This window comes from Arachis stenosperma, chromosome 1, assembly GCF_014773155.1.
Source record: "Arachis stenosperma cultivar V10309 chromosome 1, arast.V10309.gnm1.PFL2, whole genome shotgun sequence".
NCBI classification, from domain to species: domain Eukaryota; kingdom Viridiplantae; phylum Streptophyta; class Magnoliopsida; order Fabales; family Fabaceae; genus Arachis; species Arachis stenosperma.
The window spans coordinates 29,153,250-29,225,338 of NC_080377.1; the positions used below are offsets into that span (position 1 = coordinate 29,153,250).

Genomic DNA, 72,089 nt, shown 5'->3' on the forward strand with positions numbered 1-72,089 from the left:
TTTAGAAGCCTTGTGGGCCCAATCCAACTCATTTCTGATGCTATTTAAGCCAAGGATTGAAGGGGAATCAACATACTTTTAATCATTAGTCATAGTTTAATTTTAGAAGTAGTTTCTAGAGAGAGAAGTTCTCACTTCTCTCTAGAATTAGGATTAGGTTTAGGTTAATCTCTCCTCTTAGATCTAGGTTTAATTCATGCTTTGATTTACTTTTCCTTTATCAATTCTTACTCCTCTATCCTCCCTCTCTCTAGTTTTATACTTTAATCATTGTAATTCTTCACTTTGTTGTGGATATATTTTTGTTCTTTTATTTTCTTTTAATAATGCAATTTGAGGTAATTCATGATAATTGTGAGTTCCTTGATTGTTGTTTTGTTAATTCTTTGTAATTGTTAGTTGTTGATTCCTTTTATTCTTACAAATAAAAATGCTTTCTTTCATTACCCTCCAAGTGTTTGATGAAATGCTTGAGAGGATGTTAGAGTAGAATTCTATGTTCTTGGCTTGAGAAGGTGACTTAGGATTCCTTGAGTTACTAGTGTCCAATTGATTGATAGTTGATAGTCATTGACTCTAGCCTTCAATAATCCAATTAGTGAAAAGCTAGGACTTATGGACTTGGATTGATATAACTCACTTGACTTTCCTTTGATATTAGTTAGAGGATGACTTAGTGAGATTAATCCTTGCAACTACCATACTTGTGGCTAGTAATGATGATGAAAACCCTTGACAACCAAACCTTGCCAAGACCATTTTGTTAATAGAATTCCATTACCATTTACTATTCATTTTTCTCATTCAAAACCCCAAAATAAATAAATCCATAACCAATAACAAGAACACTACCCTACAAGTCCTTTGAGAGACGACTCGAGGTTTAAATACTTCGGTTTATAGATTTTAGGGGTTTGTACTTGTGACAAACAAAATTTTTGTATGAAAGGATTATTGTTAGTTTAGAGACTATACTTTACAACGAGATTTCATTAGTGAAATTATAAACCGTCAAAAATCTAATCATCAAAATGGCGCCGTTGCCGGGGACTTGCAATGGTGTTATGTTATTGGTTATTGTACATATGTGAATAGTGCAAATAGTTTGTCTTTTGCTTGTTTACTAGATTTTGTTAGTTTTATTTTTTTGTTTTTCCACTATGAATTCTCATTTTGGCTGAGTTTGGTCCTAATTGTGTTGTATGAAATGTACACTTTAATGATGACACTCATTATGGATGGAACCAACAAATATGGGAGGAGCCTCAAGGAATTGATCGCTCCTATTGGCAACAACCTCCGGACACTCATAGGTATAATCACCATCCTAATGCATGTCAACTCAATGGCTATGGTGACTCTTTTTGTAACAATCAACCCCCACCATATGCCTATGAATTTTATCCTCAACATGAACCTCAACCATACTCACAAGCCCTTCCATACCAAGCACCTTCCTATGATCCATATCCACCATATCACCAATCATCCATGCCATACTCTTATGACTATTATGAGCAAGAACCTTTAGAACCACCACAACCCTATCAAGATTACTCCCAAGAACCACCTCAATGCACACCATCTCCACAATTTTACCAAGAGGAACCACCTTCCTACCATGAACCCTCTCTCCAAAATAATGAACCTTCCTACCCACCCCAAGCCCCAATAGACGATTCTCTCACTTTGTTACTTCAAGGACAAGAGGCCATGAAGCGGGATACACTTAAGTTTGTGACCAACTTGACTAAGGTAGTGCACGTTTTAGCCTACCAATGTTTGAACACTCAAGGTACTTCCGTAGCCACATGCGAAAAATCTAAAGAAGAGCAAAGTATGAAGGAGAAATTGGACAATTCGGTAGAGAAGGAAGAACCAAGTTTTGTGTTGGAACAATTGGAGAAGCCTATGATCATTGAAGAAAGGGAAGAGGTGGTTGAAGATTTAGGAGATGTTGAAAGTCCATGGGAATGTAGCATCATGGAGCACTCTTCCAAGAAGCTTGAAATTGATGTTGAGGAGGGTGCGCAACCTCCAAGGCATGTCATAGTTGAAGACTTAAAGGAGGCCTATCAAGAGATGGATTCAATTATGGGTGAATTTCTATCTACAATTGAATCCTCTCCCATTGGACATAAAGTTGAAGATACAAAAGAGTGTGCACAACCTCCCATACCTTTGGTGAGCAATGAGAAAGAGAGTAAATCGAAAGAGAGCTACCAAGAGGAAAAAGTTGGCATGGTGTATATCGAAATTGAAGAATATGAAGAGGTTGATCAAGAAATGGATTCATTCATCAATGAATTCCTATCCAAAATGGAATCACCTCTCATTGGGCAAGAAATTAAAGTTCTTGAAGACAACACCAAGCCAAGTGATAAATGGGAAATGGTTGAGATTGAAGAAGCTAGCGAAGAGGTGGAGATAGTCAAGAAAGAGCACAAGGGAGTGGAACTTGCAAGATGATTGGGACCACCCCTTCCTAAGTCACCATCCAACACAACATTCAAGTGGGTAAAACTCTTATCCCTAAGCTTTACTTTCTCACTTGAAAATGATCATCAACTTAGAGCTCTTTATGGAGTTAAGAGTAGAAAAGAGTTGTGTAGTGGTTGGAAACGTCATTCTAAGCTCATGACGGTTGCAAGCTCAAAATTCAAGAGCAATGGTTGGTGTGGAACCAAATTGCATGGGTCTAGGAAGTTGTTTGGAAGCTTCTTTGAGAATTCTAAGGCCATGCCACCCAATTGGAATCATGATGATCAATTTGAAGATGGGTGCCAAAACAAAGTGTGGAATCCCGGATCGCACAAGAAAAATCAAGTTTGGGAGCCCATGGTGTGTGTAGAACTCCATCATAGCTTGGAGATATTAATTTTGAAGAATGGAGCTTATTGGAGATTCAAGCATTGGTGGATGTTCCAAGATGGTTAAAAGCACAAGCCACCTTGAGAAGAGCTCCCCATAAGTCCAACTTAAGGACTTTAACTAAAAGTGCTAGGTGGGAGACACCCCACCATGGTAAACTCTGTCCATTCTCTTTTAGTTTTGTTTAATAAGTGATTTGAGTTGCAATTGTAGGTACATTTTTCATCTCATATTGATTTGTTTGTAAAGATTGGTTGTTAGTATGTTGTATTCACTAGTAGTAGATGAATAAATCCTAAAATCAAATTGCATTTTTGTGAATTGTATGATATTTGATTGAATAAAGAAGAGTGTAGGCATTATAGGCAGCTCTTGGGCATTTTTTTTTCTGCTTAAAAAAAAGGGGGCATCGGCGCGCTAGCACGCTGTGCGCGCACGCGCAGATTGCACTTCCGCAACTTCTAGTAAAAAAACCAGAGAGTTGTGCGCGCTTTGTGCTAGCATTGTGCTGGGAGCACAATCTCATCCGCGCGTAAGCGCGCTGTGCGCGCGCGCAAGTTGTCCCTGCTGCATCCGCGCGTGAGCGCGATGTGCGCGCGCGCGCGGATTGTCCCTGCTGCATCCGCGCGTGAGCGCGCTGTGCACGCGCGCGCGGATTTGCACCCTGCTTTTCTCCTTCCTCCTTTCTCCTTCTTTCCTCTTCTCTTCTTCTTTCTTTCTAATTTTTTTTCTTCTTCCCCACTTAGAAAAATTTTTTTCTCTCTTTTAAAATAAATAAAAAATTTTTTTAATAAAAAAAATAATAATAACAATATAATAATAAATAAATAAATAAATAAAATACACAAAAAAAAACAAAAAAAAATTGTTTTCCTCCATTTTCTTTTATTGCATTTGCTTATTTTCATTAATTGCATTTTAATTTTGTTTTTTCTACTTGTTCTCATTTTATTTTCTAAGTTTTCCATTTTAATAATGGTGTTGAACTTTCCTACTCAATTGTTGAGACTTTCTTACATTATTTTGGTGCTTCTTGACTTGTTTGATATTGTTGGGTGATGAAACTTTTAAATCAATGCTTCATCTTATATGACTCTTGTGTCTTTGTGCATTGATATGACCTCATATTGTCTTTCATGACCCACTTCTTCTCATTTGAACTTGATGCTCAATACACTCTTCATGCTTTAACTTTACTCTTGCATCGAGCTTAATGATATGCCTTAGCTTACATTGTTTTCTCATTCACATGCTTAGCTAACATGTAGTAGGGAATCATACTCTTATTTGGCATTAGCCCCCGCCTATGTTCTAATTGCCTTGATATCTTTGTTATAGGTTTAATTTTCTTTCCTTTTCTTTCCTTTTAGGTTGGCCACCAGAAAGGGAAAAAGGAAAAGTTTCTAAATGGGGCAACAAACAAGTCATCCGCACAACCTTTTGAAGGAGCTCATCAATTATAGCAACCCATCCACCTTGCTCTTCTTTGCATGCACCAAGGACGGTGCAATCTTCAAGTGTGGGGAGGTCGTCCGACCGATCTCCATGGGTAACAATTTCCTTTTCAACACCAAATTTTTATTTTCTTTGTTAGAGTAGCTATTGCATTGCATGATAGGTTGCATGTTAGTTAGAATTTGTACATATTTTTACCACTTCTTTCTTATTAGGACTACTTAGTTAGGGTGATGACTTCCTTTCCAAGAAACTGTTTTAGGGCACCTACCAATTTGAAAAAGAAAATTTGTGAAACTTGCTTGAAAGAATTTATTTTGGAACATGGTTTTTGAGCTAAGAACACAAGCTTGTGAGATTTGAGCCTAATTGTGTGGTTACATCTTATAACCACTTATCTTTCCTTCTTGTGTGCATAATTCTCTTTCTATGGTTGTAATCTTTGATTTGTTTGATTCTTTATGTCCATTATTTTATGTATTCATGCATTTATATGATTGAGGCCATTGTTTCATTAGCTCACTTACCCAAATAGCCTACCTTTTATCAACCTTTATTAGCCAACTTTGAGCCTACGCTTAACCCACTTGTTCTTTAATTTAGCACATTACAAGCCTTAAAGCGAAAAACAATAATTGTCCTCTATTTGGATCATTAATTAGCTTAGGCTAGTGTGTGTGAGTATCATTCAAGTGTGGGAACCTTGGGACATTGGGGGAGTAAAAGGGTGGTTTTGTATTTTTATTGGAAATATTGGGAATCGGGTACATACTCATGTATTAATTAAAATGTATAGAACTTATGCATTGATGCTCTTGTATGTAGCTTGAAAGAAAGAAAAAAATGAGAAAAAAAATAAAAGAAAAAAAAGAAAAAAAAAGGAAAAAATGTAGATATCAAAAAGAAAAGAAGAAAGAAAATAGAAAAGAAAGAAATAAAAAGGGGACAAAATGCCCCAAAGTAAAGTCCAATAAAGATCAATGCATAAGTGTTGTGAAATGAAAAGGGATACATGAGTATGTGAAAAAGTGAGAAATGGGTAGTTAGGTTAGAACTTAATTGTATAGGACGTCATAGGTTAGGTGGAAAGTTTAAGCTTATCAAAGATTCAAATTTCAAGCTCACTTGACCAAACATGCATCCTTACCTTGACCCTAACCCCATTACAACCTAAAGAAAAGACCTCATGATACATGTATACATGCATCGAATAATTGTTGATTATTAGAGGAAAAACAAATCTTGGAAAGCATGATTAGGAGAGAATTGAGAGAATCGGCCCTACACACTTGAGCGACTAGAGTGCAAACACTTCCGGTGAGAGTTCGATGCTCAATTCCTTGATTTCCGGCTTTCATGAGCATTCTTCTCGCAAGTCTACTTGAACTTCATTTTGATATTCGAATTGGTAGGATTCATGAATCGTTATATGATCTTGGCCCTACTTGTGCATGTATGACTTGGAGGATTGATTTATTTTTAACCAAGTAGGTAAAACCATTTTGCATTTAGTTGCATCCATTTAGATAGTTGCATATAGTTTAGGTTGCATATAGTTTATTTACAGGGAATAAATGTTGATACCCTTTGTTTCTCTATTGGCTTAAGCATGAGGACATGCTTGGTTTAAGTGTGGGGAGGTTGATAAACCCCAATTATAGGGTTTATCTTGTATTGATTTTTGGGGATTTTATCACCTTTCACCCATATTTATTCAATGATATAGCATGGTTTTGTATATTCTCCTTTAATTGTGCTTAAGAGTGAAAACATGCTTTTTAGGTCTTAAAATAGCTAAATGTAATTTACCTTGATTCCATTAGATGCCTTGATATGTTTGTTAAGTGATTTCAGATTTAGGAGGCAAAGATTGGATTAAGGGAATGAAGAAAAAGCATGTAAAGTTGGAGAACTCATGAAGAAATGATGGAACTAAAAAGTTGTCAAGCCTGACCTCTTTGCACTTAATTGACCATAACTTGAGCTACAGAGGTCCAAATAATGCGGTTCTAGTTGGGTTGGAAAGCTAACATCCGGGGCTTCGAAACGATATAAAATTTGTCATAGTTGCATCGCGCATAGAGGCGCGCACGCGCACAGTATGCGAACACGCCGATGGTGGCACATGATCCACTTAATGCAACTCGTGGCCAGCGATTTTAGAAGCCTTGTGGGCCCAATCCAACTCATTTCTGATGCTATTTAAGCCAAGGATTGAAGGGGAATCAACATAATTTTAATCATTAGTCATAGTTTAGTTTTAGAAGTAGTTTCTAGAGAGAGAAGCTCTCACTTCTCTCTAGAATTAGGATTAGGTTTAGGTTAATCTCTCCTCTTAGATCTAGGTTTAATTCATGCTTTGATTTACTTTTCCTTTATCAATTCTTACTCCTCTATCCTCCCTCTCTCTAGTTTTGTACTTTAATCATTGTAATTCTTCACTTTGTTGTGGATATATTTTTATTCTTTTGTTTTCTTTTAATAATGCAATTTGAGGTAATTCATGATAATTGTGAGTTCCTTGATTGTTGTTTTATTAATTCTTTGTAATTGTTAGTTGTTGATTCCTTTTATTCTTATAAATAAAAATGCTTTCTTTCATTACCCTCCAAGTGTTTGATGAAATGCTTAAGAGGATGTTAGAGTAGAATTCTATGTTCTTGGCTTGAGAAGGTGACTTAGGATTTCTTGAGTTACTAGTGTCCAATTGATTGATAGTTGATAGCCATTGACTCTAGCCTTCAATAATCCAATTAGTGAAAAGCTAGGACTTATGGACTTGGATTGATATAACTCACTTGACTTTCCTTTGATATTAGTTAGAGGATGACTTAGTGAGATTAATCCTTGCAACTACCATACTTGTGGCTAGTAATGATGATAAAAACCTTTGACAACCAAACCTTGCCAAGACTATTTTGTTAATAGAATTCCATTACCATTTACTATTCATTTTTCTCATTCAAAACTCCAAAATAAATAAATCCATAACTAATAACAAGAACACTACCCTACAAGTCCTTTGAGAGATGACTCGAGGTTTAAATACTTCGGTTTAGAGATTTTAGGGGTTTGTACTTGTGACAAACAAAATTTTTGTATGAAAGGATTATTGTTGGTTTAGAGACTATACTTTACAACGAGATTTCATTAGTGAAATTCTAAACCGTCAAAAATCTAATCATCAGCTACTACCTAGGCGGGTGTTTAAAAGCTCAACCTGGAGCAAGTGGAATAACCACTACTGCCGCTACTACCCAGGCATCACAATATCTGATCTGGAGCAAGTGGGACGAACCACAACCCTTGCTACTGCCCAGGATCTCAAAACATACATTCATTCAGTTCATAATCAATCATCATTGTTACCAAATCTCAAACATTAACCTGGAGCAAGCGGGACGAACCACCACCTTTACTACTACCCAGGTATCACAAATACACATTTATTCATAATCACCCTTCATTAATATCAATTCTCAAACAAAGACCCGGAGCAAGCGGGACAAACCACGACCCTCGCTACTACCCAGGTATAAGAGATACATTCATTCAACACTCCATAAGTAAACTCATTTATCATAATCATCCTTTTCCGTCTCATACCCTGAGCAAGTGGACAACGCCACTGCCTACTACCCGGGGTCACACGTCACATTCAACATTTTCTATCATTATTCATTCATTAATCATATATGCATCTCCGGCATACTCTTCACATGTTCAAGCTTCCTCAATCAATCATAATCATTTAATCATTAATCATCTACATATACATACTCATCCATAATTCAATGCTCATCACAGTAATCCGGCTCATAATATACACAGCACTTGTACCATCACCCTCAATAATTCATACCATCACCATTAATCATCATCATCATTGATTCTCACTTTTCTTCATCCACAAGTTACCACATGCCCTAGCTTCTTTTCATTACTAGGCATACTTTAAGTATTGAGGACATAAAGGGTGAGATTGAAGACTTGGGAGTCTGGAATTTGGCCTTAAAAACTCAAAAATCAACTTTAGAATGAAAACAGGGTCACGCGTGCGCGTCGCCCACGCGCACGCGTTGAAGGCAGCAAGATACAGCGACGCGTACGCATCCACCACCTGCACGCGTAGATGGGAAAAATGCCAAGTGACGCTTGCGCATCAGCCTCGCGGACGCGTGGTGCGTTTTGTGCCCTAGGCACAAAGCCAGTACAACTCAAGCACAACTCTCGAGAATTTGGCTGGGCAATTGGTGCAGCGCATCGACGCGTACGCGTGGGCAATGCGCACGCGTGGATGGTACATTTTTGGAAACGACGCGTGCGCATCGGCTACGCCTACGCGTGGGTGAGCATTCTGCCAAAAATTTTACTAAGTTAAAAAGCTGCAAAATTCACTGTTTCAAACCCCAAACTTCCAACACACATAACTTCCTCTACAAAACTCCTTTTTAAACTATTTGTGAACCGTTGGAAAGATCGTTGAATAAACTTTCGTAAAAATCTATTTTTGAAGAATTCCAAACTCCGTGGACCGAGATACGGCCCACCAAAGTTGGTCAAAAATCAGTTTTTGCCCAAATATAGAAATCATGAATTTTTCCAATGTTCCCAAGCCAAATTCATTTCCTCTCATCCAAATAACCACAACCCAATCACATCCATATAGTTACACTCAACCAAAACCAAACTTACCTCATCTACACCATTTGACCTTAAACCATCAAATTCAACTCTTAAATTTCTCAAACCATATTATTCAATAACCAAACCAATCATTCACACGTTCAATGTCTAGAATCCATCCAATCACTCATTTCATCACACAACATACACGTCAACTTACCTTTCTTACCTCTTTCTGGCTTCCGGCCTAAAATTCACGGCCTCCGGCCCAAATTCACAATTTAAATATATATTCCACAAATCAATATTTATTATCCAGTTCATCAAATTCTCAACACACCAAACATACAAGGCTACACAATCCTTAAATCCATCATTAATTCACAATACATATCAACTATGCATGTTAGCACCAACCATTTACACAATCCAAACTTAATCCTAAGGGCATCTAGCCTAGGAATTCTCATCACACCACACAGTACTTAAATGAAACTTAAACCGTACCTCTTGTAGCCAAACCAATTGAGCCTCTTCTATGGAAGTCTCCACCAATCTTAGCTCCAAGATTCACCAAAGCTCCTTAAGCAACACCAATCTCCTAATTGTGCACCAAAATCACCAAATACACTAACATAACCAATTTCACATATATACATTAACCTAGGGCTCATGAAAATTATAAATCACAAGCGTTAAAGGGTTTCTTACCTTAACCCAGTGAAGTTTGTGCTAAATATCACCAATGGCTCATACTAGAGCACTCCTAAACAACCAAAATCACAAGGTTTCCTCAAAACCCAAACTAAATTCAAATTTAAAGAGGAAAACGAAAATTGGGCAGAAGACAATGGATTACTCACCACAAAACTTAGAATTATAGAGGATGAGAAGAGCAATTCATGGCCGTAAACAGCTCGTCAATCGGAGTTCCGTAGCTCAAGTTATGGTGATTGGAAGATCAAAGGGAGTTAGGGTTTCTATCTTCTCTTCTCTCTTCTCAATTCAGCGTGGAACACAATAATGGGGGGAGGAATGCTGCTGAAATGGCTTAATCAAGCTATATATATGTTGGTTCTTGGGCCCACTTAGGTCCGATTCACTTATTTTGTCCGTTGGCCCAATTTTGGGCCAAAACCCTTAAGATTAGCGCTCTAAATCGCACTTTAAATATTTCTACCTTTCCTAATTAAAATTCCTAATTTCTTAAACTCATTTATTCATAATCAATTTTCTCAGCTGCAGTACCAGACAGATTTTAGCCAGTACTGCCGGTCAAAATTCCACTGACTGTTCTTACGTCGAAAATTATGTTTTCCGACTCGGAAAAATTCACTGAATCCAAATATCATATTCAAATTACCAAATTTCGATTGCTAAATTTTCGAACCATATTTATTCCTATTTAATTTATTTATTAATTAATTACGGTTAGACCGGGTTTTACAAGAAGTATATTATAGCTTTGTAGTTTATTATGTTAGAAGTCTCATATTTAAGTTTTAGTAGTACATATGTCTAGTAATTGTTTTTCCCTACATGAAGTTTAATTTGCAATAATAGATAAATCTTGAATTGCTAAGCCATAAAACTCATATGAATATATAGTTGGTCTAGAAAACTTATTGAATTTTGCATTTTAACATGGAGTAATTAAGAATAGTAGGATAATATATCCTTATTGAGAATTTTTATATATATAGAGTTATGTCTTATATTGAGGAATTATGTTATAAAAGATTTAGTTTTTAAATTTTGATATTAAAAAATAAATTTCCAATTTGAGAGTATATAAATGAGATGAGATTAATGAATGATTTGAAATTAAAAATAAATAAATAATTACAGAATTTGTGAAGGTTTGTTAAATTAAAAAATCAATTTGTGGAGTTTTAAACTGCCACAAAATTGATTTAAAACCGTCACAAAAATCTAATATAAAATTCTCACTAAATGGATTGTGGAAGTTTTTAAAAACCTCCCACAAAAGACCTCGTGGCACCTCAAATTTTGAGAATTTTTGAAAACCCCACAAACTATTTGGTGGGGGTTATAAACTTCAACAAATAAGAGAAAAAACTGCTACAAATAAATAAAAACCTTGTAATGAATATTAAATAATGGGTTTATAATATTTAATCTAAAAGAATTTTAAGTTGGATTGCTTAAACTCCAAACTCAGCTTCAGCAGTTCTTTTTAATTTTTCTAAGACCAAAATGTGAGATTAGTTTCTAGAAAAATCCAAAAAATTTTATCAGGGTCAGAGGCCCAATCTAAATATGGGCATCATTCTAGACAAAGTAATTTAGTTAAAAGGTATTTAATTTAAGCATTAGATGTGAAACAATCTTGACTGTTAGGGGTCACCTATAACAAAAGAGAGTTCACAGTATCCATGTCCATGTGATTAGCTATTAAGCACATTTGAGCCTCATGATCATAATCTTCTTCATTTTCAGAATTAGTGTCATTTTCTAAGTCTTCCCATGTCGCCATCAGCATCTTCTTTTTATCTCTTTTTGATTTTTCGCCTTTCTTCAATTGAGGATAATCGTACTTGAAGTGACCCAACTCCTTGCATTGGTGACAAGTAAATTTGGATTGATCCTTCTTGAAATCTTTGGACGAAGTAGTTCCTTTGCCTTTGCTTTTGAATCTCATTAATCTTCTCATTTTTCTTGCAAAGAGCACCATCTCTTCATCTGAGATACTGCCATCAAATTTCTCTTCTTTGGCTATCATTCTTGATTTCAATGCTACACTTTTCTTTCTATCATCTCTGTTTGGAGACATGTGAGTAGTTTCATAGGCCTGTAGCTTGCCTTTTAGCTCATCATAAGTGATTTTTATCAAATTATCTCTTTTAGAGATGGATGTACTTTTCACTTCCCACTTCTTAGTAAGACTTCTCAAGATCTTCCTTACTAATGTTTCTACGGAATAGCTCTTCCCCATGTAATCCAGGTTGTTAATGATTATTGAGAACCTTTCGAATATCTATCTGATCAATGCTTTCATCCTCCTTCATGATGAGTAACTCATATTCCTTCATTAGTATGTCTATTCTTATCTCTCTTACTTGTTTGGTTCTTTCATGGGTGAGTTTGAGCTTGTCCCAGATTTTTTGGGTAGTTTTTCACCTTGAAACTTTTTTGTATTCTTTAAAACTGATAGCACATTGCATTAGCTTGATTACCTTGGTATTGAGTTCAACCTTCTTCTTTACTTCTTCCGTCCACTTATTGTCTTCCTTTGGTACCACATCTCTATCAGCATTTTTCTTTGTTGGAATGTCAGATCCATTGAGAATAATCTTCTAGATGTTGTAGTAGATTGATTGCATGAAGATTCTCATTCTCTCTTTCTAGTATGAGTAGTTGCTATTGTTGAAGCAGGAGGTCTATTATTAAAATGCCCTTTAGTGAGAGTTATGTCATGATGTTTGCACCCATGTTGTTGGCCATGAATCTTTGATCCAAGCTGTGAGACTTGACTCCTTGAGACCTTGCTCTGATACCAATTGATGGTACTTGACGAATCAGATTTCCTATCGGTAAAGAAATTCACAAATGTATCGCGTTGTAAGTATAGCTTCTAAACCAACAAAAAATCCTTTCGTACAAACGTTTAGTTGTCACAAGTAACAAACCCAATAAAATTTATAAACCGAAGTATTCAAACCTCGGGTCGTCTTCTCAAGGAATTGCAGGGAAGTATGATTTATTATTGGTTATGGAAAAAAGGTATATTTTTGAGTTTTTGAAATAAAGGAACAAGTAATTTAAATGACAAGAAAAATAAATTAATAATTAGAAAATCTCTTGGCAAGATATGAGAATTGGAAGTCCCATCCTAGTTATCCTTATCAGGTGTGATGAGTATTGTTCGTTGCTCCCACTTAGTTAATCCTTACTAAATAAAGGAAAGTCAAGTGGACCAATTAATTTGATTCCTCAAGTCCTAGTCAACTCCTAAGGAAAGACTAGCTTTAGAGGGATCCAAATCAACCAGCAAACTTCAAATATTAATCAATTGCTGAGTTTGATAACTCAAGTGTCACCAATTACTCAACCAAAGCCAAAAGGAAAAAATCCAAATTATTTATATAATAAATAGAAGAAAGCAATCATAAGTCTGAAATACCTCAAATTATATTAAATAAAGAAATCAATCTAAACATAAAGAGTTCATAAACCAAATTGAGAAAATAAATAAAAGGAACATTGAACCTGTGATTGAAGAAGATGAAATCCTAATCCTAATCCTAATCCTAAGAGAGAGGAGAGAACCTCTCTCTCTAAAGACTACATCTAATCCTAAAATTGTGTATATTATGAATGTTGTATGATGTATCCAGTGTCTCCTGATGAATGGATGGATTCCTCCATTTATAGCCTTTTAATCTGTGTTCTCTGGGCTTGGATCTGGACCAAAAATGGGTCCAGAAGTCGCTGGGGCTGACTTCTGCAAATTATGCAGATCGCGCACGTCACGCGACCGCGTCGTCCACGCGTTCGCGTCACTCAGCGTTTTTCGTGCCACGCGTGCGCGTCATCTACGCATTCACGTCATTCGTGAAGCTTCCAATCCACGCGGTCGCGTCAGGCACGCGAGCGCGTCAGTGCGATTTCCTCCATTTCACGCGGTCGCGTGAGCCATGCGCCCGCGTCACTTCTCACTGGTCATCTCCTCAATTTATTGTGTTCCTTCCATTTTTGCAAGCCTCCTCTCCATTCTTTATGCCATTCCTGCCCTATGAACCCTGAAACACTTAACACACAGATCACGGCATCAAATGGTACGAAGGAGAATAAAAATATACAATTAAAAGATCTTTAGGAAGCAAGTTTTCAATCATAGAACATTTTTAGGAAGGAATTGTAAATACATGCAAATCATATGAATAAGTGGGTGAAGACTTGATAAAACCACACAAGTAAACACAATATAAATCATAAAATAGTGGTTTATCAGTACTACTAGAACATGAGAAAGGGGGGTTTAATCAAGTTAAATTCAGAAACAAAGTTCTTTTAGCAATTTTTTACGGAAGCAGATTATGCAGGAGATTTTTTTCATTTTGTCTCTAAAACCAGAATAGAGTAGAGAAGAAAAAATAGAGAATCAGGCAAGCATGTATCCTAGTTCAGTTTTCTAGAACCATGAAATCTTCATCAAGTCTCTACCACAACCATGGTGGAATTTTCTCTATAATCAAATTGATTATATACACCAATCCCAATGAATTACAACCTAATTCATATAGTATCAACCACTAAGCTTCTATCCAAGCCTAGCCACTACCAAGTACTATCCCAACTTGGCAAAGGAGAACCCAACTGGTTCAATCAGCCACCAAGTACTATCCCAACTTGACAAGGAGAACTAATCCTAGTTCAACAAAACCAAATACACAGAAACTTCCTTTGGCTTTTTCATGTAACTCTCTTTCCTCTTCTCTCGTGGCTTTTTCATATTTTTCAACTCACCTTAATACACTTTTTTCTCAATTACAGAAAAATAACATTAGATAGCCATAACACTGAAATTTCAAATGAAGCACAAAGTTGAAGAAAAATGCTTCAACTCAAGTGTATGAGATGATGCTCAAGTGCTACTCTCTTTTCCTTGTCTTCAAATGGTGTTGTGAAGACAGCTTTCTTGGATGAAACTTGATCTTAAAATTTCATCACTGCCTCGTCAATTTTTTTTATTCTGCCTGTTGAAGCCACCTCATTTGTCATGCAATGCTTTTTCATTTTGCTCCATTAACTCTACTGTCCGAGGAGCTGTTCTACCACCTCTGATCTACTCCCTTAAATTTGCTCTACTATCTCTCTACTGTCCCTATGGTTTCTTTATTGCTTTTGCATGTTGCATTTTCTTTTCCAACCTCGATCCTCAACTTTCCTTAGTGAGGTGTTGCTGTTCTTGTGTTCTTGATAGTGTCCCAACTGTCTCTCATTTTCTATAATGATACTAAATGTCCTTGTTTTATTCTTCTTTCTTTTGGCAATTAGCAAAACCTTCTTCCTTTATGTTTTGATTCTGATTTGACTTCATGATAGGTCTGAAGAGTTGAATTTGTGTATTGGAAGTTGCTGAAGCAACATGTATTGAGCTGAGAGATGAAGTTATGGACCTACACCGTTAATACATCCATTAAACTAAGTTTGAGCTTTTAATGTAATGAATAGTTATCATCATATATACCCCAAATTTAATCTTAACTCAACATACTCAAATTCATATTGTACTTAATTTGCTTTTAATATTTAAGGATCAAGAAAATATGAAAGTAGAAAAGAAAAAAATAAAACGGCAAATCAGAATAGAAGAAAAGAAAAAGAAAAAAAGAAAAAAAAAGAAAAGGTGTACTCTAATTTTGAATAACTTGGTTTCAAAAATCACTTGGTCATAGAGTGTGCGTAGTGCCAAAAAATTTCATTATTTACTATCAAGATAAACTAATTCACTTTTTATTGATATCAAAGTTTATTATATTTCTTTGTTTCCACTACAAATTAGAAATTTAGGATTTAAATATGAGTTTTGTATGTTCATGTCCACGTTGAAGATTATGAAAAAATACAAGTTGTATGTAATTCAAATATCTAAATTATTAAAATTTACTAGCTATCCACATCCTATCGATCTTTCATTAAAAATCAAATAATTTTATGTGTTTTTTTTTTGGTTAAGTGTTATTGTACAATTATATGTATGTCCCAAAAATTCAACCAGATAAAAAAAATTATATAAACGACGATTATATTTTTAACATATGTTAGAAACATATTTTGGACTTGAATCGTTATTTTATATAGGCCTCCTTTATCTTTGTTTCTTTAGTTTTTCTTATGCTCAATCGTTTTTTGGGGCAAATTTAATTTTTTTGGTTATAAACTCTAATATTATGTCATATAATAAGTTATTCTAAATTTAAATTGATAAAAGAAAACACATAAATAATTACAATAAATTTTATGTATAATCAAACAAAATACTAAACTAAATTTTTAACCAAATTGTTATAATGTGTTTTACATGTACACGCATGGGCTTTTATCGTTATTTTTTTCTTTTTCTCTACACCACTGTTGCAAATATTTAGTTTTCTTCTCTTTTTTTTTCTCATCTATTTCTTTTGTTATTGTCATTGTCCTCACCACCATCACCACCCCCCACCCCCTAATTCTTCTTCTTCTTTTTACACCTCTATTGTTAAGGCTTATCCTTCTCCTCCTCTTTTTTTCTCATTTATCTTTTTTGTTATTATTGTCGTTGTCACCACCACCATCACCACCACCACCACCATCACCAGTAACTCCTCCTCCTTCTTTTCTCATTTGAATTTTTTCTCCTTCTCCTCCATTATCATTATCGTCGTTGTCGTCGTAGTCGTTATCGTTATCGTCGTCATCATCATCGTCATCGTTCGTCGCCATTGTCGTGTTCTTACTATACATAAATAGCATTATCCATTATCTTTTGAATCTTTGCATTTATTCTAGTTAATTTTACTGCATTATTTATAATTTTTGTAATCAAAATTTATAAACCTACAACTCAAGTCTTCATAAAATAAATTCTCAGTTCCATCACATTATTTAGTTGAATTTCGGTATTAGAATGAAGACATTTTGGTATTATTTTGTAGAATTCTATGTGTTATTTACTTGTTTTATATATTAGATATGTCATCTTCTTATATCTAAATGGCACTGTTCATTATTTTTTGAATTCTTTTACTTGTTCTGCTTAATTTTGCTGCATTATCTATAGATTTTTTCACTTATTCTCTTTTTTTTTTTAATTAAAATTTGTGAATTTATAACTCAAGTCTTCATGAAATAAGTTCTTAGTTCTATCTCATCATTTACTTAAAAATTTTGGTGTTAGAGAGAAGACATTATGATGTTATTGTTTAGATTTTTATGTGTTGTTTGATATGAGATATGTAACACCCTACCATACAGAATCTTATGCTTAAGTCATGAGACAGAGGTGGTGAGGTATTACGACCTCTAAAAGTAAAAATATATATATATACGTATAATACTTGAAAGAATATAATATACGAGGAGCCTTGAAGGATAAGTAAAACAAAATCGCAAAATTAAAAGCGCAACGCTTAAGAATAAGGATTACTTGCGTACGAAGAAAACTAAGGTTCATAACATATATATACATAAAAAACGAGAATATACGGTCAAGAGTACAAAATAACAAGCTCTTAACTCAACCTGCGAAGCTAAAGCTGGCCGGAGATTATTTACACACACACACACACACACACACACACACACACACACACACACACACACACACATATATCAAACCCAAAACCCAGAATATACATAAGACACCCTAGTTCTCCATACTCCTCTAAGAGTAACAAAATAAAACAAGTCATTAGGAGAGTACTATACATATGTTGATATATAAACAGTACACAAAATAATGTCCCAAAAGATCTACTTCGCTGCAGAAAACTCCAGACGCCTAACAAGGTGTCTCTCGACCTGGATCTGAAAAACACAAATATCCGTATGGAATGAGAATCGGGGGTTCTCAACATGGTAAAAGTGCTGCATATATAAGATATAAGGTCCTGGAAAAGTCAAAGGCAATCCTAGAACGCCGACACTCAAATTATAAATCTTAAACGACTAAAACAGAAACCATAAAATTAGGGTGGTTCTCTAAGGTTCTTAAACTTAACCAAATTCTAACTAAAACCCTCAACTATTTACCCTTCCTCTACCATCCTCCAAAACACCAGTAGATCCACACAGACAAACAAAGTAGACAAAGCAAACACAAGTAGAATACAGATACGGCAGGTAGCGAATATAGCAGGTAAGCATAATAATCACATAGGCAAGCGCAATTAATGCACAATCAAACAAAGCACACATATGCATATGATGTATGTCTATCCTACCAGCCGTGAGCTCACGTGTCGGTTACTTTGCCAGAACCCGATACACCCGGTAGCTAACCAGGATATCATCTCTCTAACATGTTTCCACACTCTTGGGATATAGTACCCGTCACACTCTCGGGATATAGTGCCCGTCGCATTTCCTGGGAAAAAGTGTTCCCACACTCTTGGGATATAGCACCTGCCATGCTCTCGGGATATAGTGTCCGTCACACTCACGAGATATAGTGTCCGACATACTTTCCAGGGTAAGGTACTCCCACACTCTAGGGATATAGCGCCCGCCACGCTCTTTGGATATAGTGCCCATTACGCTCTCGCGATATAGTTTCCGTCACACCTTACAACAGAGAGAAACATAATATACTCATCATCATCAACCATCCCAGTCAAAGTTCAGTTATCATATCCATTGATAATCATTTGCATTCATTCATTCAATATCATTATGGCAAAAAATTCATCAATTACATAATACTTTCATATTTCTCAACCATGATTCATCATATTTTCAAGTTTTCTTCTCTTCCAAGCTACCATCCCATCCTAACTTTTCCTCATCACTAAGCATACAACGAAGTTTTAGGGGCTAAAAGAGTAAAAATAGAGGTCTAGAGGTTCAAAATTACATTTTAAAACACAAAACTCACTTTGCTGATTTCAGGGTCACGCGTACGCGTGGGTGTGTTTTTCTTGCTCACGTACACATGCACCGTGTACGCGAGATGCCCAACCCGAAAGGGTTGGTCGCATCACATGTAGGTGGTCACGTATGCAAGATATGCAGAGTGGCAAAAATGCTGAATGCTGCAGAATTTCAGTTTTGCACTTTGAACATCCAACGCGCATAACTTTTTCGTTTTAAAACATTTTTCATCCGTTCTTCGAATGACATGAACTTCACGAACCCAATTTTTATATGAAATAAATTTGAAATAATTTGGGGTCCAGAAGCTGAGTTGTGGCTCGCTGAAGTTCGGCCAAAAATCATATTTTCACAAAAATACTCCAACCTCTATTTTCATTAATTCATCATTCAATACCAACTTTCTATACTCATAATCAATACTAACACATACTATAACACAGCAGCCAGCCCCACATACTACCATAAACAATCGTACCTCAATTCTAAATGATCTCATATAAGAATTTCTCAACTATCCAAACAAGTGCATCAATATACCACCTCATACATATTCATTCATTAAAATCATCATTTAGTATTCCATTCTCATCATAAACATCAAACATCACATAGTCCCACCAACTTCATCACTTGACACAATTATCATCAATTATTCACCATACAATCCAACCACTCATCTTAACAATGCTAACAACAAGTACTCATATGTTCACTAATCAAATCATCAACCGACTTCAATCCAAGCTTATCCTATGGTTATCTAGCCTAACTTTTCACAAGACATTATATATTAAATACGAGAAACCAAAACTGTACCTTGACCAATTTTCTCGTATAGCCTAAGAACAACCCACTAAGCAAGATTGCAAGCCTTCAACACCAAAATTCAGCAACCCAAGATCCAAGCCAAGCTTCCAATTTCCACAAATAAGCTCCACTTTACATATTTACACACCTAATTTGTATTACCACATATGTATACCCAAAATTTAATACCCAACACACATAATCAATGAATTAACTAGGATTCTAGGATTCTCACCTTACTCAAGAACCAATGAAGCAAGGTTAAGCATTTTTCTCAAGCTAATCGGATCCTATAACATAAAAGAATCAAAATCTCACACCCACTCTATCCAATTTTCGAAAATTTAGGGGAAAGTGAGGTTGAGAAAGAAAATGAAGGTTCCTTACCAAATTATGCACCGGACTTTGTAGAGTTTGACGACGCGGACATGTGGCCGCAAAGGGTGTGGCGATCAGAGCTCGGAGTAGCAAGATATGGTGATTTGAAGTGGAACAATGGTTTTGTTCTTCCTTCTCCCCCTTCCCTTGTGTTTTCAGCGTGTGTGTGTATGAATGGGGAAGAGGAGTGGCTGATGCTATTTCATTTAGTGGGTTGGTTTGGGTTGGGCCTTGGGCCCAATATAAGCCCAGTTTGCCCGATTTGCCTCATTTTGCGCAATCTTGGGCCAAATTCTTTAAAATTAGTGTCAAAATTCTTGGGCCAATCTTGAGAAAACCAGCACAGTTCCTCAAATGTGTTTGTATATTCAGACACTGACATTACACCCTGCTTCAGCAGCAGAAAATGAAGCTCTTTAGCATTTCTTACTGAGCTAGGAAAGTACTTCTGGTAGAACTCCGTCTGAAACACCTCCCAAGGTATCACTGCATTTTCTGGTTGTAGAATACGCCTAGTCCCCTGCCACCAGTACTGTACCTCACCCATCAGTTGATAAGCTGCAAAATCCACCCATTGCTCTTCAGGATCCTGTTGCATTTGTAAGGCTCTCTTCATTGCCTGAAATCAATTGTCGGTCTCAGTGGAGTTCGTAGCTCCTCTGAAGGTCGGAGGATGCACATTCAGGAAAGCTGACAATGTCATCAGCCCATCATCCTCATTACCGGAATTTTCATTGTTAGCTTGATTTTCTAATGCAACAACCGTGGCCTGCATAGCCGCAGCCATATTCTCCAGGGCAGCCATAAAGTTTACGGGATTGTTCAGATTCGTGTCGTGTTCCTCATTTCAATTCCTACCTTTACCTCAACCGCGTCCATGAATCACCATATGGTCCCTGTTCACACCAACAAGTGATATCAAGGTGATCACTCTCAATCTTGCAAGTCTAGTGCTTCAAAGTCTCAATGCATGCTCATGAACATTTATGCCACATATCAGTTAGATATCCTAATTTAGCATGTACAGACACCCAGAGTACATCCAGAAGCATAGCCAATCCGTCTCTCAGGTTCTACATGAATGAACTACTCTGATACCATAATGAGATCGGAGCTCAAAGTAGCAAGATATGGTGATTTAAAGTGGAACAAAGGTTTTGTTCTTCTTTCTCCCCCTTCTCTTGTGTTTTCAGCGTGCGTGTGTGTGTATGAATAGGGAAGAGAAGTGGCTGATGCCATTTCATTTAGTGGGTTGGGTTGGGCCTTGGGCCCAATATAGGTCCAATTCACCTGGTTTGGCCTGTTTGGCCTAATCTTGAGCCAAATTCTTTTAAATTAGTGTCAAAATTCTTATTTTAATTAGCTCTATCTTATTAAACTATTAAGTTTAGATTTCTAATTTTTTAAATAATAATTAATTTATGAATTAATTATCTACTTATTTTGCGAGTTTTACAAGATAAGCATTCAATTCATTGAATGTGTAATGTTTTTAAGAACATAAATATTTGGTAACAAAAAAATTAGCCCAAAACAGCCAAAACTTGCCTTATTTAGAAATTAACGAATGCTAAATAACATAAGTTTGTGCTATTTTTTCCCTTCCTAACATTATCAATAAAAGATTCAATATTTTTTGTATCAATTTAGTATTATCTTATTTTATTTTATAGAGTCAATGTGATCTATTGTATACAATTTGCTTTCTACATTCTATATTATTATATTTAAATTTTAGTCTTATTTTAATTAAATAAATTTCGGTGCTATTTTTATTTCTGGCAAGAATTCAATCCAATAAATGTGAATCTACAAGTATTCAACTAAATAAGATTGAAATACAATACAAATATATTTATTCAAGTCTAATATTAGAAATAATGTTCCTAAAAGAAGAAATAATAGTAACAGAAAAAGAAAGAAAGAAGAATAATAAGAAGCAAAAAACAATGATGTATCTTTGTGGCAAAATTTCGATATTAAAATTAAGAAATTTTGGTGTTATTATTAAGAAATTTCAATTTTATTTTTTAAATAATTTAAAACTCTCCTTCCTCTTTGTCATTGTCGTCGTCATTTTCTTTCTTATTTCACCCTGTTTGTAAAACCCAGTCAAACCGTAATTAATTAAATAAAAAATCAAATAGGAGTGAATATGGTTAGAAAATTTAGCAATCGGAATTTGATAATTTAAATATATATGATATTTGGACTCAGTAAATTTTTTTGAGTCGGAAAACATAGTTTTCTGCGTAAAAAATGCATACTGAAACTTTGACTGGCAGTACCGGCTGTGATCTGTCCAGTACTGTGGCTGAGAAAATTAATTAGAAGTGAATAATTTTAAGAAATAAGAATTTATAATTTGGGAAGATAGAAATATTTAAAATACGATTTAAAACTCTAATCTTAAAGGTTTTGGCCCAAAATTGGGCCAACGGACTAAATCAAGTGAACCAGGTCTAAGTGGGCCCAAGACCCAACATATATAAATATTAGTTATGTGCATTTCAGCTCATTAACCCTAAAGAAAGGGTGTGGGGCGCTGAAATGGAGAAGAGAGAAAATTCTAACTTCATCAAACTTTAAATCACCATAACTTTCTCTCCAGAACTCCGATTGACGAGTTGTTTATGGCCACGCATCGCTCTTCTCATCCTCTACATTTCTATCTAAGTTTTGTGGTGAGTATTCCTCTATCCTCTGCTCAATTTTCATTTTTCTCCTTAAATTTGAGTTTGTTTATGGATGTTGAGTAATTTTATAATTTTGGTTGTTTAGGAGTGCACTAGTGTGAGCCATTGGTGAGTCCCATCAACCAATTTTGTAGGTTAAGGTAAAGGACCCTCTAACCCTTGTGATTTATCAATTTCATGAATCCTAGGTTGATTATAAGTGTGAAAATTGATTATGTTAAAGTATTGGGTGATTTTGGTGCACAATTGAAAGATTGATATTGCTTGTGGCATCTCGATGAGGCTTGGAGCTAAGGGTTGGTGGAGACATCCAAGATGAAGCTCAATTATTTTGGCTACATGAGGTACAGTTTAAGTTTCATTTAAATACCGTGTGGTGTGATGAGAATTCCTAGGCTAGATGCCCCTACGATTAAGTTTGAATTGTGTAAATAGTCGGTACTAATGTGTATAGTTGATATGTAATGTAAATTACTGATTGGGTTAAGAATTGTGTTAATTTGTATGCTTGGTGTGTTGAGAATTTGGTGAATTGGATAATGAATATTGGTTTGTGGAATATGCATTTAAATTGTGAATTTGGGCCGGAGGCCGTGAATCTTGGGATGGAGGCCAGAAAGAGGTAAGAAAGGTATGCAATGTGTGTATTATGTGATGAAATATGAGATTGAATGGATATTGAATATTGAGTGTGTGAATAAATGGGAGGAATGTGGAATAATAAGAAATTAGGAATTTAGGAGTGGAAGGTGACGAAATTTAATTGAAATGTGTAGATGAGGTAGGTTTGGTTTTGGTTGAGTGTAATTATGTGAAATTGGTTGGGTTGTGGTCATTTGGATGAGTGAAAATGAATTTGGCTTGTGAACACTAGAATAATTGGTGATTTCTATTTTTGGGTAAAAACAGATTTTTGACCAACTTCAGTGGTCCGTAACTCGGCTCTCGGAGTTAGGAATTTTTCAAAACCGATTTTTTATGAAAGTTCATTCAACGATCTTTCCAACAGTTCAGAAATGGTTGAAAAAAAAATTTGTAGAAGAAGTTATGTGTGGCAAAAGTTTGAGGTTTGAAAATGAAATTCTACAGTTTTTTAAAATTAGTAAAATTTTTGGTAAAATGTACTCCGACGAGCACGCATGGCCGACGTACACGCACCACTCACGATTTTTACTCTCTCAGGCGTGTGCCTGGCCGATGCGTACGCGGCGCTGTATTGATGTAGGTGTGTGGTATAAATTCCAGAGAGTTGCGAGGAGCACAAAACGCATCCATGCGTACGGGTGACAGACGTGCACGCGTCACCCTAACTCTCAACTTTGCACATGTGCGCATGGGCAAAGCTTATGCATCACTGATGAGCGGATAATTTATACTCTTTTTGGCATTGTTTTTAGGTAGTTTTTAGTATGATCTAGTTACTTTTAGGGATGTTTTCATTAGTTTTTATGCTAAATTCACATTTCTGGACTTTACTATGAGTTTGTGTATTTTTTTGTGATTTCAGGTATTTTCTGGCTAAAATTGAGGGACTTGAGCAAAACTCTGAAAGAAGGCTAACAAAGGACTACTGATGCTGTTGGATTCTGACCTCCCAGCACTCAAAATAGATTTTCTGGATCTACAGAACTCCAAATGGCGCTCTCTCAACGGCGTTGGAAAGTAGACATCTAGAGATTTCCAGCAATATATAATAGTTCATACTTTATTCGAGATTTAACAACGTAAATTGGCGCTCAACGCCAGCTCCATGCTGCATTCTGGAGTCAAACGCCAGAAACACGTCACGAACCAAAGTTGAATGCCCAAAACACGTTACAACTTGGCGTTCAACTCCAAGAGAAGCCTCACCTCGTGGATAGATCAAGCTCAGCCCAAACATACACCAAGTGGGCCCCGGAAGTGGATTTATGCATCAATTACTTACTCTTGTAAACCCTAGTAGCTAGTCTAGTATAAATAGGACTTTTTACTATCATATTAGACATCCTGGATTGTATTTTTGATCCTGTGATCACGTTTTGGGGGCTGGCCATTCAGCCATGCCTGGACCTTCATCACTTATGTATTTTCAACGGTGGAGTTTCTACACACCATAGATTAAGGGTGTGGAGCTCTGCTGTACCTCAAGTTTCAATGCAATTACTACTATTTTCTATTCAATTCGACTTATTCTTATTCTAAGATATTCGTTGCACTTCAACTTGATGAATGTGATGATCCGTGACACTCATCATCATTCTCACCTATGAACGCGCGTGACTGACAACCACTTCCATTCTACCTTAGACCGGCGCATATCTTTTGGATTCCTTAATCAGAATCTTCGTGGTATAAGCTAGAATTGATGGCGGCATTCATGGGAATCCGGAAAGTCTAACCTTGTCTGTGGAATTCTGAGTAGGATTCTGGGATTGAATGACTGTGACAAGCTTCAAACTCGCGATTGCTGGGCGTGATGACAAACGCAAAAGAATCAAGGGATTCTATTCCAACATGATCGAGAACCGACAGATGATTAGCCGTGCTGTTACAGAGCACTTGGACCATTTTCACTGAGAGGATGGGATGTAGCCATTGACAACGGTGATGCCCTACATACAGCTTGCCATAGAAAGGAGTGACAAAGATTGGATAAAAGCAGTAGGAAAGCAGAGATTCGGAAGGAACACAGCACCTCTATACACTTATCTGAAATTTCCACCATTGAATTACATGAGTAACTCTATCTTTATTTTCTATTTAATTTATTATTATTATTCGAAAACTCCATAATCAATTATTATCCGCCTAACTGAGATTTACAAGATGACCATAGCTTGCTTCATACCAACAATCTCTGTGGGATCGACCCTTACTCACGTAAGGTATTACTTAGACAACCCAGTACACTTGCTGGTTAGTTGTGCGGAGTTGTGACAAAGTGTGATTCATGTTTAAGAGCACCAAGCCTTTGGAGCCATTGTTGATGATCACAATTTCGTCCACCAAGTTTTTGGCGCCGTTGCCGGAGATTGTTCGAGTATGGACAACTGACGGTTCATCTTGTTGCTCAGATTAGGTAATTTTCTTTTTGTTTTGTTTTCAAAAATTTTTCAAAATTTTTTTTCCTTTTTTTCGAAAATAAATAAAGAAAATACAAAAAAAATCATAAAATCATAAAAACCAAAAATATTTTGTATTTCTTGTTTGAGTCTTGAGTCAATTTTTAAGTTTGGTGTCAATTACTTATTCATATTGTTCTTGCATTTTTTCGAAAAATTCATGCATTCATGGTGTTCTTCATGATCTTCAAGTTGTTCTTGGTAAGTCTTCTTGTTTGATCTTGATGATTTCTTGTTTTGTGTCTTTTGTTGTTTTTCATGTGCATCTTTGCATTCATATTTTCTAAGCATTAAAGATTTCTAAGTTTGGTGTCTTGCATGTTTTCTTTGCATCAAAAATTTTTCAAAAATATGTTCTTGATGTTCATCATGATCTTCAAAGTGTTCTTGGTGTTCATCTTGACATTCATAGTGGTCTTGCATGCATCATGTGTTTTGATCCAAAATTTTCATGTTTTGGGTCATTTTTATGTTTTTCTCTCTCATCATTAAAAATTCAAAAAAAATCAAAAAAATATCTTTTCCTTAATTTTCTCATAATTTTCGAAAATTTGAGTTGACTTAGTTAAAAATTTTTAAAATTAGTTGTTTCTTACAAGTCAAGTCAAATTTTCAAATTTAAAAATCTTATCTTTTCAAAACCTTTTTCAAAAATCAAATCTTTTTCATTTTTCTCACTATTTTTTGAAAATTTTTTTTAAATTGAATTTTAAAATCTTTTTCTTATCTTTAATTCATGATTTTCAAAGGCTTTACTAACAATTAATGTGATTGATTCAAAAATTTGAAGCTTGTTACTTTCTTGTTAAGAAAGGTTCAATCTTTAATTTCTAGAATCATATCTTTTAGTTTCTTGTTACTCAAGTAATTAATTTTAATTTTAAAAAATCAAATCTTTTTCAACCATATCTTTTTAATCATATCTTTTTTCATATCTTTTTAAAATTATATCTTTTTAAAAAATTTGATTTTAAAATATCTCATCTAACTTCTTATCTTCTTATCTTTTCAAATTTGATTTTAATATCTTTTTTAACTAACTAATTAACTTTTTGTTTGTTTCTTATCTTTTTCAAAACCACCTAACTACTTCTCCCTCTCTAATTTTCGAAAATATCTCATCTTTTTTCAAAATTCTTTTTAAATTAACTAATTGTTTTAAATTTTAATTTCAATTATATCTTATCTTTAATTTTCGAAAATCATTAACTACTTTTTCAAAATTATTTTCGAATTCTCTCTCTCTTCTCTTCTTCTATTTATTTATTTATTCACTAACACTTCTCTTAACATCTCTTCATCTCCAATCACTGCCTCTATCCTCACCCTTGTGATTGGATTCTCCACTCTTATTCCTTTCTTCTTCTACTAATAATAAGGATCCTCTTTGTCCAGATATAGAGGATTCCTCTTCCTTTTTCTTTTTCTCTTCTATTTCATATGAGCAGGAACAAGAAAAAAGGCACTCTTGTTGAAGCTGATCCTGAACCTGAAAGGACTCTAAAGAGGAAACTAAGAGAAGCTAAATTACAACAATCCAGAGGCAACCTTTCTGGAATTTTTGAACAAGAGGAGAAGATTGCAGCCGAACCCAACAACAATAATGCAAGGAGGATGCTTGGTGATTTTACTAAACCCACATCCAAGTTTGATGGAAGAAGCATCTCAATTCCTGCCATTAGAGTAAACAATTTTGAGCTGAAACCTCAATTAGTTGCTTTAATGCAACAGAACTGCAAGTTTCATGGACTTCCATCTAAAGATCCTTATCAGTTTTTAACTGAGTTCTTGCAGATTTGTGAGACTGTTAAGACGAATGGAGTAGATCCTGAAGTCTACAGGCTCATGCTTTTCCCTTTTACTGTAAGAGACAGAGCTAGAACATGGTTGGACTCACAACCTAAAGGTAGCCTGGACTCTTGGGATAAGCTGGTCACGGCCTTCTTGGATAAATTCTTTCCTCCTCAAAAGCTGAGCAAGCTTAGAGTGGATGTTCAAACCTTCAAGCAAAAAGATGGTGAATCCCTCTATGAAGCTTGGAAAAGATACAAGCAGATGACCAAAAAGTGTCCTTCTGACATGTTTTCAGAATGGACCATATTAGATATATTCTATTATGGTCTATGATAAACCACTATTTTATGGTTTATCTTGTACTCAATTGAGTGGTTTTTATCAACTCTTTACCCACTTATTCATACTATTTGCATGGTTTTACATTTGCCTTCCTAATTATGTGCTTTGATTGAAAACATGCTTCTTTGGACTTATAATTTCTAATATTAATCCTCTCTTATCACCATTAGATGCCTTGATATGTGTGTTAAGTGATTTCAGTGATTACAGGGCAGGAATAGCTTGGAGGATGGAAAGGAAGCATGCAAAAGTGGAAGGAATACAAGAAGTTGGAAAAATTGCTAAGCTGTCCAGTCTATCTGAGTTTTCCAAGATGTCATTGGACCACTCTGCAGGTGGATCCATTCACCTAAAGAAAATGCCTGCAGAAGCTCAGGAACTTATTGACATGGTTGCAAATAACCAATTCATGTACACTTCTGAGAGGAATTCCGTGAATAATGGGATGCCTCAGAGGAAGGGAGTTCTTAAAATTGATGCTCTGAATGCCATATTGGCTCAGAACAAAGTGTTGACTCAGCAAGTCAACATAATTTCTCAAAGTCTGAATGGATGGCAAAATGCATCCAACAGTACTAAAGAGGCATCTTCTGAAGAAGAAGCTTATGATCCTGAAAACCCTGCAATGGCAGAGGTAAATTACATAGGTGAACCTTATGGAAACACCTATAATTTATTATGGAGAAATCATCTAAATTTCTCATGGAAGGATCAACAAAAGCCTCAACAAGGCTTTAATAATGGTGGAAGAAATAGGCTCAGCAATATCAAGCCTTATCCATCATCTTCTCAACAACAGACAGAGAATTATGAACAGAATACCTCTAACTTAGCAAACTTAGTCTCTGATCTGTCTAAGACCACTTTAAGTTTCATGAATGAAACAAGGTCCTCCATCAGAAATTTGGAGGCACAAGTGGGCCAGCTGAGTAAGAAAATCACTGAAACTCCTCCTAGTACTCTCCCAAGCAATACAGAAGAAAATCCAAAGAGAGAGTGCAAGGCCATTGATATAGTCAATATGGCCAAATGCAAGGAGGAAGGGGAGGACGTGAGTCCCAATGAGGAAGACCTCATGGGACGTTTCCCAACCAAGAAGGAGTTCCCTATTGAGGACCTAACGGAATCTAAGGCTCATATAGAGACCATAGAGATTCCATTAAATCTCCTTCTGCCATTCATGAGCTCTGAAGATTATTCTTCCTCTGAAGAGGATGAAGATGTAACTGGAGAAAGTTGCTCAATATCTAGGAGCCATCATGAAGCTGAATGCCAAGTTATTTGGTGATGAGACTTGGGAAGGTGAACCTCCCTTGCTCATTAGTGAACTTGATACATGGGTTCAACAAACCTTACCTCAAAAGAGTCAAGATCCTGGCAAATTTTTGATACCCTGTACCATAGGCACCATGACCTTTGAGAAAGCTCTGTGTAACCTAGGGTCAGGCATAAATCTTATGCCACTCTCTATAATGGAAAAGTTGGGGATCATTGAGGTACAGCCTGCCTTATTCTCATTACAATTGGCAGACAAGTCAGTAAGACAAGCTTATGAATTAGTAGAGGACGTGTTGGTAAAGGTTAAAGGCCTTTACATCCCTGCTGATTTCATAATCTTAGACATTAGGAAGGAGGAGGATGAATGCATCATCCTTGGAAGACCTTTTCTAGCCACAGCAGAAGCTGTGATAGATGTTAACAGAGGAGAATTAGTCCTTCAATTGAATGGGGACTACCTTGTGTTTAAGACCCAAGGGTGTTCTTCTGTAAACATGGAAAAGAGGCACAGTAAGCTTCTCTCAATATAGAGTCAAACAAAACCCCCACAATCAAACTCTAAGTTTGGTGTTGGGAGGCCACAACCAAACTCTAAATTTGGTGTTGAGAAACCCCCACATTCAAACTCTAAGTTTGGTGTTGGGAGGCCCTCATCATACTCTAAACATCTGTGAGGCTCCATGAGAGCCCACTGTCAAGCTATTGACATTAAAGAAGTACTTATTGGGAGGCAACCCAATTTTTATTTATCTAATTTTATTTTATTTTCATTGTTCTTTTATGTTTTATTAGGTTCACGATCATATGGAGTCACAAAAAAATATTAAAATTAAAAATAGAATCAAAAACAGCAGAAGAAAAATCACACACTGGAAGAAGGACCTACTGGCGTTTAAACGCCAGTAAGGAGCATCTGGCTGGCGTTCAACGCCAGAACAGAGCATGGAGCTGGCGCTGAACGCCAGAAACAAGCATGGAACTGGTGTTCAACGCCAGAAACATGCTGCAGTTGGGCGTTGAACGCCCAGAACATGCATCACCTAGGCGTTTAAATGCCAGAATTGCATGCAAAGGCATTGTACATGCCTAATTGGTGCAGGGATGTAAATCCTTGACACCACAGGATCTGTGGACCTCACAGGATCCCCACCTACCTCACCCTCTTTCTCTCCATTCACGGTCATTCCTTTTGTTTTTCACCTCTCACATCCATCCATCTCTGTCCCTCTCCTCCATATCTTCTTCTTCTTCTTCTTCTATTCTTTCTTCTTTTGCTCAAGGGCGAGCAACATTCTAAGTTTGGTGTGGTAAAAGCATATCTTTTTGATTTTTCATAACCATTGATGGCACCTAAGGCCAGAGAAACCTCAAAAAAAAAAAAAAGAAGAAGAAAAAGGAAAGACAATTGCTTCCACCTCTGAGTCATGGGAGATGGAGAGATTCATCTCAAGGGTCTATAGCTCAATGGTAGAACATTTGACTACAAATCAAGAGATCCCTGAGATACCTCAGGGGATACATTTTCCTCTACACAATTATTGGGAGCAACTAAAGGATAGGAGCACCAAAATCACTAGGGATCATGCAACAGAAGCAAGGAAGAGATATAGAGAAGCTCAAAGAGCACCATTGGTTCTTCAAGAGGAGGACGCCACCCTCACTAAGGTGGACTCATTCCTTAATATCCTTTCTCTTATTTTTCTGTTTTTTTTTATTTTTATGCTTCATGTGTGTTTATGTGTTGTGTCTCTACCTCATGATCCTTAGTATTTAGTAACTATGTCTTAAAGCTATGAATAATTCCATGAATCCTTCACCTTTCTTAAATGAAAAATGTTTCTAAATCAAAAGAACAAGAAGTACATAAGTTTCAAATTTATCCTTGAATTTGGTTTAATTATATTGATGTGGTGACAATACTTTTTGTTTTCTGAATGAATGCTTGAACAGTGCATATTTTTGATCTTGTTGTTTATGAATGTTAAAATTGTTGGCTCTTAAAAGAATGATGAACAAAGAAAAATGCTATTGATAATCTAAAAAATCATAAAATTGATTCTTGAAGCAAGAAAAAGCAGTGAATAGCAAAAGCTTGCGAAAAAAAAAAGAAAAAAAAAAGAAAAAGCAAGTAGAAAAAGCCAATAGCCCTTAAAACCAAAAGGCAAGGGTAAAAAGGATCCAAGGCTTTGAGCATCAATAGATAGGAGGGCCCAAGGAAATAAATCCAAGACTAAGCGGCTAAATCAAGCTGTCCCTAACCATGTGCTTGTGGCATGCAGGTCCAAGTGAAAAGCTTGAGACTGAGTGGTTAAAGTCGTGATCCAAAGCAAAAAGAGTGTGCTTAAGAGCTCTGGACACCTCTAACTGGGGACTCAAGCAAAGCTGAGTCACAATCTGAAAAGGTTCACCCAGTCATGTGTCTGTGGCATTTATGTATCCGGTGGTAATACTGGAAAACAAAATGCTTAGGGCCACGGCCAAGACTCATAAAAGTAGCTGTGTTCAAGAATCAACATACTTAACTAGGAGAATTAATAACACTATCCGAAATTCTAAGTTCCTAGAGAAGCCAATCATTCTAAACTTCAAAGGAAAAAGTGAGATGCCAAAACTGTTCAGAAGCAAAAAGCTACAAGTCCCGCTCATCTAATTAGAATTAATATTCATTGATATTTTGGAATTTATAGTATATTCTCTTCTTTTTATCCTATTTGATTTTCAGTTGCTTGGGGACAACCAACAATTTAAGTTTGGAGTTGTGATGAGCGGATAATTTATACTCTTTTTGGCATTGTTTTTAGGTAGTTTTTAGTATGATCAAGTTACTTTTAGGGATGTTTTCATTAGTTTTTATGCTAAATTCACATTTCTAGACTTTACTATGAGTTTGTGTGTTTTTCTGTGATTTCAGGTATTTTCTGGCTGAAATTGAGGGACCTGAGCAAAACTCTGAAAGAAGGCTGACAAAGGACTACTGATGCTGTTAGATTCTGACCTCCCTACACTCGAAATGGATTTTCTGGAGCTACAGAACTCCAAACGGCGCGCTCTCAATGGCGTTGGAAAGTATACATCCAGAGATTTCCAGCAATATATAATATTTTATACTTTATTCGATATTTGACGACGTAAACTGGCGCTCAACGCCAGCTCTATGCTGCATTCTGGAGTCAAACGCCAGAAACACGTCACGAACCAAAGTTGAACGCCCAAAACACGTTACAACTTGGCGTTCAACTCCAAGAGAAGTCTCACCTCATGGATAGATCAAGCTCAGCCCAAACATACACCAAGTGGGCCCCGGAAGTGGATTTATGCATCAATTACTTACTCTTGTAAACCCTAGTAGCTAGTCTAGTATAAATAGGACTTTTTACTATCATATTAGACATCCTGGATTGTATTTTTGATCCTGTGATCACGTTTTGGGGGCTGGCCATTCAGCCATGCCTGGACCTTCATCACTTATATATTTTCAACGGTGGAGTTTCTACACACCATAGATTAAGGGTGTGGAGCTCTGCTGTACCTCAAGTTTCAATGCAATTACTACTATTTTCTATTCAATTCGACTTATTCTTATTCTAAGATATTCGTTGCACTTCAACTTGATGAATGTGATGATCCGTGACACTCATCATCATTCTCACCTATGAACGCGCGTGACTGACAACCACTTCCATTCTACCTTAGACCGGCGCATATCTTTTGGATTCCTTAATCAAAATCTTCGTGGTATAAGCTAGAATTGATGGCGGCATTCATGGGAATCCGGAAAGTCTAACCTTGTCTGTGGTATTCCGAGTAGGATTCCGGGATTGAATGACTGTGACGAGCTTCAAACTCGCGATTGCTGGGTGTGATGACAAACGCCAAAGAATCAAGGGATTCTATTCCAACATGATCGAGAACCGACAGATGATTAGCCGTGCTGTGACAGAACACTTGGACCATTTTCACTGAGAGGATGGGATGTAGCCATTGACAACGGTAATGCCCTACATACAGCTTGCCATAGAAAGGAGTGACAAAGATTGGATAAAAGCAGTAGGAAAGCAGAGATTCGGAAGGAACACAGCACCTCCATACACTTATCTGAAATTTTTACCATTGAATTACATGAGTAACTCTATCTTTATTTTCTATTTAATTTATTATTATTATTCGAAAACTCCATAATCAATTATTATTCGCCTAACTGAGATTTACAAGATGACCATAGCTTGCTTCATACCAACAATCTCTGTGGGATCGACCCTTACTCACGTAAGGTATTACTTGGACGACCCAGTACACTTGCTGGTTAGATGTGCGGAGTTGTGACAAAGTGTGATTCATGTTTAAGAGCACCAAGTCTTTGGAGCCATTGTTGATTATCACAATTTCGTCCACCAATCACCCACTTTTCTCTGCTTCCCACGTGTGTGCGTGGACGATGCGCACGCGTGACCCCGTTTTCTGCAAAAAAAATTTGATTTTTGAATTTTTAAAGCCGAATTTTAGACTTCTAAGCCTCAATTTTCATCCTTTTAAACCCTAAATTTTTATAGTATGCCTAGTAATGAGAAGAAGCTAGGACATGTGGTAAATTGTGGATGAAGTAAAGTGAGAATAATGATGAATGATGAGTAATGATGATTTTATGAGTTGTTGAGGATGATGGTGAAGTTGCTGTGTATGTTATATGAACTGGATGGCTGTGATAAGTATTGAATTATGGCTGAATATGTATATGTATATGATTAATGATTAAATGATTATGATTGATTGAGGAAGCTTGAACATGTGGCGAGTATGCCGGAGATGCATATATGATTAATGAATGAATGTGGTAAATGAATAATGATGGAAAATGTTGAATGTGAATATGCTTGTATTTTCTCTCTGGTTGTAAGGGTGACAGGGTACCGATACCCTCTAATGGTGATAGGCCACGAATTCTCTCTAATGGTAATAAGGCGCAATAGAGAGAGAGACTGTGCCCGGGTAGTAGCAAGGGGTCATGGTTCATCCCGCTTGCTCCGAGTCATTGTCTTAGAATTGGTAATAATGAAGGGTGATTATGAATGAATGTGTTTTTTTGATACCTGGGTAGTAGCAAGGGTGGTGGTTTGTCTCGCTTGCTCCAGGTTAATGTCTGAGATTTGATAACAATGATGATTGATTTTAAACTGAATGAATGTATGTTTTGAGATCCTGGGCAGTAGCAAGGATTGTGGTTCGTCCCACTTGCTCCAGGACAGAGATTGTGATGCCTGGGTAGTAGCAGCAGTAGTGGTGATTCTTCTCGCTCCAGGTTGAGCTTTTAAACACCCGCGTGGGTAGTAGCCGCAGTAGTAGTTGTTCCACTAGCTCTAGGTTGAGCGGGTAGTAGCAAGGGGGTTGTAGCTCAAACATACTTGCTCTGCAATGGATGTTTCTGTCCAATGGTTAGCTAACAGGACATGTCGGGTTGACTTTGTAACCGACAGATGATATCATCAGCCATAGGGCAGACATACATCATTTGCATAGGTTTGAATTGTTTGGATTTGCCTATTTGTTTTGGATTGCTATATCATATATGTTATGTTACCTGATTATGTGCCACTTGTTCTACTTGTACCTTTATTGTGTATTACTTGCCTGTATTGCTTGTATTTGTACAACTGAGAGGTCCCTCACGCTGGTGCCGGTTGACACTGAGTGCTGTTCTTGATGAGATGAGTTGATGATGTGATTGAATAATGATGATGATTATTAAATGAGATAATTTGAGCTTCTTGGGTAGACGCAGTGAAGTGATTTCACTTGCTCCAGGTGAGGAAATGAAGTAATGATATGAAATTACTGAGACAGAATAACTAGGGATGGTTTCGTTTATAATTCTAATTGTGAATTGTCGAAGAGTTAGAAAGTTGGAAAGCATGAGGAACATGAATTGGATTTAGCATCCCCTTATGACAGTTGCCTATTTTTGGATTAGCGAGAACATTGGATGAATATTAGGTGAAAGGAAGTTTAGGATGCTTAGTGCATTTTTATTACAATGCATTGTATTTATCTGGCACTTTTACCTTTCTGGGAACCCATGGGTCGGGGGTTCTCATTCCGTATATATCTCTTGTTTTGCAGATGCAGGTCCAAGTGCTCAATAGTGAGCTATGATTCGTCTAAAAGACGGCGAATATCTTTATATTCTCTACTTTATATTTTGCTTAGAATCTCTCCACCTTTATTTTGAAAAGCTTATATTATGTATTGAACTCTTTTGAAAATTTGCCTATAGAGGCCCTTATGTATCATTTGGGAGAGACTAGGAGTTATTGATGTCAACTACTTGTATCCTATACCCTACCCGGCCTAAACTTCGCGGGTCGCGTCTAGTGGCTATCTACTTATGTCTACTTATGCTATATATATATATATATATATATATATATATATATATATACACCTTCTGTCATTTTCTTATTCTCCTTTATGACTTCATCCTTATAACGCTTTCGACTTCACGCTTCATCTTTTAGTTGTCGACGCGCGAGTGATACGACTTCGCAATTTTATTTTTACTCTTTTCAGTCTTCTCGTCTAATACTCCTTTCATTTTTTTTGTAATTATGTATTAAAAATTTCACTTGAGAGTCATACCACCTTATCATTGACTTATGACTCGAGCATAAGAATTTGAATATTAGGGTGTTACACTCTCAACAAGAACTTGTGTTACGGTTAAGAAATTTCTATGTCACGATTAAAAAGTTTCGGAACTATTTTTTGATAAATTATGCACTCAAAACTCCTCCTCCTCTTCATCATCATGATCATCATCATTTTCTTCTTCTTTTCTTGTTCAACTTGTCCTTCTTATTTTACTATCTTATAATCCTTCTTGTTTTATGCTCTTAACAAAAATAAAAATAAGAAAAAATCAAACAAAGAAAAAAAACAGATAATGCTGCAAAATCACCAGAAAGAGGAGGAGAAAAAGAAAAAAATACAGCACCATCAGTAACAATAAAAGAATGACGATGTGGAGAAAACACAAAAAAAAAAAAGAAGAAAGAAACGTGAAGAAGAAGAAGAAGGAGTGGGATACGAACGTTTATGTTAATGGAGAGTTAGAGTGTGTAAATACACTCTTAATCTCTTACTAATAAAATTGGTTTTTGTTGAGTTTAGACAAAATTAAATTTAGTTACCCAAAAAATTTAGATGTGTAACAATACTGAATAATTATCTCTATAATCATAATTTATTCATGTAACTACTTATAGTTACTGTTTTAACTACATTATTATCCCTTTAATAAACTTCTTACTAGTATGACCTGTATATATATCCCTTCATTGAAAAACATTGTTAGCTTCAATTAAGTCTCTCCACAAATTGTAATAATTCATATTTTCCCTTATTATTTGCAAATAGACTCACTAAGGCAAAACAAAGGAAGAACAATGTCACATAAACTCGAGCTCCATTCTTCTTCTGCTCGAATAATATACATATACAAATACATTTTTTGTAATAAGGCTCATGCAAGCCACCGATCAATAATAGATAATATATTATAGACAAAATCTCTATTTGATACAGACTTCACCTTCCTTCCATTATTAATGTGTGAAGACAACTCACAATAACTATTTGCTCATTATTGTTTATGAGTTGGGTTATGAATTATGACAAGATGAACTTCAATGTTTCCACGCGTATGCTCTTGACAAGTTCCTTAACAGTCAAATTGTACCCTTCGCCCATCTGCAAATTAAAACATATATTGTTAGTTTGTTTTTATATGTTCAAATACAACTATTATACTAATTAAAGTCATAATAAATACCATGAAATTCACAAGTTAAATAATTAATAAAAAAGTCATGATAAAAAGACAGAGAGAACGAATCAAACAGAAAAGATATGTTATTTAATTTTAACATAAAATACGCTTATCAGAAACATTAAAGTGGCAGATATATTATTTTTTTGTTTCAGAAAAAAAAATTCAATTAGACCAACTATATGTATAGAGTCATTTTATAAATTTATTTTGTCGGGTTATATCATATTTTGATAGGATACTAGCTACAGTTTCCCTTCTTTAAATTTTTATCCCATTGTTTTTTTTTCTTTTTTGAGAAATCTTAATGATGCCGTAACAGTAAATAACTAAATATAAGACTTATAATATATTTATTGATGGATAATATTTTTTTTATTTTATTTTAGAGTAACTAATACCTCTAATCAATCTTTTTTTTAAATCAGATATTTTCTTTTCAACAAATTTTAATTAATATCAAATTAATTTTTAAATTAATGAAATGTAGTGGATGAAACACTGGGAGTACAAAGCAAATAGAGAGAAAACTGGGAGAAGAAATAGGATTAATTAATACTCAATTAAAGTGAAAGACCTTAAACTATACTAATAAGGACAGAGCCATTTTATACTAGTGAGGAGTATCTAAACTATTCTAATTAACTAATCTTACGTGGCTTCCTACTAATAACAATTGATAACTAACCTAGTAACCATCAGGTACATAATTTAGTCACATTAATTGTGAGAGGTATGAGAACTATACTTAGCTACACGAGCTCCATAGTAAGTTAAGGTGAGTAGGGGTTTCCTTTAAATAACACTCTTTCTTAAGTTGGGAAGATGTTCAACAGTCCCAACTTGCGATGAAGGGGGGAGAAGGTCGCTAGAAGCAGAGTCTTGATGAGGAGGTTACAATTTGATCAGCGGTAAAAATCAGCAGCAAATGGATGTATCTTTCTATAAACTTGACTCTAACCACATGGCAATCAACTTCAATATGCTTAGTCCTTTAATGGAACACAAAATTTGAAGCAATAAGAAATTATTACAGAAAATGCTAATTGATTTTGTCAGTGACATCCCCAAATCCTTCATAATATATCCCAACCAAATAGCTTCCTTAGTTGCTGTAGTTAAGGCACGATACTCGGCTTCAGATAAACTATACGAAATAATACTTTGCTTATTTTTACACTTTCAATAAATCAAAGATGAGACAAGATAAAAATAGTAAGCTAAAGTGGAGTGCCTGGTATCCAGACATGCAACCTAGTCCAAATCGAAAAAACCAATGATGCACAGATCAAAGGAGGTAGGGAAGAAAAGGCCCTATGCTGGAGCAGACTTTAGGTACAGTAGAATCCTATGAGCTTCATGGAAATGAACGTCTCTAGGACTGTCCAAAAACTCACAAAGTCTACTTATTGCATAACTAATGTCTGGACGAAGATTTGTCAAGTATATATAGCAGCTTCCCAACCAATTTGCAATAGCCTGTAGCATTCGGGAGTAATGTGCCACTATCTTGGCCCAATTTTTCAATATAATCCATGTAAGTAGAGATTGGCTTACAATCAACAAAGCCAAAATCGGAGAGCATGTCAATTACATATTTCCTTTGATATAGTGCAATTTTCTTATCTGATTCGGTCACCTCGAGTCCAAGAAAAAACTTTAGATCCCCAATATTCGGTAAAATATTCGGTCACAGTGATATCTCTTTATTTAAGAGCATATAGCTTTTCTTGTAATCCAGCTACTCGAAATTTATCTCCCTGGTAGTTCTTATACCTTAACTCTTCCCAAAGATCTGATGTTTCATTGTTCCAACTTACACTTTGAATAATATCAGAATTCAGACTAAGGTTTATTCATGCAATTACGTAAGTATTGCAACATTCATCCTAGGATTCATAGGAGGGATCGTGTATCTCAAGTCTAGGAAAAATACCATCAATGAATTTTATTTTATTGTTAGATCTCAGAGCTCTAATCATAGATCTACTCCAATCTCCATAATTCTTTCCATTGAAAATAACATTTGTAATTTCAATACCTAGATTTCAGATGAATGCAAGAAAACGTGACTTTAAGGATCTTGATTGAATCCTCCACTACTCTAACGGTGTGAGCATGAATGGCAAAAAATTGACTAAAAGATGCAGAAATTCCATGCAAATCAAGGTTCTCTAATGGAGATCGCATTTGTGGATTCGCTCTCATAGTGTCACGAACTAGATCCATTCACTGTATGCTTTGCATTTTCAGAACTTGTGTTTGTGATGTTCACGTCTGAAATATTGAACTCCTTCTTCGACCCCAATCTTAAGTGCACTCAGCGAACTCCATGCTCATTGTACCATGATAAAATGTGGTGGATGAAGCATCGAGAGCACAAACCAAACAGAGAGAGAATTGGGAGAAAGAATGAAATTGATTAATACTCAATTGCAGTGAAAAACCTCAAACCATACCAATGAGGGCAGAGTCCTTTTATACTAGTGAGGAGTAGCTAAACTATTCTAACTAACTAATCCTACGTGGCTTTCTACTAACAACAATTGATAACTAACTTAGTAACCACTGTACTATTTATATAATTTAGTCATACCAATTGTGTAAGTATGAGAGCAGCTATACTTAGCTACATGAGCTGCATAGTAAGTTAAGGTGAGTAGGAGCTTTCCTATCAAGTAACATCAATTTTATTATATAGACAAATCATTTCATATATCAGATTGTTTATTATTTATCTAGAGAAATTGACTCAATAATTTTAAAATTATGAAAAAAAACTTTTATATTTGTATTAAATAATGTAAAAATTAATTTGCCTAAATTTTTTATTAAAATCTAAAACCAATTTATCTAATAAAATAAAAAATAAAAACTTATTTAGTATAAAAAGTTTTTAAAAATTAAAGTGTGAGATTGAAAATTATTTGAACTTTAAAGTGAGATATTACTCTTTAGAGTTTATCTATGTGTGTATTTGAATTAAGTTTAAGCCATTTTGACAAAGAAAAAAATATAAAAATCAACCTTTAATTTTACTTAGTTAATATTAGTTAAACCTTTTAATTTTAAAAACTTTTATTATTTAAAAATTTATAATGTATAATTTATAATTTAAAATTAATTATATTAACTAAAAAAATTATTAACTAAAAAAATTAGTATTGTTTGATATATATGCAAAAAGAATAAAAGAAAGCATTGTGTAGGGCAGTAGGATAAAAGTTCTATACCCGAGTAATGACAGTTATATCAAGAACCGAATCTCCAAAAGGCAACGCACTACTATTCAAAACAAGTAGGTTATGTCCTTGAATCTCAGAAAGTAATTTGACCAAAATACCCTTATGCTTTTGACACTGAATCCGAATCAAAACCTGTTGCCCTGATACTCTTGCTTCCACATGATGGAGAAGTGAAGAAGAATCATGATTAGAAGCATCATCAACAATAACGCTCTCATCGTCACTCTCATTATCATGTGGTGACCTTTTGTTAAGAACAATCACAGAAGGCTCTTCTACTATTTCCTTTATTTTTTCATTATCTTGTTCTAGTGTTGTAAGACGAATTTTGAGATCCTTCACGTACTTGATTGCATTCTCTAACACAGTAACTTTGTCTATCTGTATTGTCAAAATACGTATATTAGTTATTAACTGTTAATTAATTATAAATTAAAGATACAAATATATAATTTTATACAGGATTGTAAAATATATAACAAATTATGGATGTTGACTGTGTGACGATATGATAAAAACATATTAAGATTTTAATTTTTATCTCATTTAAATATTATATATGCATAATGTTTTTTATTTTTATATTATATAATTTTATCATACACGAATTTTCATTTTTTTAATTGTAAAAAAAATATTAGAGGATTATTAGAATTTATTAATTTTTGTTATTCATTAGTATTAATATTTGAAAATATAAGTTAAAAATATGTTATTGAATTATGAGACTAAATAAATTAAGTTAATAACTAAAAATATCACAAAAAAAAACATAAATTTTAATGGTTCTTAGCTTAACTTGAGCATTTCTCTTGTAAAAATATTATTCACCTGATCCATTAACATGCATAACAATAATAATCTCTCTTATTTCAGCCTATGAATATAAACATAAATAAAAATTAAAGTATGATATAAAGTGTAATATTACTTAACTATTGATATATATTAGAAGAAATTAATACTAGTTACTTTTCGAAAGGTCGCTTTAATTATTATTATTATTATTATTATTATTATTATTATTGTTATTATTATTATTGCGTCAATATCTTGTTTTTCTCAAACAAGACAGGAAACGCTCATAAATCATATATGAAATAGACATTTGATTGAAACTCTTTAGGCCAAATTTTATAATTATGTGAGGATATTTGGGGATTGAAAGTATTCAATGTACCACGTTTTTGAAATGTCTTTTAATATGTAGACTAGCTAGTATATTAATATGTACTATCGATTCAGTTTTGTTATTAATTAAATATATGCAAAAATGGTAAAAATAACTAAAAATTTTTGGATTTAAATCTTTGATATATACAAAAAAAACTTTTTTATATATTATATATAATAAAAGATATTATAAAAAAAGAAAAATTTAGACATCAATCTCTCTCATATTCTCATTATATATATATATATATAGAGAGAGAGAGAGTAAAAGGTACCTTTTACTATTTCTATTTAATTAATTTTATACTTATTATTTTATAAATATATGATAAATAAAAAGATGAATAAATAATAGACATATTATTATTACTTATTAAGTTATCAATAAATATAAAGAGACTGAGATTTTTTTTTTTTACTTAGTAAATAAGATAGTGAAAATGTCTTTCTTTTAACATAAAGTTTATCTTTATTGTCGTGTATCTTCAAAATAATTAGAATTTGGAGAATAAAAATAAAAGTAGTGTTAGAAAACCAATAATCTAAGTGTACAATGTGTACAATAAACTAAATCTTTGGTCCCTATACTCTCTCTAAAAATAAAGATATATTTTCTCTGTCATATTTATATTTTCTCTCTCATTCTTTTTTTGGTATATTCTTAAACATTTCTTAAACACAATATTATAATAAGACTGACTTAGCAACATATTAAAACCAACTAATGCCATAATAATAATAATAATAATAATAATAATAATAATAATACCTTCTTGAGGCCAGGAACAAGAGCTGCAAGAGCAATGAAACTCTGGCTGATCTTCTCTCTTCTCTTCCTCTCAGCTATGATATGATCCTGAGCGTTAGATGGTGACCTCTTAGAACCCTTTGATGAGGATTTTGTGACCAGGTTTTGATTTTTTGATGACCCATTTACCACCTCTTTTAGTTTTGTCTCTGTGTTCAAGGTGGTATAATCTAAATCATAAAGCTGGGTGGTATTATCATTATTATTGAGAGAGGAGTTTGAGTTGTCAAAGCACAGAATTTGTGGCTGAAATGATGTTATTGATGATGATGATGATGATGATGAGAGGGAAGAAAAATTTGGTGATAATGATGAATAATAAGAATTATTATCAGTATTGGTACTTGTTTTGAGAAACTTAGAAGGCCTCTCATCATCAAAACTAGTTTCATCAACGGAAGAGTAATTATTATTATTGCTTGGTGACTCGAACATTATTGAATTCCCCATGTCATGTGCGAAAAATAAATCTTCATCATAATCATCAATCGAGTTGTTCATGCTGTACTCTTTCGGAAAGAAATTGTTGTAATCATCTTCCATTTCCTGCTAATAAGAAGTTAGAGAAAAACAATTATTATTATTATTATTATTATTATTATTATTATTATTATTATTATTATTATTATTATTATTATTATTATTATTATTAAATTGTTGAACAAATTAAATTGGAAATGGAAACGTAAATATATGAAATTAATTCCCTTACCAGATCATGTAACCAGCTAGGTGATGACGATTCCATCGGAGTGTTAATAATTTGTTCTCTAATGAGTAGGAATCACTGAAATAGAATTAGCAATACTTATTAAGTGTAGCTAAGTAGTGAAACAAAGGTGACTCTTTAGAGAGCTATTACTATTCCTATTGAGTGCGAAAGAGGGAGTCCCCAATGTTCACTCTTTATAGTAGTAAGTTCAAGCCTTTGATAATCAGTTTCTCCACTACACCTAGCTATGTATGGACCCCACTATGGCCATAAAAATATTAAACAAAGAGATCTCTATCTTTCTTTCTTTTTTTCTTTTACTTTTTTTTTTTCATTGAGCAGATGCGAATTTAATTTGCAAAAACTCTAGCTACAACTTTTGTCGTATTGTTATTATATACCATTATTTAATTATTCTGGCAAAGACACTTTTTTCACTGTTTTGTTGTCTTAATTGTTTTGATTCTATGATTCGTGCGTTCGATGTGAACGTTTGAAAATAACTGTAATGTAAAAATGGTATTTGGCAATAGTAGATGTGATAGATCACATATAGATGTAAGCAATCTAAAATATATATATAATTATTATATGTGCCACCCTGTTGCTGGGATTGGGATTGGAATTGGAACCTGAATCATGTGATATATTATTAGGATGGATCTCAATAATTGAGTCAATAAAAGGAGTCAGCTAACCCCTAACCGAATCAGATTTCCCTCAATATATATTATATGTCATAGATATATTATATGTCACTATGAGCATTCTAAGAAATTTCTTTCTTAATTATATAGGAAAAGGAAGTATCAAATGTCTAAAATTGAAAAAAAAAAAGTCTGTTGATGCGGAATTTTGCAAAATTACAATTCGACAAATGCATTGAATCGTATTAAATAATATTACGGTAAGTGAGTTATCATTCCCATAAGAATTAAAAGACTAAATAACAATAATTAATTGATTATTCTAATTAGATAAATCAAAGAAACAGACGAATAAGAATGAAACGCGTGAACAGAAAGGAATAAGAATAGCAAGCGGTGAATGTAAAAACAATAATGATAAAAATGTTAACGTTTCAGAGATATTCACTTTTTTAGGAAAACAATCATTGTGTTCATTTATTTGAAGCATGTAACGATCAATCACGACAAATTATAAATAATCAAATTCCAATTCATTGACAATTTAATTTTTTAATCTAATTAACTGTTAATTCCTTAGTCAATTATTATTTAAGAAAAGAGGTGAAGCACAATTCTAATTTAATTTCATATATATAAGATTCAAGAATAGTCTTTAGGTTAAATTTTATGTCACTTATCCAAACAAGTCACAAACAATTGAAACTTACCAAGTGTCGCACACTCTTTAAAATATTATTCCTAGTTAAATAAAAAAAATAGTGAGGAAGAGTTTTTAAGCTAGTTCAAATATTACTTTTTCCAAAACAATATTTAGAATTCAAAATGGAGTTAGAATATCTTTTAACAATTCTAAATCCTTAGGGATGAAGAACAAAAACTCAATCACGCAAAATAGATCAAAGTATAAACTTCAAATAAAGTAAAACATTTAGATTTATACTTTATAAAGAGACGAACAGAGCTCTCCTCATAGTGCAAAGAAAAACCTAGAATTATCAATTCAAAACGGCTGAAGAAAGTGAAGAAGAGATAAGAGAAGCGAGTGTGTGTGTCTCTTTTCCTTTTTATACTAACCCTAAAAAAACTAATTTAGAATTCAAACTAATTCAAAAAGAAACTAAATCAAATTCAATCTAATTAATTAAGTCTTAATGACTCTTAATTAGCTAATGACCTTTTTTGTAATTGAAATTCAAAACTTGGTGCCTTACTTAGTTGAAATCATGAGCTTAAAACTTGATCTTGGATTATCCAATAATTGAGTGCTTGAATAGTTGAAGAATTAATGAAAGATTAGTGAAGGAACCAAGGCCCTGGAAGGTGGCCCAAGTTGGTGCATTATATGCCTATACCATGTGTATAACGCATGGCTCTCAAATCGGAGAATTTGGCCTCTGTTTGGTTTCTGACGTATAATGCAGAAATTTCCACGTTGTATGCATGACACTTGGCAGTCATGGAGTGCTTTTTGTGGCATGAGTGTGGCTATTTTAGACTTATGTCTATTATAGACTATTATATATCATTGAAAAGTTTTAAATGTTAATTTTTTAAGGCTGCTGAAAATTTCTTTATTTAAACCTCTCTAGCCCAAATTATATTCGTTGGAGTGAGAAGAGGTCAGAGGGGTCTGGTTGGCTTGTGTGTATAACGTGAAATGCCATGCGTATAATGGATGGGCTTTGTTTGGCCCCTGGAAGTGCATATTTTAGTGCATTGTACGCCATATACCCTGTATATAAGGCATGGCTCTTCATTTGGCTACTGGGAGGCTTTTTTTTCATGCGGATAACGTCATATGCCATGCGTATAACGCATGGGTCTTCATTTGGCAAAGTTTTAGCCTCTGTTTGCTTTGGCCAGTAGCACGCATGGCTTCCCATGTATGATGCACAGCTTCAATTGGTATCTTCTTATCCAGAGAGCTCTCTATTTGTCCAGAGAGCTTTGCGTTTGATTCCCCCTTCTTCTGCCTCTTCTTTGTGATGATTCCTAGCCTCTTCTTCTTCCATGATTTTTGCTAACTTTCCTCCAAATTCTATTATAACAAATGAATTTAAACTAACTCAAAGTAATGCTCATTAAATCATAAAATCATTGCTTATCTAACAAGAATCATTAGCTTATTGAATGAATTTCTAAAAGAAAAAAAACTAAAGAACTATGCACAAAGGAGTCTTCTAAAATGGAGTGGGTTGAAGAATTTTTCGACATTTTAGTGAGTGAAGTGATCAAATGATAGTGGGGTGAACTCCGAATTGTGTGATCATGTATGGATTATAGTGCTTGCTAGGCTTACAATTGAAAGTCTTAGAACTTAGAAATTCTATTCAGATGATATTAGGGAGGTCTCTTTATAGATTTTTCACCTTGAAGACAGCTTCCCATTTTTTTTATTGGGTGCTTTGCATCTTGAGTCTAGCTGTGACTCTAAATATTTTGTCTCAAACTTTGCTCGATAAAGGAACACCACAATCACTTGACTGGGAAACTCTTTGAGTCCGTGCTTCTTTTTATTCTTCCCAGTTAGTGGTGCTCAATGTAACACACTAATATTCAAATCCTTATACTCGAGTCATAAGTCAATGATAATAAGGTGGTACGACTCGCAAGGTGGATTATATATATATATATATATATATATATATATATATATATATATATATCTATATATATAAGTTGAAAGGAACTATTAAATGAGAAGTCTGGAAAGGAGTAAAATAAATCACGAGCGGAAACTCTCATGTATCAATAAAATAGAAGATAAAGCGCAGCTTAAAGCGAAGTGATAAACCCAAATTTTAGGATTTATCTTGTGTTGAATTTAGGGCCAGTTTGGCTAAACTTATTAAATAAGTTCTTTTGAAAAAGGAGCTTAAAATATAAGGACTTTTATTAATAACAACTTTTAAATAAGTTATTTTGTGTTTGGAAAGTTATTATAGAAGTCTTTGTTTTAAAGTTGTGCATTAAATAGGAGTGATAAAATAACTTTTGAAAATAGGAGAAGTCACATTTTTTAGCTTCTTCAAAAGCTCTTAAATAACTTTTTGAAAAGTTAAAAGTTTATCTAAAAAATTATACCAAACACTATTAATGTAACTTTTTATAAGTCAAAAGTTGAAAAAAGTAGCTTTTTGGTGTTTCCCAAACAGACCCTAGTGGATTTTATCAACTTATCTCACATTTATTCAATGAAATAGCATGTTCTTATGAATTTCTCCTAAATTATGCTTAAGATTAAAAATATACTGTTTAGACTCTTAATTTGCTAAATTTAATTCACTTTAATTCCATTCGATGTCTTGATATGTTTGATGAAGTGATTTCAGGTCTAGAAGAAAAAGATTGGATTGAAGGAATGACAAAAAAGCATGTAAAAGTGAAGAATTCATGAAGAAATGAAGTTTGGAAATCTGCCCAGCTCCACGTACGCATGACCTTCGCGTACGCGTGACACTTGTCACACGACCAACTTAATGAAATCGTGGCTGGCGATTTCTGAGCTTACTCAGGCCCAAATCCAACTCATTTCTAAAGTATTTGAAGCCAAATTCAAGAAGGAACAAGGGGGATACAATTAGTGTAGCTTAAGAACGATGCTTTAGGTCATTTTCTAGAGAGAGAAGCTCCCTCTTTTCTCTAGAATTAGGGTAGATTTAGGGTAATCTCTCTTAGATTTAGATTTTATTTCTTGCTTTGATCTAGTTTCTTTTACTTTTCCTTGTTCTATTATTTTGATTTTCTTAGTTCTTCTTGTTGATTTCTCTTTTATGTCACTTTTTAGTTTATGAATTGTTGTTACTTTTAATTTCATTTAATGCAATTTGATGTTTTATGTTTCTTTGATGTTTGTTTGAGTTATTGTTTTTATTTTCTTGTATTTGGTAGTAGTAGATTTTACTATTTGCAATTGAATATGCTTTTTTTTTTATGCACACCAAGTGTTTGATAAAATGCTTGGCTTAGTTTTAGAGTAGATTTTTTAGCATTCTTGGCTTGGAAAGAGAAGCTTGGTAGTCTTGAGTCATTAATACCCAATTTATGTTGGTGATCTAGAGTTGTTAGTTAATCTTGTTTCCATTGACATTACTTATGGATTGGGGTTAACTAGGCATATTTGACTTTCTTTCGATGTGAAGATAACATAATAGGCTTAACTCTTGTTAATTATTGTGTTATGATTAATGATTAGGATAAAAAATCTTGATTCTCAATCCTTGCCATAAATGCGTCTCTTTAGTAATTGTTATCTTTAGTTGTTTGCTTTACTTCATTGTTATTTAAATTTATTACCATTTAATTTTTTGCTTCTTTATCAACCCACCCCCGTGAAACTCATAACCAATAATTGAGCACTCAATTGTAATTCTTAGGGAGAACAACCCGGGAGCAATACTCTTGGTTATTTTTATTGGGTTGAACTTATGACAACCAAAATTAAACTGTGATGGAGAATCCATTGTTGGTCTAGACTGTGCTTTCAACAAAGAGATCCTTTTTATTGAGGAATTCTAGACCGACATAAATTCTACCCATCACAAAGCTAAAGATAAGCAGTAAGGAAGGATAAGATAAGGATATGATATAAATATATAATATAAGTAAATAGCCACTAGTCGTGACCCACGAAGTTTAGGTTGGCTAGGGTTACAAAAGTAAAAGCAATTAACAACAGAATTTTTCTATCTCTACCAACGATGCATCATCGGCTATATAGGCAAGTTTTCTTTCAAAATAAAAATGGAGAGACTGTAAACAAAATATAAACAGAATCCAATGTTCTTTGCCATCTCTCAGATGAAGTACAGTTCACTGCTGAGTACCTGGACCTACATTTGAAAAATAAGAGATATATACGGAATGAGAACTCTCGACCCATGGGTTCGCAGTACATTAAAAGGGCCAAATAAATACAATGCACTATAATAAGAACTTACTAAGTATCTTAATCTCCCTTTCATCAATTATTCACCCTAGGTTCTCACTAATCCATAACTTATGCAACTGTCGTAGGGGATACTAAGTCTAATTCAATCTATCATCTTTCCCAACTTTCTAACTTCCAATTCATTGCAGAACCATGACCAAAACTAGCACCATCTAATTCGACTCAGTAATTATATATCAATACCTCCCATATTCACCTGGAGCAAGTGAAATTACTTCACTACGTCTACCTAGAGAGCTCAAATCATCTCATTCAGTATTCATCACTGTTAATCAATTATCTCATCATTTTATTTCAATAAAGACTGCCCTCAGCGTCAACTGACACCAGCATGAGGGACCTCTCAGTTGTACAAGCACAAGCAATACAAACAAGTAATATACAAGTAAGGCAATTAAGGCAAGTAACATTTAGTCATATAACATATTCAATTAGGCAAACTAATACAATTAGGCAAACCTAAACAAATCAAATATATTCAAATGATATATGCCTGCCTTATGGCCAATGAGCTCATCTATCGGTTATACAGCCAACTCGACACACCCAGTAGTTAACCCGTATATCGTCTCTCAACACGAAGGGAATCCTCAACCTTCAAGGAAGGAATTCTCAACCTCCCATTTAGAGAGGGACTGTGATGTGATGATTGGGAATCCTCAACCTAACTCATTCATACCATAACCAAGAATCAAATAAAAGAGAATCCCGAACCTTCTCCATCCAATTCCCCAATGTAGCAAGAGAGGAAATTCTCAACCTCGTCTTGTCCATTACAACAAGAGAGAGAATCCTCTATCTCAACTTGTGGTGTGGGATTCAAAGTCCAGAAACTAACCGACAAGTGCACCGGGTCGTACCAAATAATACCTCAGGTGAGTGAGGGTCGATTCCACGAGGATTAATGGACCAAGCAACAATGGTTGAGTGATTCACTTAGTCAGGCAAGCAAAAAAGAGTGTTTTAGGGTTCAAATTCATTTAACAGTAAATCAAGAGAACTAAGAAAACAAGCAGTAAATGGGTTGTGAAGATTATATGAGACAACAGTTAATGTTTCAGAGATATTTATTTTTGGATTTCTATTTCTTACCAACAATTTTAATCATGCAAGATTCAATTTATGGCAAACTGTAATTGACTAAACCCAAATTCCTTAGTAATTTAGTCTCCTCTAACCTTGTTAACTGCCAATTCTTTAGTCACTTAATTTCGATTAGAGGTTCAAGTCCAATTCTAGTTTATTAGCCACAAAAACCCTAATTACTCAAATATAAGAGGATTATATGTCACGTATCTCATTAAGTCCAAGCAATTAGTGTTTAGGAGGAATTAGTTTCAAGCTTTTCCCAATAAATTGCTTTTCCAAGATTTAACAAGAACTCAAGTAGAAAAAAGGGTTATCTTCCAATATATTCTAATCCCTAAGATGAAGAACGAAAGCAAATCCTTGAAATTGAAATCAGTACATTAATTAAAATAGAATAGCAATAATATTAATCAATTGAATAAATAGAGTTCTTAACCTTAACAGGGGAGGTTTAGTTGCTCATGACTCAGAGAAAAACTAGAGTTCCAAAATCTGTGAAAACTGGAATGAGGTAGAGAAAGAAGGTCTAGCCCGAAGGGCTAAATCTTTTCTCTTTTATATTTAACCTAATTTGATTTGAAAATAAAATAGAATAATAAATTTTAAACCTAAAAGATTGTGTTTTGAAATAATAATAATCATAAGAAAGTAGAATAAAATAATTATTAACTAAATCTTTAGCCATGAAGCCCTTCTTTATGATCCAGATCTGTGCTACTGGCGCTAAATGCCAGTTTCGGCGTTTAGTGCCCTTGAGGCAGAGAAGTTTCTGTCTTCCTAGCATTTAGCACTGACAACTTCTGATTCTGGACATGAATTACAACATCTCCTGTGGTAAACGCCAGTAGTGGCATTTAGCGCAAGCTTAGCAGAGAGCTTGCACGCGGTACGAGGCATCTGGCACTAAACGCCCAGTAGCGGCATTTAGCGCCAGCTTGGTAATAGTGAATTTCTTCCTTTCCAAACTTGCCCGGATTTTTTCTGAAATAAATAAAACCACAATGCGCCTCAAAGTAGCATCCAAATAGGCTTCAAACACTAAAAACTCAATAAAATTGAATCAATTCATAGTAAAATAACAAGAAAATAAAAAGAAGATGCTCACGCATAACAACACCAAACTTGAACTGTTGCTTGTCTTCATGCAACTAAAACAATATAGGGCTGAGAAGAGAAATTGTCTAAGGACTTGAACAATCATTTAAGCTCTTGTCCATTTACTGAGTGGGGTTGATGACACTGTGACTCTTAATAGGTTTGGCATCTCACTATCCTTTGAAGCTCAGAAATATTGATTCCCTTCAGAACTAGAACTCGGATGATATTATGGATTCTTTTCCTCTTTAAGCTCTGATTAATCCTTGAACACAACTTTTTCTTATGTTTTCTTTGGTGCTTTGCACCTTGGGCCTCGTCATGACTCTAAATATTTTGTCTCAAGCTTAGCTTGACACAAAAACACCACAAGCACTTGATTAGGGACTCTCCTTGAGTTTTAATTTCTTTTCTTTTAATTTCTCCTAGTCAGTGGTGCTCAGAGCCTTTGGCATACTCTGTAATTGCATTTGGTCTCGACTCTTAGTGCTCTGTCTCAAGGATTACTTGACACATTCACACCACAAGCATATGACTAGAAAATAACTCTTTGAGCTTTTAATCATATATGACTTTCTTAACCATTGATGCTCAGAGCCTTAGACCTTGCCTTTTATGTTCTTTTTCTTTCTGCTGTTTATTTTGCTTTAAAGATTAACTCCTTGTTTATTTTAGAGAATCCATAATATTTCTCTAAGTTCCTGTACCTCAAGAATCAACATTCTTAACTCCAATCTCAATTATGCTCTATTCATTTTACACATTCAGACTCACAGATAATATTACCACATCAAAGTAAATAAGACAACTTAGAATATATAACTCAAGTCTCATGCATTATACTACTTCTTTTTTTTCTTTTGATTTTTCAAGCTCAATAAGTAATACATGAGACATTTTTCAAAATAAACATAAAATATCAAAGTAATTACCTGAACTAGAAAAAACTAGAGATACTATTACTAATCATGCAAAGGCTTCAATAGATAATAGAAAACAAGACATAATACTGAAAAACAGACAATAAGAAAAATAGCAGATAAGAAACTCAATCACCTCAGTCATGGTGGTCACTCCCGCCTGGGAATCCTCTCTAAGCTCCAAAGTCGCTTCTCAGCTCATCCATATCCCGCCTCTGGCTCTGCTGCTCCTCCACTAACTGCTAGAGAAGGGCAGAGTGGCCCTTGATGAATCCATATTTGATGATAAATTTTGGTTTGAATTGAATGGATTTTATTACATAAACTCACATTTACTCACTGAAATAGCATACCTTTGTGATTTCCTTCCAAATTGCACTTAATTGCAAAAACATGCTTTTTAGGCTCCAAAAATGCTAATTTTAATTCTCTTAAATTCCATTTGATTCCTTGATATGTCTGTTTAGTGATTTCAGGTCTTAGGAATCAAGGTTAGATTGGAAGAAATGGAAAAAGGAGCAAGCAAGAGTAGGAAATCATGAAGAAATGAAGATTCCGGATTTCTGCATCTGTGCGTATGCATCATTGCAGCCGTGCGTACGCATCCTTCGTTTTCTCCTCATCCGCGTACACGGACCACACTGCTGCATACGCGGGAATGCTGGCACGTGCCTCATTAGTGGAAACACTCTAGGGGTGATTTTTTAGCTTCATTTGGCCTAGTTTCAAGCCTAATTCGAAGATTAAAGGATGGAGTGAAGCAAGGCTGGGGGACATACATTCCATTAGTTAGATTTTTCATAGTTTTGAGTTTTAGAGAGAGAAAGTCCTCTTTCTCTCTAGGTTTTAGTGTTTCTTGTTCATTTTCACTTCAATCCATGGATTAGGCTCTTGTTAATTTCAGTTTTTATTACTTTAATTGTAGTTTCTCTTCTCTAATTTTAGTTAGCACTCTTGCAATTTTAGTTATTTTGGGTTGTGATTTTGGATCTTGTTGGATTTGGATTTTAGTAATGCATTGAGTTTTTTCATGTTTCATTTGTCTTATTTGAGTTTTTATTGTTGATTATTGATAGTTGGTACCTTCGATTTGGGTTGTTTTCTCAATTTTATGATGCTTTTTATCATTGCTCACCAAGTGTTTGAAGAAATGTCACTTATAACTATGAAGTAGATTTTTTTCTTGGCCTTGCGGTGGAGTAATTAGAGACTCTTGAATTGTAAATTTTTAGTGTTGATTGGTGATGAGCGGATATTTTATACGCTTTTTGGGGGTAATTTCATGTAGATTTTAGCATGTTTCAGTTAGTTTTTAGTAAAATAATATTAGTTTTTAGGCAAAAATCATATTTCTGGACTTTACTATGAGTTTGTGTGTTTTTCTGTGATTTCAGGTATTTTCTGACTGAAATTGAGGGAGCTGAGCAAAAATCTGAAAAAGGCTGACAAAAGGACTGCTGATGCTGTTGGATCCTGACCTCCCTGCACTCGAAATGGATTTTCTGGAGCTACAGGAGTCCAATTGGCGCGCTCTTAACGGCGTTGGAAAGTAGACATCCAGGGCTTTCCAGCAATATATAATAGTCCATACTTTGCGCGAAGATAGACGACGTAACTTGGCATTGAACGCCAAGTACACGCTGCTGTCTGGAGTTAAACGCCAGAAAAACGTCATGATCCGGAGTTGAACGCCCAAAACACGTCATAACCTGAAGTTTAACGCCAAGAAAGGCCTCTACTCGTGGATAGCTTTAGTCTCAGCCCCAGCACACACCAAGTGGGCCCCAGAAGTGGATTTCTGCACCAATTATCTTAGTTTATTCATTTTCTGTAAACCTAGGTTACTAGTTTACTATTTAAACAACTTTTACAGACATTTTCTTGTACCTCATGACATTTTCAGATCTAAATTACATACTTTTGATGGCATGAGTCTCTAAACTCCATTGTTGGGGGTGAGGAGCTCTGCAGCGTCTCGATGATTTAATACAATTCCTTTGTTTTCCATTCAAACACGCTTGTTCTTATCTAAGATGTTTATTCGCGCTTAATTGTGAAGAAGGTGATGATTGTGACACTCATCACCTTCCTCAATCCATGAACGTGTGCCTGACAACCACCTCCGTTCTACATCAGACTGAATGAATATCTCTTAGATTCCCCAACAGAATCTTCGTGGTATAAGCTAGATAGATGGCGGCATTCATGAGAATCCGGAAAGTCTAAACCTTGTCTGTGGTATTCCGAGTAGGATTCCGGGATTGAATGACTGTGACGTGCTTCAAACTCCTGAGGGCTGGGCGTTAGTGACAGACGCAAAAGAATCAATGGATTCTATTCCAACCTGATTGAGAACCGACAGATGATTAGCCATGCTGTGACAGAGCATAGGAACGTTTTCACTGAGAGGATGGGAAGTAGCCACTGACAACGGTGACACCCTACATAAAGCTTGCCATGGAAGGAATCTGCGTGTGAGAAGAGGATTTCAAGGAAAAGTTGAAGTCAAAGGACAAAGCATCTCCAAAACTCCAACACATTCTCCATTACTGCACACAAGTAACGCTAATACTCTTTATTATTCCAACTTACAATTTTAAGTAGTTTGGCTTTTTACAAGTAAAATCCAATTAATCCTATTGACCTCCTGACTAAGATTAATAAAATAAACATTGATTGCTTCAAGCCAATAATCTCCGTGGGATCGACCCTTACTCACGTAAGGTATTACTTGGACGACCCAGTGCACTTGCTGGTTAGTTGAACGAAGTTGATCTTGGACCAGGGTCTATTATCATATTCTATAAAGAGATACAATTTCGTCCACCAAGTTTTTGGCGCCGTTGCTGGGGATTATTGAGTTTGAACAATTGAAGGCATATTTTATTTCTTAGATTAGGAATAATTTATTTTTATTTTTTTTATTTTTATTATTATAGAGTCATTAAATCAATATTGATAGGATAGTTTCTTTTCAAAAATTTCTTTTCAAAATTTATTATTTTCTCTTAATTAATTGCTAATTTTCGTGAGTTTTAGTGTCTTGTTCTAAGTTTGGTGTCAATTGCATATCTCATATTTCTCTTTAAAATTTTCGACTTGTGATTTTTGTTCTTCATTAATCTTCAAGTTGTTCTTGCTTATTTTTCTTGTTTGATCTTGAGTTTTTCTTGCTTTGTGTCCTTTCTTGTTTCACTTGTGTTCCTTTTAAAGCACTAATTGGAATATCTGCATCAAGTGTCATATTTATTCCCAATTGGCTAAAGCTTTGATTTATATTCTTGAAGAGGGAGCACCAGTACTTTTGAAAATCTTTTTCAAAAATAATTTTTCTTAATTTAATCTTGTGCCAAACTTTAAGTTTGGTGTTTTCTTGTTAATCTTTCTTTAATTTTCGAAAACTTGTCTTGATTTTCTAAAAATTTTAAGTTTGGTGTTCTTTCTTGTGTTCTTGGTGTTCTTGTGAATCTTCAAAGTGTTCTTGAGTTTTTCTTGTGTCTTGATCTTAAAATTTTTAAGTTTGGTGTTCCTTGGTGTTTTCCCTCCAAAAATTTTCGAAAATTAAGGAGCATTAGATCTAAAAATTTTAAGTCTTGTGTCTTTTGTGAGTTTTTCTCTTTCATCATAAAATTCAAAATTCAAAAAAAAAAATTTTTATTTTTCTAACTAATTTTGAACTATTTTTTCAAAAATTTTATATTAAAAATTCAATTTTCAATTTCAAAATATTTTCACTTTCATTTATTTATTTCGTTTTATAAAAATTTTAATTTTTATAAAATAATTAATTCTCAACATATAAATTCTCAACTTGTATTCCATCATGGAAGTAAGTAGGAATGAACAGTCCAAGAGGACTCTGGGGTCATATGCTAACCCCACTACTGCTTCATATGGGAGTAGTATCTGTATACCCTCCATTGGAGTTAGTAGCTTTGAGCTGAATCCTCAGCTCATTATCATGGTGCAGCAAAACTGCCAGTATTCCGGTCTTCCACATGAAGAACCTACAGAGTTTCTGGCACAATTTCTGTAAATTGCTGATACAGTACATGATAAGGAAGTAGATCAGGATGTCTACAGATTATTACTGTTTCCATTTGCTGTAAAAGATCAAGCTAAGAGGTGGTTAAATAACCAGCCTAAGAACAGCATAAAAACATGGAAACAGCTGTCAGAAAAATTCCTGAATCACTATTTCCCTCCCAAACGGATGACACAGCTAAGGCTAAACATCCAAGACTTCAAACAAGGAGATCATGAATCCCTTTATGATGCTTGGGAGAGATACAGAGAGATGCTAAGAAAATGCCCCTCTGAAATGTTTTCAGAATGGGTGCAATTAGACATCTTCTACTATGGGCTTACAGAAAAAGCTCAGATTTCTCTAGACCACTCAGCTGGTGGATCTATACACATGAGAAAAACAATTGAAGAAGCTCAAGAGCTTATTGATACAGTTGCCAGAAATCAGCATCTGTACCTAAGCAGTGAATCCTCTATGAAAGAAGAAGCTAAAACAGTAACTGCAGAACTCAGTCCAGTGGGTCAGGCTAATGAATTCAATCAGCAATTAGATTTTCTAACTCAGCAACTAGCCGAATTCAAGGAAATATTACAGGAAACAAGAATGGCTAACAGGAACATGGAAGTGCAATTAAAGCAGACAGAAAAGCAACTGTCAAAACAAATAACAGAAGAATGCCAAGCAGTTCAATTAAGAAGTGGGAAAACATTAAATACCTCACTTCAAAGCAGCAGGAAACCAAGAAATGAACAAGAGGATACTAAAAATCCCTCTGAGGACAATCAGAGCCCAGAGAGGAATAATGCTGGCGCTGAACGCCCAGCCCATGCTCATTCCTGGCGTTCAACGCCAAAAACAAGCATGGATCTGGCGTTGAACGCCCAAAAGGGACATGGTTCTGGCGTTCAAACGCCAGTAACAAACAAGGAGATGGCGTCTAACGCCACTCTAGCTTCCACTCCTAGCATTCAAATGCCAGTGGGTGATCAGTCACATACAAGTGCTGACCTTTCTAAAAAGGCTTCCCAACCCACTTCTGTAGGTAATAAACCTGCAGCAACTAAGGTTGAGGAATACAAAGCCAAAATGCCTTATCCTCAAAAACTCCGCCAAGCGGAACAGGATAAGCAATTTGCCCGCTTTGCAGACTATCTCAGGACTCTTGAAATAAAGATTCCGTTTGCAGAAGCACTTGAGCAAATACCTTCTTATGCTAAGTTCATGAAAGAAATCTTAAGTCATAAGAAGGATTGGAGGGAAACTGAGAAAGTCTACCTCACTGAAGAATGCAGTGCAGTCATTCTGAAAAGCTTACCTGAGAAGCTTAAAGATCCTGGGAGCTTTATGATACCATGCACATTAGAGGGTAATTGTACCAAGCAAGCTTTATGTGATCTTGGGGCAAGCATCAACCTAATACCTGCATCTACCATCAGAAAGCTTGGTTTAACTGAAGAAATTAAACCAACCAGGATATGTCTTCAACTTGCTGATGGCTCCATTAAGTACCCATCAGGCGTGATTGAAGACATGATTGTCAAGGTTGGGCCATTCGCCTTTCCTACTGACTTTGTGGTGCTGGAAATGGAGGAGCACAAGAGTGCAACTCTCATTCTAGGAAGACCTTTCCTAGCAACTGGCCGAACCCTCATTGATGTCCAAAAAGGGGAAGTAACCTTGAGAGTCAATGAGGAGGAGTTCAAGTTGAATGTTGTCAAAGCAATGCAACATCCAGACACCCCAAATGACTGCAAGAGTGTTGATATTATTGATTCTCTGGTAAGAGAGGTCAATATGGCTGAGAGTTTGGAATCAGAGCTAGAGGACATCTTTAAAGATGTTCAGCCTGATTTGGAGGAGTCAGAGAAGATAATAGAACCTCTGAAAATCCCTCAAGAAGAGGAGAAACCTCCAAAACCCGAACTCAAACCATTACCACCATCCCTAAAATATGCATTTCTGGGAGAAGGTGATACCTTTCCTGTAATTATAAGCTCTACCTTAGAGCCACAGGAAGAGGAAGCACTAATTCAAGTGCTAAGGACGCACAAGACAGCTCTTGGGTGGTCCATTAGTGATCTTAAGGGCATTAGCCCAGCCAGATGCATGCACAAAATCTTGCTGGAGGATGACGCCAAGCTAGTGGTTCAACCACAAAGGCGGCTGAATCCAGCTATGAAAGAAGTGGTGCAGAAAGAGGTCACTAAATTACTAGAGGCTGGGATTATTTATCCTATTTCTGACAGCCCCTGGGTGAGCCCTGTCCAAGTTGTCCCAAAGAAAGGAGGCATGACAGTGGTTCATAATGAAAAAAATGAACTGGTTCCTACAAGAACAGTTACAGGGTGGCGTATGTGCATTGATTATAGAAGGCTCAATACAGCCACCAGAAAGGATCATTTTCCTTTACCATTCATAGACCAGATGCTAGAAAGACTAGCAGGTCATGAATACTACTGCTTCCTGGATGGATATTCAGGTTATAATCAAATTGCAGTAGATCCCCAGGATCAGGAGAAAACGGCGTTTACATGCCCATCTGGAGTATTTGCATACAGAAGGATGCCATTTGGCCTGTGCAATGCACCTGCAACCTTTCAGAGGTGCATGCTCTCCATTTTCTCTGATATGGTGGAAAAATTTCTGGAAGTCTTCATGGATGACTTTTCAGTATTTGGAGACTCATTCAGCTCCTGCCTTAACCATTTAGCACTTGTTCTAAAAAGATGCCAAGAGACTAACCTGGTTTTAAACTGGGAAAAATGTCACTTTATGGTGACTGAAGGAATTGTCCTTGGGCACAAAATTTCGAACAAGGGAATAGAGGTGGACCAAGCTAAGGTAGAAGTAATTGAAAAATTACCACCACCTGCCAATGTTAAGGCAATCAGAAGCTTTCTGGGGCATGCAGGATTCTATAGGAGGTTTATAAAGGATTTTTCAAAAATCGCCAAGCCTCTAAGCAACCTGCTAGCTGCTGACACACCATTTATCTTTGATAAAGAGTGTCTGCAGGCATTTGAGACCCTGAAAGCTAAATTGGTCTCAGCACCAATAATCTCTGCACCAGACTGGACATTACCATTTGAATTAATGTGTGATGCCAGTGACCATGCCATTGGTGCAGTGTTGGGACAAAGGCATGACAAGCTTCTGCACGTCATTTACTATGCCAGCCGTGTTCTAAATGACGCACAGAAGAATTACACAACCACAGAAAAAGAACTGCTTGCAGTGGTTTACGCCATTGACAAATTTAGATCCTATTTAGTAGGATCAAAGGTGATTGTGTACACTGATCATGCTGCTCTTAAATATCTACTCACAAAGCAAGATTCAAAACCCAGACTTATAAGATGGGTGTTGCTTCTGCAAGAGTTTGATATAGAAATAAGAGACAGAAAAGGGACAGAAAATCAAGTAGCAGATTACCTGTCCCGAATAGAACCAGTAGAAGGGGCGTCCCTCCCTCTCACTGAAATCTCTGAAACCTTTCCGGATGAGCAACTGTTTGCCATCCAGGAAGTGCCATGGTTTGCAGACATTGCAAACTACAAGGCAGTGAGATTCATACCCAAAGAGTACAGTAGGGTGCAATCAAAGAAATTAATCACAGATGCAAAGTACTATCTTTGGGATGAACCATATCTCTTCAAGAGATGTGCAGACGGAGTAATCCGTAGATGTGTGCCCAAAGAGGAAGCACAGAAGATCCTTTGGCATTGCCATGGATCACAGTATGGAGGACATTTTGGAAGTGAGCGAACAGCCACAAGAGTCCTCCAAAGTGGCTTCTACTGGCCTACTCTCTATAAAGATTCCCGAGCATTTGTGCTTAATTGTGACAGTTGCCAAAGATCAGGCAACCTACCTCACAGTTATGCCATGCCTCAGCAAGGAATCTTGGAGATTGAGTTGTTGATGTATGGGGCATTGACTTCATGGGACCTTTCCCACCATCATACTCAAACACTTATATTCTGGTGGCAGTGGATTATGTATCCAAATGGGTGGAGGCTATTGCAACACCCACCAATGACACTAAAACAGTGTTAAAATTCCTCCAGAAACACATCTTCAGCAGATTTGGTATCCCTAGAGTGTTAATTAGTGATGGGGGCACTCATTTCTGCAATAAACAGCTTTATGCTGCTCTGGTTCGTTATGGAGTTAACCACAGGGTGGCTACTCCATATCATCCACAAACTAATGGGCAAGCTGAAGTCTCAAATAGAGAACTCAAAAGAATCCTGGAACGGACTGTAATTAACCGTAGAAAGGATTGGGCAAGAAGCTTGGATGATGCTCTGTGGGCATACAGAACAGCATTTAAGACCCTATAGGGACCTCTCCGTACCAGCTTGTGTATGGAAAGACGTGCCACTTGCCAGTGGAACTGGAACACAAGGCCTACTGGGCAACCAGATTCCTAAACCTTGATGCCAAGTTAGCTGGAGAAAGACGATTACTCCAGTTAAATGAGCTAAAGGAATTTAGACTCAATGCTTTCGAAAATGCAAAAATTTACAAAGAGAAAGCAAAAAGATGGCATGATAAGAAATTGTCATCCAGAGTCTTTGAGCCAGGACAGAAAGTTCTGTTATTTAATTCAAGGCTCAAATTATTCCCTGGAAAATTAAAATCCCGGTGGAGAGGTCCATATGTAATTACAAGTGTATCACCATATGGATACATAGAACTCCAGGATAGTGACTCCAACAAAAAGTTCATTGTTAATGGACAAAGAGTCAAACACTATCTTGAAGGAAATTTTGAGCAAGAGTGCTGATGAGCGGATAATTTATACGCTTTTTGGCATAGTTTTTATATAGTTTTTAGCAAGTTTAAGCTACTTTTAGGGATGTTTTCATTAGTTTTTATGTTAAATTCACATTTCTGGACTTTACTATGAGTTTTTGTGTTTTTCTGTGATTTCAGGTAAATTCTGACTGAAATTGAGGGATTTGAGCAAAACTCTGAAAAAGGCTGACAAAAGGACTGCTGATGCTGTTGGATTCTGACCTCCCTGCACTCGAAGTGGATTTTCTGGAGCTACAGAACTCCAAATGGCGCGCTCTCAACGGCGTTGGAAAGTAGACATCCAGGGCTTTCCAGCAATATATAATAGTTCATGCTTTATTCGAAGAATGACGACGTAACTTGGCGTTAAACGCCAAGTTCATGCTGCTGTCTGGAGTTAAACGCCAGAAAAACGTCATGATCCGGAGTTGAACGCCCAAAACACGTCATAACTCAAAGTTCAATGCCAAGAAATGCCTTAGCTCGTGGATTGATCAAGCTCAGCCCAAGCACACACCAAGTGGGCCCCGGAAGTGGATTTATGCATCAATTACTTACTCATGTAAACCCTAGTAGCTAGTCTAGTATATATAGGACACTTATCTATTGTATTAGACATCTTTGGTCTCAGTTTTGTTTTATTCTTCATCTTAGGAGATCATTGATCACGTTAGGAGAGGGCTGGCCATTCGGCCATGCCTGAACCTTATGCTTATGTATTTTCAACGGTGGAGTTTCTGCACACCATAGATTAAGGGTGTGGAGCTCTGCTGTACCTCAAAGATTAATGAAGTTCTACTTTCTTTTATTCAATTCCTCTTTTATTCTTATTCCAAGATATTCATTCGTACCCAAGAACATGATGAATGTGATGAGTTAGATAACCCTCATCATCATTCTCACTGATGAACGCGCGTGATTGACAACCACTTTCGTTCTACATGCAAAGAAGCTTGAATGTGTATCTCTTAGATTCCCCAACAGAATCTTCGTGGTATAAGCTAGATGGATGGCGGCATTTATGAGGATCCAGAAAGTCCAACCTTGTCTGTGGTGTTCCGAGTAGGATCCTGGGAATTCGGAAAGTCTACCTTGTCTGTGGTGTCCGAGTAGGATTCCGGTAATGAATGACTGTGACGTGCTTCAAACTTGTAACCTGCTGGGCGTAGTGACAACGCAAAAGAATCAATGGATTCTATTCCAGTAGGGGAGGGAACCAACCGGTGATTGGCCGCACTGTGACAGAGTGCGTGAGCATTAGCTTTCACTGCGAGGATGGGATGTAGCTATCAGCCATGGGTGATGCCTCCAGACTGGTTAGCTGTGCGAGTGACAGCCGCATAGGATATTTCCCCGAGAGGATGAAAGTAGCCACAGTTGATGATGAACCCCTAAACAAAGCTTGCCATGGAAAGGAGTAAGAAGGATTGAGTAGAAGGAATAGGAGAGCAGGCGTCCGTGAGCTCTACAGCACCTCCATTCCGCTTATCTGAAATTCCTACCAATGAATCTACATAAGTATTTCTATCCCTTTTATTATTCCTTTTTATTTACAATCCAATAATCACAATTACCCTTTAATCCGCCTAACTGAGATTTACAAGGTGACCATAGCTTGCTTCATACCAACAATCTCTGTGGATTCGACCCTTACTCACGTAAGGTTATTACTTGGACGACCCAGTACACTTGCTGGTTAGTTGAACGGAGTTGTGAAGAAAATAAACAGTGCCCTAAGGGTATATTCATCTAAAATCTAATTACAATGAATTAGATCTAAGAATAAGAATCACAATTTCGTCCACCAAGTGCTCAAGACTGAGACTTAATTAAAACTCAGTAACAGTCCAGCTAATGACATTAAAGAAGCGCTTGCTGGGAGGCAACCCAGTTATTTCCTAAGTTATTTACTAATTAAATAAATTTTCTTTCTTTACAGGTTTAAGTTCAAGTATCTTCAAAGGTGAAATAGCAATTGGTTGAAGTCACAGAGTTACAGGGAAATTTGGAAGCTCACTGGCATGAAAAAGCCAGTAAGAAATACTTTGGGCGTTAAACGCCCAAAAGAAGCTCTCACTGGGCGTTTAACGCCAGTGAAGGTAGCCATGTGGGCGTTAAACGCCAGAAAGGAGCATCTTCTGGGCGTTAAACGCCAGAAAGATGCACCTTCTGGGCGTTTAACGCTAGTCTGCTAGCATCCTGGGCGTTCAGAAAAACGCCCAGTGAAGAAGGACTTCCTGGCATTCAACGCCAGAAAGAAGCACCAAATGGGCGTTGAACGCCCAGGAGAAGCAACATGTGGGCGTTAAACGCCCAAACCATGCAGCAGTTGGGCGTTTAACGCCAGGATGGTGGGGAGGAGGTACAATTTCGTTTTTCTTCATATTTTTTCAAACTTTTTATGTTTCAATTCATGATTTCTTGCATAAACATATTCCAAATTATTATTTTCAATTCCAAAAGTTTTGGATCCTAATTTCTAAAATCCAATTTTACAAATGTTTTAGATATATCTTAACCCAAAAAAACAAATGGCTTTCAAATCCAATCCATCATCTTTTCAAATTTGTTTTCAAAACTTAATTATTTCTTTTAAAATCTTTTTCAAAAGTAAATTTAAAATTTTATCTTTTAAATTATTATTCATATCTTTTTTTTAAAATTATATCTTTTTCTGATTATATCTTTTAAAAATCATATCTTCTATCTTATCTCTTTCTTATTTTTCGAAAATTTCCCACCCCCCTCCCTATATCTTGTGTTCGGCGCCCTCCTCATCATCACCTTCCTACAATTGCTCTCCTCCTATCCCTCTTCTTTCTTCTCTATTGCTTGAGGACAAGCAAAGCTCTAAGTTTGGTGTGGTTATCCGTGATCATCAAATTCATGGCCCCAAGAGGAAAGCAACCCACCCAAAAGGGCAAGAAAGAAAGCACTCCAAAGCCACTTTGGAATCAAGGGAAGTTCTTAACTAAAGAACATGCAGACCATTACTACAAGATAATGAGTCACAGATCAGTGATCCCGGAAGTCAGATTTGATCTGAAAGAAGATGAATATCCGGAGATCCAAGAGCAAATCCGAAACAGGCATTGGGAAATTCTGGCCAATCCTGAAACAAAAGTGGGAAGGAACATGGTTCAGGAGTTCTATGCTAATCTATGGCAGACAGACATGCAAAGACTAATTGGAGCTGCCCTCTTTGACCATCAGACCTTAGTCAGAGGAAAGATCATTCATACTAATTCTGACAAGATCAGGGAGATATTCAAGCTTCCTCAACTGAAGGATGACCCAGACTCCTTTAATAGGAGAATGATGAGGGTCAATAAAGGACTGGACAAGATTCTGGAGGATATATGCATACCTGGAGCCAAGTGGACCACCAGCACGACTGGAGTCCCAGTTCAACTAAAAAGGGAAGATCTAAAACCAGTAGCCAGAGGCTGGCTGGATTTCATTGGGCGCTCCATATTGCCCACCAGCAACCGTTCTGAAGTAACCATCAAAAGAGCTGTCATGATTCACTGCATCATGTTGGGAAAAGAGGTAGAAGTCCATCAGCTGATCTCATGTGAGCTATACAAAGTAGCAAACAGGAACTCTAAGGACGCCAGATTGGCCTATCCAAGCTTAATCTCTATGCTCTGCAAAGATGCTGGAGTGAAGATGGGAATAACTGAATATATCCTAATTGAAAAGCCCATTACTGGAATATCAATGGTCAGACAACAGCAACAAGATGATTCAACCAAGAGGAGAGCACAAGAAGCCCTCCCAGAACTGCCCCAATTCGAATATTGGGAACATCTTGAGGCTTCTATTTCCAGATTGCAAGAAGCTATGGATCAAATAAAGGAAGAACAGAATAATCAAAGTAGCATGATTTGCAAACTGCTCAAGGAACAGGAGGAGCAAGGGCGTGATCTAAGGGAGCTGAAGCGCCAAAAAATTAATCCCTGAAAAGTGCTCCACAGATTAAAAGAACATCTACTACTCAAAACAACAGGTTGCTGAGTTCCAATTTTCCTGCTTTAATTTAGTGATAGCGTTTTTTTTATTTTATTGAAATTCACCTTAGGAGATATTTAGTAGTAATTAGTATGTCTATTTTGATTTTATTTCCAATTAAGCTATAGTTTATTTTTCTCATCATCATCAGGCATGAATAAAGTAGTAGATTTTATTTTAGAATAAAGAAGTAATCTATATTTTTCGAGTTCTTAATAATAAAATTTATAATTAATTATATGTGGTGGCAATACTTTTTGTTCTCTGAATGAATGCTTGAACAGTGCATAATATGTACTTTGAATTTGATGAATATTGGCTCCTGAAAGGATGAGGAACACGAAAAATATCATTGATGATCTGAAAAATCATGAAATTGATTCTTGAAGCAAGAAAAAGCAGTTCAAAAAAAAAAAAAAGAGAAAGATATTCACAAGCCATGAGCACTAGCCAAGAGTAAAAAGGATCCAAGGCTTTGAGCATCTATGGATAGGAGGGCCCAAGGAAATAAAATCCAGGCCTAAGCGGCTAAATCAAGCTGTCCCTAACTATGTGCTTGTGTCATGAAGGTCCAAGTGAAAAACTTGAGACTAAGTGGTTAAAGTCGTGATCCAAAGCAAAAGAGTGTGCTTAAGAGCTCTGGACACCACTAATTGGGGACTCTAGCAAAGCTGAGTCACAATCTGAAAAGGTTCACCCAGTTATGTGTCTGTGGCATTTTTGTATCCGGTGGTAATACTGGAAAACAAAGTGCTTAGGGCCACAGCCAAGACTCATAAAATAACTGTGTTCAAGAATCAACATACTACACTAGGAGAGTCAATGATACTATCTGAATTCTGAGTTCCTAAGGATGCCAATCATTCTGAAATTTAAAAGATACAGGGAGATGCCAAAACTGTTCAGAAACAAAAAGCTACAAGCCCCGCTCATCTAATAAGAATCTAAGCTTCATTTAAAACTCTAAAATATTATTACTTCTTAATTTCTGTTAGAGCCTATTTTATTCATCTAGTTGCTTGAGGACAAGCAACAGTTTAAGTTTGGTGTTGTGATGAGCGGATATTTTATACGCTTTTTGGGGGTAATTTCATGTAGATTTTAGCATGTTTCAGTTAGTTTTTAGTAAAATAATATTAGTTTTTAGGCAAAAATTATATTTCTGGACTTTACTATGAGTTTGTGTGTTTTTCTGTGATTTCAGGTATTTTCTGACTGAAATTGAGGGAGCTGAGCAAAAATCTGAAAAAGGCTGACAAAAGGACTGCTGATGCTGTTGGATCCTGACCTCTCTGCACTCGAAATGGATTTTCTGGAGCTACAGGAGTCCAATTGGCGCGCTCTCAACGGCGTTGGAAAGTAGACATCCAGGGCTTTCCAGCAATATATAATAGTCCATACTTTGCGCGAAGATAGATGACGTAACTTGGCGTTGAACGCCAAGTACACGCTGCTGTCTGGAGTTAAACGCCAGAAAAACGTCATGATCCGGAGTTGAACGCCTAAAACACGTCATAACCTGAAGTTTAACGCCAAGAAAGGCCTCTACTCGTGGATAGCTTTAGTCTCAGCCCCAGCACACACCAAGTGGGCCCCAGAAGTGGATTTCTGCACCAATTATCTTAGTTTATTCATTTTCTGTAAACCTAGGTTACTAGTTTACTATTTAAACAACTTTTACAGACATTTTCTTGTACCTCATGACATTTTCAGATCTAAATTACATACTTTTGACGGCATGAGTCTCTAAACTCCATTGTTGGGGGTGAGGAGCTCTGCAGCGTCTCGATGATTTAATACAATTCCTTTGTTTTCCATTCAAACACGCTTGTTCTTATCTAAGATGTTTATTCGCGCTTAATTGTGAAGAAGGTGATGATCCGTGACACTCATCACCTTCCTCAATCCATGAACGTGTGCCTGACAACCACCTCCGTTCTACATCAGACTGAATGAATATCTCTTAGATTCCCCAACAGAATCTTCGTGGTATAAGCTAGATAGATGGCGGCATTCATGAGAATCCGGAAAGTCTAAACCTTGTCTGTGGTATTCCGAGTAGGATTCCGGGATTGAATGACTGTGACGTGCTTCAAACTCCTGAGGGCTGGGCGTTAGTGACAGACGCAAAAGAATCAATGGATTCTATTCCAACCTGATTGAGAACCGACAGATGATTAGCCGTGCTGTGACAGAGCATAGGAACGTTTTCACTGAGAGGATGGGAAGTAGCCACTGACAACGGTGACACCCTACATAGAGCTTGCCATGGAAGGAATCTGCGTGTGAAAAGAGGATTTCAAGGAAAAGTTGAAGTCAAAGGACAAAGCATCTCCAAAACTCCAACACATTCTCCATTACTGCACACAAGTAACGCTAATACTCTTTATTATTCCAACTTACAATTTTAAGTAGTTTGGCTTTTTACAAGTAAAATCCAATTAATCCTATTGACCTCCTGACTAAGATTAATAAAATAAACATTGATTGCTTCAAGCCAATAATCTCCGTGGGATCGACCCTTACTCACGTAAGGTATTACTTGGACGACCCAGTGCACTTGCTGGTTAGTTGAACGAAGTTGATCTTGGACCAGGGTCTATTATCATATTCTATAAAGAGATACAATTTCGTCCACCAATTGGTAATTGAAGATTGTTAGTTAGCTTGAACTCCACTAAATCTAGTCTTTCGCTAGGATTTGACTAGGACTTATGGACTAGAGTTAATTTTTCTCACTTGACTTTCCTTCAATTGTTAGAGGATAACTAAGTGAGAGAAATAGACATTTACCATCACATTTGAGGAATGCAATGAGGATAGAAATTCTAATTCCTACCCCTAGCCAAGGTTTCTTATTGATTGGTTGACTTTTCTCTTGTTAACTTTGGTTCCCTATTTCTCTTAGCTTAATTCCTTGTCTTTAGTTATATGCTATTGCCATTGCTATCCTTTTGTTGCATGCTTATTAGTTAATTAATTGTTGATTGATATTTCAATTGCTTTAATTAGTTGTTAGTTGTTCATTCCCTTTAAATTCTAGTCACTTTACTTTTTCCACACTCAACTTTAAAGCCCCCCAAAATTCCTAACCAATGAGTACATTCCATTGTAATTCATAGGAAAAATGACCCGGGATTCAACTCCCAGTAATTGATTTGATTGTTGAGATATTCTTCTAAACTTTGACTCGGGGTTACTTGTCAGTTTAGGCTATACTTGCAACATTGAGTTGAAAAGTCCTTTGGTAATTTCTATGCCGGCATTTATCCCGCGTCAAGTTTTTGGTGCCGTTGCCGAGGAATTGCAAATGTGCACTTATTATTGGTTATTGTGCATATGTGAATATTGTGAATATGTTTGCCTTTTGCTTCTTTGTTAGTTTTTGCTAGTTTTAGGAGTTTGTTTTTGTTATTTCTTATTAGTGTTTGTTTTTATTTTTTGTTGCTACTATGAATTCTCATCCCTTTGGCTATGAGTTTGATTCTAAATATGCTGTAGAAAATAGAAATTACAATGAAGGTTTGCATCAAGGATGGAAAAATCAAAGGTAGGAGGAACCTCAAGCATATGAACAATCTTCATGGCAACAACCTCCTCCGGTATACTATGAGAATTATCCAAATTATGATGCATACCAATCTAATGGATATGGTGGACCTCCTTGTGATTATCAACCATAACCACCATATGCTTATGAACCCTCTCAAGATAGCTTTCAACCTTATTCACATGCCCCATACCACCAAACACCTCCACATGATCCTAACCTCTATCCACCATACCAACAACCATATGAGCCATATGAACCATACTTAGAATCACCACAATTCCAATATCAATACTCTTAAGAACCACCACCTCCATACTATTACCAAGATGAACCACCTTCCTATTATGAACCCTTTCTCCCAAACAATGAACCCTCCTATCCATCCCAAACCCCAACGGATAACACTCTCATTTCAATTCTCCAAGACCAAAGGGAGCTTCATGCTATTCTTCAAGAGGTAGTAACCAATTTAGTCTCCCAATGCTTAGACACTTAAAGCACTCCCATGGCTACATGTGGAGAATCAATTGAAGAGCAAAGTATGAAAGAGAGGTTAGAAACTAAAGTAGAGGATAAGGAGTGGGATTTTGTATCAGAACAAGTGGAGAAAGCCAAAATCATTGAAGAGGAAGAAGTGGTTGAAGATTTAGGAGATGTTGAATGGCCATAGGAATCTAGAGTTGTAAAGCCTTCTTCTGAGAAGTTTGAAATTGGTGTTGAAGAGAGTGCACAACCTCCAAAGCATATTGTGAATGAAGAAGTGGAAGAAGTTGAGCAAGCAACAAGTCCTCTTAGTGACGATGATCCCGCACCAAAATATGATCCTTTTGAGTTTGAAGAATCTTCTCCCATTGAATTTGAGGTTGATGTTGAGATGAATTTTACTCAACCTCCAACTTATGACTTGAGTGATAGGGAAGAGCTAGAAGAATTTGGTGAGAAAGAGGTTGAATTTGAATAAGCTTGCCAAAAGGTGGAAGTAAATAAAGAAGATCACAAGGGAGTGGAACTTGAAAAACCATTGGAAAAACCTATCCCCAAGCCATCGCCATCTATTCTTTCAATCAAGTGGGTAAATTTCTTATCCCTAAGCTTTCTTATTCTACTTGAATATGGTTTGCTTGAGATCGATGGTCAACTTAAAGCTCTTTGTGGCTTTAAGATCAAAAGGGAGATGGTTAGTGGTTGGAAACACCATTCTAGGTTCATGATGGTTGCCTCATCAAAGTTTAAGTGCAATGGTTGGTGTAGAGCTAGATTACTTGGGTCTAGGAAGATATTTGTGAGCTTAAATGAGAATTTGGATTGCTTGCCACCCAATTGAAATTGTGATGATCAACTTGAAGATGGGTGTAGAAACAAGATTTGGGACCCCAGAATATATGAAGATCAACTTTGGGAGCTCATGGCTTGTGAAGAACTTCATTAAGGCTTTGTGCAATTAATTAGTAATCTTGGAGCATTTTGGAGATCTAAGCGTTGTTAGAAGTTCAAGGATGAGTATAAGCACAAACCACCATGACAAGGAGCTTTCCAATCGTCCAACTTAAGGACTATAAATAAAAGTGTTAGGTGGAAGACACCCCACCATGGTAAACTCTTGCCATTCTCTCTTGTATATATAGTTGATGAATGAATTGTGTTTCCATTGTTAGGTATTTTTCTTCTTGATATAACTTTTGTATATATTGCTCTTAGATGTTAGTTTTCTTGGTAGAATTTTTGTTTTAAGTCACATGTTTGAATAATTGACAATCTTGTTGAAAATCTTGTTTTGAGTTGCATTTTATTTGAATTACTTAGTCGAATGTTTGAATAGTTTTTAGAAGTTAAGGATTTTGTTAATTTAGAAATTTGGTTGGTTTTAAAATATAAATAGTTGGGTGAAAAATTATGTTTATGTTTGAGTCTAAAAAAAATTCATCATGCGTACGCATGCTTAATGATGCGCCCGCATAACCCTAAAATTGGACCATCTCGCATGCGGAGCCATTAGCTGCGTATGCGAGTGGGCCAAACAAAGGCTACCCTCTGCGTACAAGATGTTTACGTATGCAACTTTTCATTCGCATTCCATCCATCCGCTTGCACGGTCCTGTACTTGCGTACGCAGCCCCACTAACTTTTCTCATTGTGCGTACGCACGCTCGCAAAAAAAATAAAAAATAAGAGAGTCCTATTTTAGTTCCTCTCATATTCTTTTTGTTTATTTTTCTATTTTAGTGTACTAGGTGGTTAGGTAAGTTATCTTTTGGTGATAAGTGTTGGATTAATGAATTGATTAGTTGATTGTGCTTAGACATTGGTGCTGATCACCGACGTGATGCTATTTTAGAATCGTTGTTGTGAATATTCATTATTGGAATCCTTTATTGGGTTATGATTTATTGCTTCGTACTGAGTTTTGAATGTTGAATATTTGTTCATACCAAGTACTTATGACATTGCCTTCAAGAATGTTTTTGGATTTCTAAATTGCATGTTGTGGCCACTATGTGATTTGATTTTATTATATGTTATTAAGCAATTTACTTCTATTTGATGCATTTGTGTTAGGTGATGCTTGCTTATGGTGATTTTTATTTACATCACCAAGTTTGTGCATCGATATTGTGGAATTGTGAAATTGGATTGTAAGATCACCTAGGAACAACTTTTTGAAATTTTCAAGCTATATGGACCATGCTTGCTATGTGATTGATTTTACCTTATATCTCTTTTATTTTAAGTTGCACAGCGCCCATGTGTCCCACTTTATGTCAATTAGGTAATGCAAACAATAAAAATTCAATGTGTGTCATTGATTGATGTGTGATTTCTATAATTTCATTTGGTTTATTGAATTCTCTTGCACATCAACCAATTTCCATTTATTATCCATTTCACAATCACTTGATTCTTGCTTGAATGCTTTCATACTTCTCTATTACTTGTTTGTTTGTCTTAACCTACAAGTTTTCTTTGAAGTATTTCAAGCACACTAGAATGAGTGAAATGTATACTTCTTTTTGTGTACATGTGACATAGATTACAATGCTAGTGTGTGAGGTCTATCCCGCATGCAACTTAGAATTCACGCACTATTTTCACCAATGTCACAACCTTTTTGTCTCACTTCATTTTAGTAATCATTACCTCATTCTAACCAAATATGCTTTCTTGTTTTCAAATTTGCTCATCTTACTTTAGTCTGTTTCCTATCTTTCAGGATGATTCACCATAAGCAACAAGGAAAACAGAAGAAAGAACATACAGCAACCGGTTGATCCACCAGCTGAAGGTGGAAGTCTGTGTAGTCGCCATACCCCCTTGCTCATCTTTGAATGCATCGAGGACGGTGTAAACTTTTAAGTGTAGGGAGGTCGTCTGACCAATCGGCCAATCTTGGGTGAAATTTTCTAATCCCAACACTTCCATATTTATTTTTTTTGTTATTACCATGTCTTTTAGAATTTTAGCCTCATTTTCTTGGTTTGCATATATATAATAAACTTAGTCAAAATAATGAAATTTTTCAAAAATTTTATCTATATGGCATTGACTTCCAAAATTGATTTGAGTTGATATGTTTTTCATTGAACTTGCTTGAATTATATATTGTGGAACATGATTTTTGAGCTAAGAACACACAACCATGTGAGTTTTGAGCTTAATTGTGTGGTTGCATCATATAACCACTATTTTCATTCTTGTGTGTGTTATTCTCTTTCTATGATTATAATCTTTGAATTGTTTGATTCTTTATGTCTATTATTTTGTGTATAAATACATTTATATGATTGAGGCCTTTATTTTATTTGAGCTTACTTACCCAAATAGCCTTATCCTTTTATCCACCTTTGTTAACCAATTTTGAGCCTATTTTAATCCTCTTTTCACTATAAGAAAAGAGAGCTATTTTAACACTTTTTTTTAACAGCCATAATTAAGTGTAAAAATTAATAGATATTTTTGATAAATATCACAAATGTCAAACTATCTATGTTTTCATGATGAATAATTTAATCGTAGAAAATTACTCCTCAATTTTGACACTCATTTATTTTCAATTCACACCACTATTCCTCTTCTTCTCTGGGCTCCGTCAATTTTGGCATCACACTGCTCTCAGTTTGGGATCATACTATTCATTCTTTATCTTCAAAATCTCAGTTTATTTTTTAGTTTCAAGATCTCATCTCATTCTTTGTTGAAAATTTTTGTTGAGAAATTTTTATGGTCAATAAGTGTCAAAATAAATAGTATTTTTGACAGTTAATAAGTATTACAGAAAATATATTCTCAAATT

At 35.6% G+C, this 72,089-nt stretch overlaps 1 protein-coding gene across 2 annotated transcripts; it reads right to left on the reverse strand.

Annotated features, from left to right (window-relative positions):
• Positions 1–36,304: 36,304 nt before the first annotated feature.
• On the reverse strand, positions 36,305–42,873 carry LOC130962558 (transcription factor bHLH18-like). Of its 2 annotated transcripts, none has more exons than XM_057888759.1 (4): positions 42,706–42,873; positions 41,955–42,542; positions 40,001–40,393; positions 36,305–36,688 (listed from the first exon to the last, which is right to left on the reverse strand). In XM_057888759.1, exons 1-4 carry the CDS (start codon positions 42,739–42,741, stop codon positions 36,608–36,610), a joined length of 1,098 nt encoding a protein of 365 aa, XP_057744742.1. In that variant the 5' UTR covers positions 42,742–42,873; the 3' UTR covers positions 36,305–36,607. The 2 variants fall into 2 exon arrangements, with proteins under 2 accessions (XP_057744742.1, XP_057744747.1); XM_057888764.1 differs by having other exon boundaries at positions 36,306–36,688; positions 41,955–42,539.
• Positions 42,874–72,089: the final 29,216 nt, after the last annotated feature.

What these genes read in the sequence shown, in the direction of transcription:
- LOC130962558 (XM_057888759.1), bottom strand. Translation starts at nt 42,741, where the DNA reads ATGGAATCGTCATCACCTAGCTGGTTACATGATCTG. An exon ending in CTAGCTGGTTACATGATCTG is followed by an intron (nt 42,543 to 42,705) that starts GTAAGGGAATTA and finishes ACTTCTTATTAG; the next exon opens with CAGGAAATGGAAGATGATTA. An exon ending in ATATAACTGTCATTACTCGG is followed by an intron (nt 36,689 to 40,000) that starts GTATAGAACTTT and finishes TTTAATTTGCAG; the next exon opens with ATGGGCGAAGGGTACAATTT.